Genomic DNA, 53,411 nt, shown 5'->3' on the forward strand with positions numbered 1-53,411 from the left:
AACTTGCGAAACGTACGAATGTAAATTTATTTGTGTATACCTGCTGCTGCCGGTGCCGGTGCCGGTGCCGCCGCCACCGCCGCACAGCCTCTCTGATATGCCATTTAAATACAATCGACCGTATGTAAAGAGTGTGGCTGTGCGCGTGCTCCTTTCGCCCGCCGAGATCCCGCAGGACAGACTGGTTGCCGTACGTTGCTCACTCAGCTCCACGCAGCCTCTCGCGAGTGCAGAACGATAATTCACCCTCGCACTTGTCTCGCACGCCAACAGTGGTGACCACCTCCACGCACAATCACCACCATTCAGATGAGACAATCCTCTATTTTGCAATACTCCAAGAGAAAAAGATTCTAAAAATTGTCCTTCAGTGTGGATTTCGGCAAAGTAATGAAAGAAATTTCTTTGCTAATTAATCATAAATATATTTTTCATCTAATCGTCCATTTACATATGAATACACTCGATTAAACACAATGTACATAGTCACACGTGAAATAATATTCAACAGAGATGCATATTTTCTGTCATTTCGTTGGGAAATTTTGACACTAGGATCCGGCACGAAAGTGCGCGTTTCTGCACGATTTCAGCCAAAGGCGTAATAAAAAATGATTGAATGAAACACACACGATCGGCTTTCAATTTGGAACAAACAATGTCGGGCTATTAAATCGAATTTTATCCATTCACATTTTCTCGAAAGCAAAAGACTAGAGTTTCTTTCCTTTTTGCATCAATACATGGCTATAAAATAAAAGCATCGTGTAAATCTCGCCGGGGCAAACGAGGAGAAAATATGAGCGAGGCCTGTCTGACGGAAAAATATGGAAGTAGCAGAAATGAAGGAGCCGATCGAAATGAGCAGAGAGCAAAAGAAATTGAAGCAGTTAAGTGCGCAATTTATGTGGCGATCGGTCCGAAAACAAGAAGGCTCGCTTGCAAGAATTTTCCTATTGCCGGTGTGCGATAAATAAAAGTGCTCTTCATACAAAGGCCCTTTCAGACGAGAAAAAGTCGGCCCGCGGGTTCAAAGAACTGCACTCGGCGGCCGCGGCGCGGTGTGGGTAAATAGGTAAACAAGACGAAAAAAAATAGTGAAAAAGAGCGAGGCCGCGAGAAGGAGGCGTTTACTTACAACGACAAATCCGCCCTCTTGAAATTAGTGCCAGCGGTTCAATTGATTTTGGAACTATCACAATTGGCTGTGACGTACTCACTTGTAATAATCCGCCCAGAGTGACATTTACATTACAACAATAGTTAAGAGTCACGCACTGCATGCGCGCGTAAGTGGTCCGTTTAACGTCAATATCACAATCACATGTTGAAGTCTTTCGCGTCCAAGCGTCCAGGGGGGAGGGGAACAATAATTTAAGACGGAACAGTCACGCGGCGGATCACGCGGTCGACTTGTACATTGACTCGCACCTGACGATCTGCTCGTGCACCCTGGCGATGCGTTGATTCAGAATTTTGACATTCTTCTCGGGCAACGTCGGCAGAATGTCGACGAACTCTGGGTCGGACTGCTTGAACGCCGAACGCAGCAGCTCGCCGACGTTCTTCTGCTTGTACAGCCGCTTGATGGCGTCGGCCGTCGACCGCCTGAACACGCACACGGCGTTGAGGATGGACTTGTGGTAGTGCTCGTACTTGTCCAGCAGCCGGTAGCCGTGCAGCAGGCCGCTCTCGTTGTCCAGGAAGAGCAGCAGACCCGAGCCCTGGTCCTTGGCCAGGTTGTGCGCCGGCGCGTCCATCATGGTCGGGTTCCACTGCAGGTTGTACATGTTGTTGATCATGCGGTCCATGTTGGCGGTGAGGTAGTCGAACACCACCAGGTCGGACCACTGGGCCAGCTCGGACACGTCCAGGTCCGAGCCGGAGTCCTGCACGTCGGGCGGGTGCAGCCGCCGGTCGCTGGGGCGCAGGAAGGACGGGATGAAGGCCGGCAGCAGGTTCTTGACGAACTTGGTCATCACCACGGCCTTGTCCTCGGTGACCCACTGGGCCAGACTGACCTGGGCCTTGACCGAGGACCACTGCCGCGACTGGGGCTTGGCCCGCGACAGCGTGGTCGGCGTCAGGTTGGGCAGGCCCAGGATGTACCTGCCCAGGTAGAAGCCGAAGATCTCGCCCTGGATCTGGTCCACGTTCTGCCGGTACCTGCAGCACGAGGTGGACCCGTTGTCGAAGGTCACGAGTCGGTTTTGCATGCGACCGCAGCCCTCTTCCATCTTGACGACGCGCCCCTGGCGCACGTACCTTCGCCATTCGGCCGCCGAACCGGAGTCGTAGCCGCGCGGCAGGGCGCGTTCGACCTGGTCGCTCCAGTAGACGCCGTCCGAGATGAGACTCGAGTTGACGGGCGTGGACGACGACGGCATCGGCAGCAACGGCTGCTGCTGCTGCTGCTGCTGCGGTTGCTGGACGAACGAGACGGTGTCAAAGGACGCCGGCCTGTCCAGCGTCGGAGGAACTGTGCTTGAACTGAGGTTGAGCGGCCGCTCGGACAGCAGGGGCGAGGCGGCCACGGCCGTCGGCGGCAGCAGGTACAAGGGGATCATGAGGCCGATGAAGATGCCCATGATGAAGGCCGCGGCGGTCGCGCCGATGCACACGATACGGTAGGCACGCGGTTGCGACGAGGGGACCAGTTTGTGTTGAAGATCGGCGTACCACGATGGCAGCACGCCGGACGCGCGCATCCTATGCAGATTCGCCCTGATCAGGTGGTGGCTGCCGTTCTTGTGTCGTTTGCCTCCATCGTACATGGCCACAGCACTACATGATCCGCGACGGGCACTCGCGCTCGGACGCACTACTGCTCTGCTCGAGCGGTCCGTGTCAACTGGCTGGCCGTCTCTGCGCCTTCCCACCTGGAATTTTTTCGGCTCGCACCCCACCACCGCTCTCGCTGCGTCTCGACAGGCAGGAAAGCAGGCAAGCAGCGGCTGCTGCTGCTGCTTGCTCTTTTGTGCGCGCTAGTTAGGTCGGCGGCCGAGCGTACCTGAGTGGCGCGCCGAAGGTGCTTTAATATATCGCTTTTTTATCCAAAAGTGAGCGAGCGTCGTGCAAGTACAGCACACAAGAAGCAAGGGTACCACGATTGGTTGCCAACTTTTGTGGTTTTGCTCCCACCAATATTGTATGAAGATAATTTCTTGTCTCTCTCTCTCTCTCTGCTGCTTGGTCGCTCCGGCGGCCCCGGCGTCTGGTATTTCGGCTGTGCCTCCACTCTCTTATATATGCCTTGTTGTTTTTATGCCGATGTAAAAAAACTCGATGTCATCTTAACGTCAGACGTATCTTGTAAATCTGAAACAAAAAATTGGACGGTTTTTCATCAGAACCCCGTTGTTTGATTTGGTTAGATGATATTCGTTCTCGTGTGCACGACGCGCAGACGAGAAAGAGTAGGTGTGGTCCCACTAATAATAATTCCCTCCGTGCCCAGCACCATATTTTTCATGCAAATTTCTCGCAACATGCTCGTTTGAATTTTAGCACAAATTGAATCATTCAAACGGCAGACAGTACTAAAATCGAGGACAAATGGGCCTGTATGAAGATATCTTTGGTCGTTTGAAAAATAATCCAGTCAGAGTGCTGCTGCCGGGCTGCATCTCATTGTCCGCGCGCGGCACACACACGGAGCATCAGGAGCAATGTTTTATTGTCTTTGATTTAATCTCAATCTGCTGCTTCTGTGAAACCTGCGGCCTCTGGAATAACTAAATGCACTGCAAGAGAGACAAAATTCTCCGCGCAGAGAGCTGCCGACAAAATAAATATTTTCACTGTGTCAGTCTGCGGGGACAGCGCGGTGTGTGTGTGCGTGTGTGGCTTCCAAATCCTCCTCCGAGTGAAAAATATCTCAATTGTGTGCTCTTTGTCCAATTGAATAAGATGATTATGCATAAAATTATTTGTTTTCAGGCTCGGCTGGAATTAGTGTCAGAAATCCGTGGATTTATCCCCGAAAGCACAATTTATTTGGCCGGCCGTCGGATTTTCCTACTCCGCCCACCCGAAACTTAAATATACAGCATACACAGACGCAAAGCGGAGGTGTTTTAATCTCATTGTCGGCGAACAAGATTTAAACGTACGTACTCTTCGCACAGGAAGTGATGCAGCCGCCGCTTACCTACCGCACGCACACAAAGAATAATCCCCTGCGAGTATTTTCAGATATATAAATGCGACTGATACATCCATCCAGCATCCCTAAAAAGGTAAAAATGTAAAAAATGCTGTCGGGCAACAAAGCGACCCTGCCACTAGCAGTCACCTGGCCAAAAGGCAGCCGCGCTTCTCTATTCAGCGGCCAAATCCGCTTCAAACGCGCAGAGGCGGACAGATAAATAATGAATTACTGGTCCGTGACATATTTTTGTAGAACTCGCTCTCGCTCATAGAAACGAATGATCATCCTCTGCTTCGTCAGGTCACTGCAGAGGGGAATCGTCCTAATAGACGTGGATTCTGGGGACACACTCTCTGCGGCGCGGAATCCGAATAATTCTGTTCTAATGAAAGCCTAATTGCTTCTACAAGCTATAAACCCTTGTATGTTATTTAATATTTGAACAAGCCGCGCGGCCGGCCGGCTCTTTATGGCCGCCGTTTTTTGCACGCAGCTGCTCCTTTTTCTGCCGAATTCCGCGCTTGCTTGCTTGCTTTTATTAGCCGAAGCCCGCCATTCATGCGAAAAAGCTAGCGGCCCCTCTTTTCCCGGCCGGCGTTAATTAGTCGGCGCAATTATCGCGATGGCGGACGCGCGGGAAGCCTTAGGTATGCACCCGGGCTGCGCGCAAGCAGACATCTCCCGCAGGGTGGTCTATTTTCGCTGAAAAACGACGCGCGCGGCTGCTGTTTACTTCCCATAAACTCAAAGGACAAACACCGCGCGCGCGGCTCGCAAAAAACTGACCATTCTGCCTGGCGAAAAACAATATTGAAATGTGTGTGCGTCCCGAGAAGAGTAAAGTATGCGGTCAACAATGCGCGCTGGTGGCCTCTCACGTCCGTCTGGCGAAGAATGTTCGTTCCTTCGGCAGCGGGGGCTATGGGAGAGTTTGCAGTTCACGGAATGAAAGAGTTTCTTTGTATCCCTCAACAAATGCTCCCTGGAGGCATTAAAGGCACTGCATGGGGTGCCCTATGAGTTCCTTAACTCCTTTCCCCTTTTCTTCATGCACCATATTCGAGCCATAATACTGGAGGTCCACCTTTTGTATTTCAACTGCCTTGAGAAACCCTGAGCTATTTAAAAGCTGCTGATTTTTTTTGTTAAGATTAAAATGAGACCGTCACAACCCATGTCAATCGTTCTATTTTGATTTTACATGCATTAAAAAGGGGAAATGGGGGAACATTAGGTATTTTCAAAGGGCTATTATTTCATTTTATTTGTGAGGTCCTAAACAATCATGTTCTTCACTTTTGACTATTGAGAATTCATGATTGTTTAGAACTAATTCATGTTTGTCATGAGTAGAAATTTAAATTAATTTATTACATAAATTTCGAACTAAAAAAATATCTTAATATAAATTTAAACTAAACATAAAAAATAATAAATTTAAATTATTAAATATTAAAATAACGTTATAACTTATTTACTAATTATTTAAAAATAACAACTTTGTTTTAAAATATTTTATATAAAAAGCAGCAAGAAAACAACATTTTATGAGACTTTAAAAGAACATAAACCTCTGTTTCTTAATCTCGTAAACAGCCCTCTTTTGTGGTTGCATGAAAAAAGACCACGATTTACAGCCCATCATAAACCTCAAAGCTCCGAACGGCTTGTGCCATGCACTAATACAGGGTGAATCACTTTATTGCAACACGTGAGTTCACAAGTATGTAATCACTATGATCTTCCCTGATCACCCCGGACCTTTTTTTCCCGTGGAGTGAGTCTGCCCTGCCGGAGCGGCGGTGCGGACGCACCTTTGTGTATGGCCAAATGTAAAAAAGAGGCATGCAAGGAATGTTGTGCACAGTAGGAGCCTACTCTCGACTTTGTTAGGAAAAAAAACTAAGCATCAGGCCCTCACGGTCAGTGTTTTTATTAAGCGGGGCGGTGGAGTTGCGGTCAGACAAGCTCATAAATACAATATCTCAAGCAGTCATTTTTTTGTTGATTTCCTCTGAGAAACTGTGGCCACAAAATAATGTCCCATAAACCGGATGCAGCGACCATTTTTGAACTAATCACCAAACAAATGGCTCGGATTTTCTCGGGATGGACGAAAATATAAATTAAAATGCTTGTTAGTTCTCACCTTATTTAAACGACGGGAGAGTATTTTTTTTAATTTGGCGAGTTTTATTGATTTTCATTTAGCTTTCTAAAAATAATCTTAACCGAATAAAAATCGATATGAACCAAGAGCAGCCTGTAAAAAACGGAGGAATGGTTGGCAAGCTATAGATCTCGCGTTATTTAAATACCAAGGTATTTTATTGTCTGTCTATTAATTCAAAGGCCGACTTTAAATATTCCTCTAATGATGCTGCACAAAAACGGCCGGACAGGAAGTGCTGGAGCAACAGCTGGGAATAGTTTCGGAATTAATGGTGATTTTTTTTCTCATTCTCAGCTCTTTTAGTAGCAGACGTTTTCATGAATGACTCAGAGGAATCTTCATCCGGGGGTTGGCAACGTTGCGAGCATAAAGGCATTCCTCGCATTTTCAGCGGAGGGGGATGAAGAATATCAGTTGGAACAGCCCTTGTTTTCTCACCTGGGAGAACGTGCCTGCAGGCTTTACCCTGGTTGGATGCTATTTGTATGAATGAATGCGTTCTGTTAAAGGTCTCGCCGCACAGAGAAAATATATATATTCGGCGCTGTTTTGTGTCGGTGTCGTTTAAAGCTGTTACACAAGCTTTGCACACTTCTCACAATGAAAAATTTTCGTTCCTAAATATCCACCTTCGCCTGCAGAAGGAAAAGTTATCTTTTCGTTCCTGAATAAAAGACTGCTTCTGTTATAAATGGCTTCCTCCCGTCCCTCGCGACTGATGCACCGCCGCAGACTTTTAAAAATGCACAAAGGCGTGTTTTTCTTTAATTTCGTTCGACGGAATGGCTGCTACTTGTGGGAAATTATTTCACTTACGCCGGAAAAATTCGCCGCGACAATGACGAACGCAAATTACGACGATTCCTTGAATAGCATTTTGAAACGCTTAATTGTTGCACAGTCGACGGACGAGTTCCGTTAACTTTCTGTCGTGTATAATTACAATGCTTATTAAATTCAATGAGATTCTAAAGGCCGGGTTAGAAATGCGTAAGAAATTTGCAAAATACATCACCTTTATTGCCGCGTCACAGATTTTCGCCAATTATTTCAACTCTCTACATGGGCATTGGCGGATCGGTATCCGCCTTAATGAGCCGTAAATTGCTCCGTAAGTGGAAAACTTGTGACCTGCTTATGAAGGGTGGTGATTCTACCGTTCCAAACCGGATGCCAATTATTAAAGTTCCTCGTGTCGCGCCAATTTCGCGTTATTTATCGTGGAAACGGCGTAAAAAGGCTCCCATAGGAAAGAGAATAGCACGTTTATTCAGGCGAGTCGCTTATATATATACATAAGCAATAGATCAAGATTATGGCGCAAGCAACGCTGACATCGGCTGCGTGGTTCGCCTTTTTTGAGGCTCCTCTCCTCCGGCTGTCAGAAATAAGAGAAATATCTGGTGGAAAAATTAAAAATATATATATTTTATATTAAATGAAAAAGCAGCGAGGCTCGTTGATCGTGTCTTTCCTGCTTTGTAAGAACTTATTTAACAGCCTAAGCAGATTAAGTTCAGCGCGCCGCTGCTTAGATTATTTACTCGTGATAAATTTTGGTGGAACACACCAAGGGTGCTGGCTGCTCTTTTTTTCCTGACAAGTGTTTGTGGGCCAAACTTGCTCACACAAAGGGAAGTGGCATTGAGAAAATGTTTACAGCGGGAATGGCAGCCAGTTTTCCATCGTCTTGGGGCAAACAGGGATTTGAGGTGTCGAATGAGAGGCTTAGCGCTTCCACGTTTTGACAGCTTGCGGTCCAAATTTGTCGCTCACAGTTTTTCTCTCTGGCACTTCTCTATCTTCATCTCTTGCACAATCAACAATTTGACAAACAATTCTTTTGTGATGTTGCTGTTTTCAAAACGGAAAAATATTCTTTATTTTAGATTTATTGGGGGAGCAAAATCAATTCAAGATGGATGGATTGTTTTAATTTGTGTCAATTTTAATTAAATAATTTTATTTCAGAGCGAAAATAATTAATTGCGCTGCACAATAAATTCTAGGATTGACTTGTATTTTAAAACAAAATTATAAAGATACTGCAAAATCCTGGAAAATGCTTGTTGCCAATGCATGAACTGATTTTTTAGGATTCAGATGAGGCTAAAATTGACCGCTACAAATTTTTGAGAAAATTACAATGCTTTTCAAATGATGAGGACTATATCCTTACTTGAAATCCTATTTTATTTCACAACAAAGAGTTTCCTTAAAAAATTTCATACGCTGCTGCACAGATCTCGACGAGAGGAATCGAAATCTGCCAAGGAAATGTGGCCAAGAGTTGGAAATTTTGGAGAAAATTTGAATTTTTCCGTGGCAAGGTCCTTTTTTATTTTTGCAAATTTTAGAACAAACGGTTTATTTCAATTTTATATTTTTAAAATTATCATCCATGTACGACTCGACATTTTCAGCAACTTGATCGCTTGTGCAGAGTTAACAATATTTTTAACTATAATCAATATGATTGAGTGAAAATAAATTATAGGCTAACAAAGTATTTAAAAAAAATGTCAAGATAGAAAAATAACTAGCTCCACAGGGTATACAACTGATTGCTACTTTGTTGAAAATGAGTCAACCAAAAAATGTAACAAATGATTTCTTGATGAACTGTTCCCAAACACGATTTATTTATTTTTTACTTTCAACAAATCCCATGGCATGGCATGCGGTCTATGTGCATGTTGCTCATGCCCAAATGAACAACAATGATACAAAATTCGAAAAGCACCAGGGACACGGAAGGGTTTTGTGTTCAGCTGCTCAAACAATGGAGGTCACTGGAGTTAAAGCGCACACAATCAACAATTTAATATCTGTTGTTGGAGCCATAATCAATCATTTGTTTACGAATGTAGGTGCTCGGCCGTGTTCGGTGTGTGTGAGACTGGCATCCAGCGCAGCGCATGGTCGCCGCGCCGCCGCTGCTTTATTTATTTTCCGACCATGAGTCTCGTCCGCCTCTGCAGCTGATGGCTTTCATCTCATCGCAGACAAAGCAGAAGACACGGACGCTTAATTTTTTATATCAATAATAAAGATAATTAATTTTGTTACAGTATCGTGTTTGGTGACCCCCAGGTATGTGACCTTTGGAGCCCTCGCATTATAGATACCGCGCTGCCGCATGCAATGTGCGAGGGAATCGGGACCCTCTTTCGGCTGGGCTGGTCCTAACTTCAACTTGCAATCAGCAGACTGACTTAAAGCCCAAGGATTACTCGCGCTGGACATTTTGGCCGGAAAAATATCCATTTTACCCAATTCGACCCTCAAGAATCGATTGGAATGCTCAGAAAATTCGTCAAAGACGTTCTTTAATAAAAAAAACTGATGTTTTATAGATTTTACGCTGACGATTGCCAAGACATAAGACGAGACTGCTGTAATTTATTCGTTTCTGTCCAAGTTTTTAAAATTTCTTTACTTCTAATGACCAGAATTCCATATTCAAAACGCCCTTGAAACATTAAATTTGATAAATAGAGTTCGAGTGCCTATTTTTAGACGGCTCCGTTGGCGTATATTATTTTCGTTTCGCCTTTTTTATTTATACATATATGATATCGTAGGCTACATGGGCTGAGCTGGCTCGCTCGCGTTTGCTGATGATGAATGTCACTCAAGCGCAGCACCTTTCCAGGTACGTAAATCACGCGGCCATTATTGTGAATTAAATAAACCCCTTCGCTCACTCGAGTCGCGGCGCGCTGGTGATCTCCAAAGATGGATGATACTTATCATAATGTCCATTATGGTGGCACTCGCGCACGCAGCGTGAGCCAGCCTCAATAGTTGGCAATTAAATGCGGCTAATAAATTGATAATACTCTCAATTAGGTAGTTCTTTCGGCCCGACTTGTGATGTCATCTCGCCGCGGATCGAAAATCAGCCAGCCATTGTTTGATCGCGTGCATTTTCGAGCCGTGGAAAATCGCGGCAACGCATTCATCATTGATTGTTTACCAAAAATTCCAGCTCGCCGAGCAGCTAATTACGCATGCAAAGCAAATGGGCGGAATTCATCAATCGGCTGCCTTTGTCTTTGCTTCCGAGGAAATTAATTGTCTCTCTCTTCGGGAATGCAGTGTGTATTCCTGCTTCGGCTGGACGCAAAAGGAAAAGAAAGCAAAGGTCTCTCTCTCGCGCGCGCGAGTCTCTCGTCGGCGGCTGCTTATCAGGATGCCGAGTTGAAAAACTCGTTTCGCCTCTCTTCCTAGAAATTTCGGCCCCCGGGAGAATTTTATTTTTGCTGAAATTTCACTTCTTGTGCGTTTAAAAAACACTATATCTGCATATAATGGAAAGTTAACCGTTTGTGAAAACATCGCCGCATGCATAATCAAATAAATACGCGGTGAAATACTATTGTGATGTGTGTGTGTGTGCTAAAGGCCGCGTCTATAGACTTAGACAACGCGCGGAATGATTAATATTCAAAGCGAAGCAGCACGTCCGAATGCGTTTCGCGCGTGCTTTATGCTAAGTATCCCACGTGAGCCGACTGCCGCTCATTCAAGTCTCTCAGTGTCCGATAAAAGCAGAAATGACTGAAAATTTGAATGGCTTGACACAGCCGTGACTGGAATATCTTTCGCAACAAGAGACGTTTTAGAATTTCAAAATTTTCAAAGTGCTTCAATAAATTTATGAACGGCACGAATGAATTTTGTAAGATTGTACGGTTCTTAAACAAGAATTTCTTATCAGTTAAAGCATTTTTTGAGCTGAGAGCGGGCTACGTGACCTTCGCGAATTCATTTCGTGGAGGGACCGCGCGCATTTGAACCTCCTAAAAGATAATGACGCATTCCCGAGTATGGTAACAGCGCGCGTTTTCCTCCTTCCAGCATGCTCCTTTGCAATGTCGGCAGCCGATTTTGCATGCCGTGTAAAGCAAATAATAAGCGCTAATTGTTTCCCTGAATAGGCGCCTCTGTTTTGTTTCGTTTTCTCGCCGCTCAAATTCGCAGACCCTGGCGAGAATCAACAGACTTGTGCTGAATGAATTGCTGAAAACCTCACAACCATGCAGACACCGAGAAAATGACGCTCTTTGTTCTTCGCACTTTTCACTATACATACTTGCGCTAAAATATTCCCATCGTATGTGGCCAAAAAGGAGAGAATGCATGGGTTTCTCGTCGCTTTTTAGATTTTTTCGTGGATTTTTAACGATTTTTAAAGAAGCGAGAGGTCAATTAGCAAAGTAATATTATTCCATTTCTGTTTTGTTAAAAATTATTGAGCCTCAAACAAACAAAAAAGAATCTTTTTAGCATTTCTCTGCGCTGTAATAATTTAGTGTTTAAAAAGGATTGATAGTTCAAAATCCTGGAAAATCTTGTCTCCAGTGCATGGACTCATGCCTTAGGATTTAGTTGAAGCCAAAGTTGAGCTTAAAAGCAGTGTAAATTTTTTTAGAAAAGTTACTGTCTCTTTAGTTTCAAAATTTAAGTTTATTATGGGCTGACAGGGCAACTATAGGACTGTCTCCTTATTGGAAATCCTATTTTATTTACAACAAAGAGTTTCCCCAAACACTGTTGAACAGATCACGACGAGAGGAATCGAAATCTGCTAAGAAAATGTGGTCAACCGTTGTAAATTTTGGAGAAAATTAGAAAAAATTTAATTTTTACCATTTTTGATTATTGCAAATTGTAGAACAAATAATTATATCTCCAATTGAAATTTCCGCCAGACGCATTTGAATAGGACGGCTGCCAACTGGATTATTTCAAGCCTGTCCAATTAATATATTTGTAGTATCTGATTCAAAGAAACAGTCTAATAATATTACGTATGATTAATAACGACTCTTGCAACCGCATATATACGTCCTTAAGCAATTTGTAAAGACGGGAAACAGAAGCCGCGCGCGAGGCACCGAGTACAAGACAGCGAGTAAATTAGATTATCTACAACAATCGGAGGCGGTTGTCACAGCAGCCGGAGCAACATTAGAAAATTAGCGCCATTTATCAATTCGCCAGCGCAGCATTTGCATAATATTCAAATGAACTTGTCGCGCGGCAGCTGGCCAGCAATTTCGCATCGGTTGCAGCGAGCAAATTCGCATGCGATGCAAAAAGCCGAGAGAGCAGCCTGCCCCTCTTTCGCATGACCAATTGCGATTGCCACATTCTGCTCCGTTCTCCAAAATGGAGAAGCGGCCGGGCGAGTATTACACGAAATAATAGCACCGAACGACGAACGTGTACGTACTCCATCATCAAAAGCCGCGGTGAGCGCCGAGAGAGCGAGCGAGAGAGCGAGAGAGAAAAAGCATATAATCAGCCGGAGAAGAGACAGGCGCAATGCACCGGCCATTCTTTTCGCACTACAGTTATAATTTTGCGGCATCAGCAAGTGCTGTCCTCGTTATTATGATGATTATTACTCGAAAACACACCTCTGGCCGGCGAGATGACGACGGTCATGGTGCCGGCGTCGCCGTTTCCCCGCTCGCTGCGTTTTACGCTATGATTTATGCCCGTAGAAAACCAGCTTTTCGGGGGCCTCTGTCGCTGGCTGCCGCCGCGCCGTTCGCTCGCTCGCTCGCTCGCATAATAGTGAATTTATAAATGTGTTTTAAATATTAAGAAAGAGACACGGGGGCCTCCTTCTATTACGGACTTGCACTGTGCGCGGTGCGGGACCCCATGCCAGCAGGCATTCCCCAACACTCTTTTTTTAAATATAGCCACTCTTAAATCACACACACTCGGCCATGTGGATTATTATTATTGTTACTGTGTGTGTGTGTGTGTGTGCTCTCCTCTCCTCTCTGCCCTTTTAAATTATTTGTAGGCAATGAAACCGTCGTGTGTGCTTGCGAAACCCCTTCTTTCCATGAGCATCACGTCTCTGAGCACGTAATTAAACTTGCCAATTCGAGTGTGGGCAAGATTTACAGCGCCACAGACCTCATTAATTAATGAAAATACATACAATGTAAGCACTTCAACAAACTTAAACGCGAATGCAAGCATTCCTCGTGACATAAATTTAGCTTCTACGAAATAATCTTTTATTGAATTCTAAGTTTTGGCATTTTTTCGAGAATTTGTCCTTGTGGCGGATTCAATAAAAATCTTATTATATTCTAACTTCCCTGTCATGAACGAGATCGCGATGAGAGGGTATCCAATTGAGCGATAAAAACATTTTCAAGCATAGAAATTATATTTAAAATTTTACCGCAAATCTAGATGCCTCTTTTGAACAGATTGCTCTGGTTAAAGAGTTTTTTGCTCTCCAAAATAATTTCAATCCTCTTCTTTGCAAAGGCAAGGACACGTTTTCTTGTTCTTGTAGAAAATAAATAAATAAATGCAAATCAATCGCAGGGGTCGCATAAACACACGTCTTACTGTTTTGTCACTTCCTTTACCTCAAGCCATACATATTTTCCCAGCAAGCAATTTTTGTAATACTTTCATGCACTTCACAATTAAATCATACACGTATGTATGACTACGTGAGCAAAATTATGTATGCGCGGAGAGTGAATAAAAAGCATTCATAAAGGCGAGAGAGAGAGCGAGCGGTGCGCGCGGAGAGAGAAGAGGAGGAGGCAACCGAGCATGAACAAGCAAAATGTAAAAGACATCAGGCAGCATATTTATTTATTGGAATGCGCGCTGTGTAAATAAATAAGAGGCAATTTATATAGACGTAGTCGTTTCGAATTATGGATGTTTTGTGGAATAAGAATAACTTATTGCACATTCGAGTCGCTGCTTTTTGTGATGCAGAGATTTGTCGCACGCATAAATTAAATTAATTTGGCGCGTGCAGGTTCTCCGCGAGGTGTATTTTAAACGGGGAATAACCTCCATAATTCGAGGCAGATGAGCCATCTTTTCGGCTCAAGCAGCGTGGGAATGTATTTTTTTATTTCCCTATTGAACGACGCTGATTAAGCTATAAATTTCATCGTTTTACATCATTCAAAAAATATTCCAAATCAATGGCCAATTAAAATCTACTGCATCCGGAGCTCAATGGGCTTGTTCTCGATTTGGCCCGAGAAACGTGGAATTCTTGCACCGGGTCATGGAATTTCATCTTTTATATACGGGGCTCTCTCTTGAGAGAGAGAGAGGCTAGTTAGCCGAGCAAGACTCGCCGTTTTGATTTCAGAATGCCATTAATTTTGTTTTTGTGTCGCGCTGGCATAAAATATATATCTGATATAGCGCCTGAAAAATATCAAGTATCACAATGTAGAGATAATTTATATTTCGTTAATTGCTAGGGCAGCGAGAACATTTCCTACCTCTAAAATAGTTTGCGGAGTCCATGACCGGTTATTAATCAACTAAATCATCACAAATATTAAATTAAATAATCCAAAATGCATACTCTCTTTTGAACATAAAACAAAATCCTCCAGCATTGAAAATGTGAATTTATCATGCATATGTAATAACATTCTATCAAGTTTTAAATAAAAAATTTGTCTCTTAGTTATTGCTGAATTTAACGTTTTTGTTCAAATGAATTGAGTAAATAAAAGTTTAATACAATATATTATTAAAAAATTGAATTTATAAAAATAATAAATATTATATTTTAAATTAAAATCAATTTTAAATTAAATTTTGGTAAAAATTAAAGGTAGCTTTATAATTTTAGTGTCTGTTTACAAAACAACTTAATCACTAGTTTGAACTACTGGTTGCTTACTTAATTCATTTATTCACTGTCTCGTCTGGGAGCTGAAGATAACTAATAAATAATGGCAAGGAAAAATAACCGAAAAATTAAGATCTACCTTCTTTAGTGAATATCAACAAAAATCGTTTTAAAGTAACTAAAACTAATTTTTCATATTGAACTGTAAAAAATAGAAAGAAAAATCCTATAGGGGGAAATGAGTTAAGAGTTGCGTGTTTTTTTTAAAAAAAAAATAAAAACTGGTTGTGCCGCGACACCCACAGAAAATTGCAGCGTATGCACAATAAGCGAGGCGGTGATGAGGCATCGGATTCAAATATTCTCTCTCACACACACAGCACACAGCTCCTTTTTCGCTCATCATGGAGAGTCATAAGAGCGACCACGGCTTCCGCCAAACAATTTTGCAGGAGCATCAAGCTCTAGTTATTTTGGCGCGCCATCTTCGACGGCGCGGCTCTCGCTCGCTCGCGTCGCTCTCTTCATTATTGTGTTGTTTTTTTATGGAGCAAAGAACAGTTTGATAGCCTTCGGGTTGAATGCACTCACCTGCTATCTGTGTATAATCTGGTTAGTTTTATATCATCTCTCTCGGCCGGCGTGTATGTTGTCCGACGGAGTACACGCGCGCGCGCACGTAAATTTAATTTCAATTGGATTGAGTGCTTCATTAAAAAAAATGCGAACTATAGCAATTCTCGTAATAATTATTGCTGAAACTGTTGGTTAAGTATCTCGAACTGCAGAAGAGGCGTCGAGACTGTTTAAATTATTTATCATGCGTTGGAGCAAGCATAAAAGCTATAATAAGAGATAAAATGCAGTTTTACAGCTGTTAAATAGACGGTTTTAGACTGGTTTTTTTAAGAAATAAATATTTTTAGCCCAATTGAAAATTTTCCTATCATTAAAAAATGAATAAAAAATCAAAGAGTAGAAGATTGCAAAAATTAATGATTTTAAAATGCAATATTGAACGTTTTTCAGTTTAAGTTTGGAATATTATTGAAGGGGTGGTTAGGGGGAGGGTTGAAGGGATGTCTGAATTGGGACCCAGTCAACCCAATGAAAACGGTGACAAAGAAAGAATCATTTTTATTCTCTTTGCATGAAAAATTTCCTTAAAAATTAAAACTGGCCAAAATTTCTACTAGCGAAGCAAAGTCATGTACTTGTTTACACACTTTGAGTCAATTGGATGATTTTACACGACTTTAAGTCTGGTCCAAATGGCTAGGAAGCTCAGAAAAAAATATTCGATCGTCTAAATTTCCCAGCTTTAACAAATGCACAAGAATTTATTTCAAATATCGATTAATTTGGTGAGTCTCATTATTAATAAAGTGAAAATCTATATCTGGAGCGCACGGAGGAGCGGAACAAGCCACAGCAGGAGCTATTACACATATTAATTGATTATCAAAGCGAGCAGGAGGAGCAGTGCGCCGAGTTGTGAATGGTCGCGCGTAAGACGAAAGGTCGGGGGCTGACGTCAGAAAAGGGCTTCTGTTTGCCTTCGTTGATTGCTTTTACGGTCTGGACGCGCGAGCATAGCGAGCTGGCTCTTATTTGGTGCACACACGACGCGCTAGCCGCAACTCTCGCGGCTACCCAGCAATTATTCGGGGATTATTATTATTTGGTACCGCCTTCTAATTGCAGGTTAGCTCTCGCCAGCCCGCTTTGTGGTCAGGGAGCCGTTCTTCCTGTGTCATGTAATTGGCTGAAATTTCGCCTGAGATGCGCTCGCCGCGATACGGATGCACATACTCACACGGCATAATTCTGCGCTGCGCCGCTGAGCTCTCCATTAGTCGCCGCCGCAGCCGCACGGCCTGCCCCTTCGCGTCCTCGGCAAACTCTCCCACATACACTTCCTCCGTGTCATTATAATACTCAGGTCTCTAATGAGATTTCCTCTGTCTCATTGTCAAAGTTAGAAATGTCTTTAAGATATATTTTTTACTTAAAAAATGGCTCTAAAATTTGAGGAAAAAATGACAAAGCAAGGATTTGGAATAAAACTCTCTCGGGGAAAACCATGAAAGCTTAGCTGGAAAATCCCTATCAACAGGCAAAGCCAGAGGATATTTTGTGCTAAATTTTAAAGACCGCGTCTTTGACGAAGTTTCTGAGCACACAGATCGATTCTTGAGGGTCGAATTAGGTATAATTGATATTTTTCCGGCCAAAAAGTCCAGCGCCACGTGCGTAGCACAAGTAGAACGTTTTTCCCACCAAAACAATACTCACTTTACCTAATTCGACCCTCAGGAATCGATTGGTGTGCTCAGAAACTTCGTCAAAAACGGTCTTTTAATAAAAAAGGGCCAAAATTATTTGCCTCAATGAAATCATTGGCTTTTACAGCAGTTAAAATTTATTATCCAGTTGATTAACCATAAATTTTTCTTGGTCCCAAATAGTTTGGTCCGTATAGTTTCAATACTACACTATTAAAATCGGAATTTAACGGTTCGTGAATGTAAATATGTCTTTTCCAGCGTTTAGGAAAAAGCCAAGAGTGCTTTTCAGGCAATTTATGTTTTCAAGGCATGCCATTTGTAAACAGGTGATTGTAGTTTTAAAAACCAACGCCTCCTTCATTTCATAATTTTATATTTTTATCCTCTAAAGAAGATTACGTCACGCTATTAAAAAATAGCCATTTTTACTGACCAACGAACACAAAAGCTTATTTCCATTCAGGCCAAAATTTGCATGTTTTTTTTCACAATCCGGGTAAAATAAAATGCTGACGTCAATCGCAAAATTTAGTTCCTGCATTATATTTTCACGGTGGAGTGCCTGATTTCTGATTTCGTTTTCTATGTGAGCGCGCGTCTGTACAACTTCCTCTCTCTCGGCAGATTGACACGCGATTGCGAGTAGTAAATTGGCCTGGGCGATAATTGCTCGTGGGCCCATCGATTATCACCTAATGTCATTTTTAAAAGGCGATCTGCACGCGATCCTTTTTTCAGACAGGCGGACAGCCGGCCGGCTTGAGCGCTGATGGACGCTCACTCATTACCACGCGCGTTGCTTATTGCACCTCGGAGGCACGCGGCCCTGTGTCATTTGAATACGCGAGTAATTTATTGGCCGCCGGTTTACAATTTTTTTCCTCCGCTTGTGATTGTGCAGCGTTTACAAGGCATTGAAATGCAGATAATAGACCACCCACACTCATATTTTTTTTTTAAATTCTATTCCTGAGTTAAAGCGTTAAAACAATTCTTTTTTTTTCGTAGCCCTCGGCAACGTGGTGAATTTGAGCAGTTTCAATAAAATTTAATCTGGCCGTTGCCCTGCTCCAGCAGTGCTTGCCCTCCGTGAAGAGCATTCATCCGTTTTTTTTTCTTGGCGGTGCGGCGAAAAGCGTGTGAAAAAGTGAATAGCCGCGTTTGCAAAATGCAGCCAGCGATCGAGCGAGAGGCCGCGCCGGCCGAGACCTGAATGCATGCAAGAAGCGGTTTGTTGCACGGTGACCCTTGCCGAGAAAAAGTAGCAGTCGTCTTTTTAGCAGTGCATTGTGTGCCCGGCCATGCATGAAGCATTGATTAATTGCACAATGGCGAAAACGGAGAGCATGCACAATGGGTTTTGTCTCAAAATTTCAGCTGAAACCGCGAGTAAAGAGCTGCGCGGAGAGATTTGTCGGAATCCGCGAGAATTATCGCAAAAACGCCGCGATATTCAAATATAAAATGGCACGACGCGTTAGGGCAGCGAGGCGGGACGTAAAAAATTAGATTACAAAGACGGATAGGAAAAAATTGGCGAGCTATAACCAATTTTCGTCCGCTTGCCGCCGCGCAGAGCCGGAGGTGTATGATGCGATAACGGGGCGTGCTTTTTATATAGTAATATCGGGTAATAAAACTCGGTCTTCCTTGGCTATTCATTTTTTCCTTTCTGTGCCGCGTATATAATATTTTATGCTCTCATTGTATGTGCCTTTTTTCTCTCTCGCGCCGTATATTGTGGCAATTTTCAATTCATTTTCTGTTATGCCTATCCATCAAAAGCGCTCTTCGCCACGCAGCCAGCCAGCCACATGCAACAGCCGCCAGTCGCGCCGCGCCGTCTCTCTCGCGCTTATGGGCCCACTTTTCAGCACGACAAATCATTGAATTTTCTGCCGAGCTCATTGGTGCGTGAATCTAATTTAATTCGAAAATCGAATTTCCTGTCCTGCATTCCGCACCGATTTTTTTTATAGCGTTTCCTCTCGTCATTTTTGCGAATCGAAATGTCGCTATCGTTGCTCACAAAACTGCGTCATTTTATTTTAATTTATATGTTAACTTGAACTGCATTGATTTCACCATTTATACACTTAAAAATCAATTATTGCGTTACGTGATTGGTCTTATATTTATGGTAGTTTAAATTATTTTTTAAATTTAAATCAATTTTAAAAATAATTATAGAACTTTTACTGCGTTTCGTATAGTTAAAAAAATTAATCAAGTTTTTTAAAGCCGAACTGAATGTTATTTGGCGAATAATACAAGAAGTGATGATTGAAATGTATTCATTGAGAGGTGGAGATAGTGCGAAGTAAAGGGTGTACCCTGAGCGGTCGGTCGGCTTCGACGGCGGCGGATAGATTTCATAGGTGAGGCCATCAAGTCTAATGAAGTGACCGAGTGCACCTTTTTATGGTGCCGCAACCACTCTGAAACGATCGTGGTGTTGATGAGAAAAGGCGATAAATAAATCGGGAGAGAGAAAATGCGCCCGGCGTCTCTGAACATGTGTATATGTGTCAAATTAGACGGAAACCGATTTTTAATCAATGGCGCCAACTGCACGAGATTTCTGTAATAAATTTCGAGTCCGCGATCGGCAGCACGGCGTGATTTAATTAAGCAGTGGAAGCATGTGTTTATCAATTAGGAAAGGCGCGGTTTAGCGTCTATGCGATCTAATGCCGCGGCCGTGCGTAATTGCCCCCAATTGGGAGCTGGTTTTATTTCTCAATTTCACTTTTCATCGCATAAATTACAAAAAGTGGCCACGGCTGCGCGGTCTAATAATAAACCAACGCACCAGCTAAACTATTAATTTGTCCTTTATTCTAGTTAATTAATCTTCTTGTTACTCGTTAAACAAGCGCGTCTCTGATTGTGAGTGGGAATCAAGATTGAAAAGCGATTGACGCGAGCAATGCCCAAACAAGCACATTCGCATGCAAATCGTCGCGACGAGGCACTTGTTGTCACTTGTAATAAGAATGGTCACCGCGCGCGCACCGCACCGGTCGTGCAGACGGCATAAATCGAAAAACAACAAGGGCCGCGGCGCTGATGGCCATAAAAACTGTGTAAATCTTATAATGAGAGGTTTAAAAAGAGGTGTTGATTTGCTTGTAAACATGCACGGATGCTTTTCTGTCGGCGTGCGCGCGTTTGCTGGCTCGCTCGCGCCGAGAAAAAGAGAAAAGATCGCGCTGCTCTGGCAGTAGTTGTCGGCTGCCTGGGTTTTATAGTGGCGCGCCGCCGCCGCCGCGGCCGCTCTCGTCGGTTATTAACTTCTTAATGATTAAAAAATAAAATGGGAAGGAGGCAGTTTCGCTCTCCGACTCGTCTCACCTGCTACTGCAATTTACAGCATGGCCAAACAACACTCTCTCGGCGCGCTCCGTCGACGCGGCGGCTCCTGTAACAAATGGCAAGCACGCTTAATTAGAAAAATAGGGCCACATCGTATCGTACACACACACACTCACACGCGCCAACACACAACACACCTGAACCCTGAACGTGCTCATCTGCATGCACACTCCGAGGTTTCTCGCGTGTTTACAAATTGTGTCAATCAAACTCTGATTTGGAGTTTTAGCACTTCATCGTTAGTTTCGCAATTTGGTCTCTCATTGCAATTGTTAAATCATCAACACCTGGTATTTTATTTTTTAAATTTAATTTTTAACGATTGTTTGGCAAATTATCACTTTTCTTGCATTTTTTAATTTTAAAAAAATTTGTTTAACATTCAAAGCAACCTATTTTGTCTGCAAAAATTGATGATTAACATTATAAATAATCAGTTTCACACCTGTTGGAAATTGTTATAAAAAATATAAATATTATTTGAAAATTTTCATAATTTTAGAGAAACGGTTTGTCATCGCCTTCCTTTTTAGAATAATTCTTTCATCCCTTTCCTAAAAAATAAATAGAATGTGGAAGATAAAATATAAAAAAATTGTTGCTTAATTTGAAGAAGAATTTTATGATGCAACCGGATTTAACTAAAAATGTTATTCCATGGTTTCTCAAGTTAGCAACAAAATTAGCATTTTACCGGAGAAATCCACTGCGTTGCAATAAAATGTTTCTTTTTTGCGGGGTTTTCTTCAATTTTGGGCACTTTTCCATTTTTTTAAGTTTAGAAATTCTCATGATGGATGGAAAAATAAGAATTTTTGCCATATCGGTATAAAAAAAGACCTAAAATTTTAAAAATCAATTTATTTTTCCTAATTTTTTACTTTTTGGCGGAAAATGTGACCTTGTTGGGGTTAAATTCGGAAAAACCCACAACTGGTCGTTTTTCCAACTGGTTTTTTGCTAAAAAATATCGCTTTCAAATAAATATCTTTAAAGATTTGTTCTAAAATTTTAAAAATAAATCACCACAAATTTGCAATTCATAAATTTAGCACTTAAAAATGAGCAAATTTAATATATGATGAACGAGTCACGTGTCAGACAGACCAAAATTTTGGCCTGTCTCATTTAAATGCCTATCACTAATAATTCCGCAGTGCTTTCGGCACCTTGCCGATATTTTCTCTCTCTCTCTCTCCGCGTACTTATTTGTATTTTGGTCTCTCTCAAAAGATAATTACGTGTGCGCGTAGCTCGGCCAGGGCGTGTCCTCTTTATGTGTTCTTTCATGAAATATCCGAAAGCCAAACGCCAGACGGCAAAATGGCTCTCGATCTAATCAATCAAAAATTATCCTGCGGTCGCATTATACTCATAAATTTGCGAATTCCCCGCGCGGCCGGAGCACTATAAGAATGCAGATAAAAAATCCGCTCAAAGCGTGTGTGTGTGTGTGTGTGTGTGTGTGTGTGTGTGTGTGTATTTACGCACATGGTGTGCACATCCATAATAACTCATCCGCGCGCACCGGCAATAACATTATAATGGCGGAAATTTGGCCGCAGCAGCGAGTGTGGCGGGTTGATTCGCGTTATAAATGTCTCGTGTGCCGAGAGAGTGAGAGAGAGAAAGAGAAGGAATATATTTTAGGAGGCATATTAAGGGGGGCCATCACGCAGCCAGCGCGACTCACTTTATAGATTTATTGGCCCACGTGTGACAGATTTATAGCCCTGTATGACGAACCTTTACATAATCATAATAATTATCTGTACATTATTTATACCAAGCGGCAACGGCGAGGAAACACAGCTCTCGTCTTTGAGACTTTTTCAGACGCGCCTCTCTTTAACAGTTTAATTCACTATTTTCTCGAAATTTTTATTGGCCACTCGGCGATAAGGATCGCCCCCTTCGAGTACCGCTTATTATCGTTTTCGCCAAAACACACGTGGCTCGCAACCAGAAGAATTATTAGTTCCATGCACATACGACCAGCTGAATCATTTCTCTAGTTTTATCCTTAAGAGCTGGAAAATTTAGACAGTTGGTTATTTTTTCTGAGCTTCCAAATCATCTAACACCATCTTAATTGGCTTAAAATCTGTAGATAAATGCATGATTTTGTTTCGCTAGTAAAATTTTCGCCAGTTTTAATTTTGAAGGAAATTTTTCATTCAAAGAGAATAGAAATGACACTTTCGTTGTCACCGTTTTCAGTGGGTTTGCTGGGTCCCAATCCAGACGTCCTTTAAACCCTCCCCCTAACACTAAAATCCCAAATATAACTGAAAAATGTTAAATATTAAATTTTAAATTATTTCTTATACTTTTTTGCAATCTTCGTTTTGGGGCATTTTTCTTTGGCATTTTTCACTTTTTATTGATAGTAACCGTTGATGGGTTGATTGAGGGAAAAATTGGAATAAATTTTTACTCGAGTTCCTCTCAGTAAAGGATAAATGATCCAGCACAAACAATGTCTATTTCAAATCGTGAGTTTTTTTCTATTTGTTCTTTTCGTGCTTTTGGAGCATCCTTGCTCGTCAAGAAAATGACAATTATGGGCAAAAACATCGGGAAATGCAAACTTGTGTCAAAAATTGTTAAATTGGGCTAATTATGTCTCAAAATACCCGTCTAAAACCATTTAAATCGCCTTAGAAACTGTCTACTATCGTCTATGTTTGCACCTAACAACAGTCTTAAAATATTTAATCGACTATTTCCCGAAAAAAACCCGTAAATATCTTGGATTTATTAAAATTCATCATTTGATTAGGCTCATACAAGCGATTGGAATCACCATTAATTGTTTTGTGTAGGTTTTTTTAATGTAAGAAAGGTCGTGTGCGGATTCCTTCAAAACAAATACAAAACCCCGGAGAAAAATTGGCAGAGATTAAGAAAATGAATAATATTATTTAAAAAAAATTGGCCATCCTGCTGCTGTCGGTCAAAATAAAAGAAAAATTCCCTCAACGCAACGCGCGTGCTGTTTAGCATCAGAATATTTTTCTATATATTATGTTTTTGTTCAGATCGCATAATCATTCAGGGTCAGAGAAAATGCTGGAACCGAACAGGAGCTATACAGTAGGGATTAATTTCAATTTTATTGCGTTAGACCCGGCTGAATGGGCATAAACATTATGTTTTAATAATTCATTAGGTTGCCGGAATCAGGCGGTTTTCGGGCCAGACATGCGAACAAAACGTGCAACGCAATACGCAGTTTTTAGAAATTCGGCACATTCAATGTGTTGCGTGTGTGACTTCTGCTTTTGAATTTTGGAATAAATCACAAATTACTTCACCTTCCTGGAATCGATGTTTATTGTCACGTGATTATCACCTGAAAATGATCCAGTTTTATGGACCGAGGATGTTGTGTAACAAAATTCTTTTTGTATATTTTAATAGGTTTGCGATCTGTGTTGGTTCCCGCGTGTCAGAAATGAATATGGCGTCGAAATAACGGAGGCCAATCAGGAGACAGTCCAGAAGCTTCGAAAAAGAGGCGTGCCGACCTAATAATTTCCTTCCCGCGTATTTTGTTAAATTTCCATTGGCCTGATGTGCCATCTAATGGTCCATTCGAAGATTACTGGGCTAATCAGCTTTTAGTAGAGAAATAACAACAAAAATATTCATTGTGCTGAAGGCACTTTCATGATCAATTTTCCGAGCCAATTTCATTTTCCCGCCGTGCTCTTCCAGACGCCATATCTGCGCGTCGCCTTAATCCGGACCCCGGTGTATTTTAATAGGTTTTAATCAGACGGAAAGATCAAGCCGTTATTTAATCGTATTGGCAAATTCACCCTGCAGCCCTTCCCCTCGATAATTTTGTCGTAATTGGCCGCATCAGCCTATTGTGTTGTGCGAAATCACCTGCTGCTACACAGGAGGAAAATGCAGGCAGGCATTCGGGCACATGTGTGCAGAGGGCACCAGATCCGATGGCCGCGCGCATAATTTTATGCCTGTCTCGAGCATTAAAAATCGCTGCCTCTTACAATTAATCGCCGTGAGCCAATTTCTTTGCAAGCCACACGAGCGTAAGTTGCTTGTTTTTCCTGTAGAGCACAACCAACACACAAAACATCGGGAAAAAAGCCGCGAGAGAGACGCGCATACATATATTTTTAAAATAATATGCTTGGTACACAAGAAATAGTTCTCTCTACTCTGCTCTCAGTGTGTGTGTGTGTGTGTATGAAATATCAAGCTGGCATCTTCCAAAAAAGCCTTTTAAACGTCGCGTACGTATAAAAAAATATGATTATACACAAGAAAGAGAGAAAGAGAGCCCAAGAAGCAGCCATAACAGCCGAACTAGCTAGGAGAGCGAGATGCTGCTTTGATGAAAAAATTTTTATAACCGGTTCTCTTTCTCTCTCTCTCTCACTCCGCAGCATCAGGCAAAGGGTTCTGTATGTGTGTGCGATGATCAAAAGATAAAATAACTTGGCTTATGATGATCATGTACGTACCTGCAATTTACAAAAAATATTACACACTCGCGCAACAATTTCGCAACGCCACCGCCGCGCATTTTGCATTTCGCATAAAATTTTTTGGCAGGCGCGCAAAATTTCCGTTCCGATGCCGATTCTGGTGTGGGTGCCGGGCGATCATTTTATTGCTCCTGCGCTGCGAGCTCTTATTCATGGGCGGAATTTAATTTGGCTATTATTGCACGCTCATGTTGCAGCGCACCGCAGAATTATACACACGTATATATAAAAAGGCGATTCGGTTTGATGACCGAAACGAGCAGCGTTTTGCATCTTTTTTACTAGCAACCAGCTTTTCTCGAATTCAATAACGCGCTCTTTTGTCCGACCAGACCCTTTTCCCTCTCCGCAAATAAGCTCCAAAATCCGCGAACGGAAGCTGCGTGTCGGTAATGAAACAAAAAGTTGACAGCCTAGACACGAGCGTTGTGATCTATGAGGCAGCACAGCTTTTATTCAAAGCCACGGCGCTGGAAAATGCGTCTCGCCATCAGGTTTTTCGTTCTGCTAGCCTCATTATCTGAATTCGCAACTTGGCTGTCAATACGCCTTCCTTCCTGCATAGTACGCATTAAAGACCGTCTTTGACGAAGTTTCTGAGCACAAAAACCGATTCTGGAGGGTCAAATTAGGCAAAGGGGATATTTTTCAGGCCAAAAAGTGCTGCGCGACGTGAGAACTTTTGTTTCCCGCCAAAACTAATTGAATGCGAGAAGTGCGCATGCGTCAGAGCTGGTTTGAGCACTTGCAGAGAGACCGCCTGTAGGAATGACTTCTACGTCTTATTCAGCCGGCTCTGACGCATGCGCAGTTCTCGCATTCATATTGTTTTGGTGGGCAAAGAGTTCGCTGGACTTTTTGGTCGGAAAAAATATCCACTTTCCTTAATTCGACCCTCAAGAATAGATTGGTGGGCTCAGAAACTTCGTTAAAGACGGTCTTTTACGCTAAATATTATAGACCTCTATATACTATTTAAAACATTACTCCTTTTTTAAGTGCTGTACTTTAATTTAAAAAAATGAGCATGACTAAAAGTGATTATGTCGGCACGTTTGTGTCCTGTTGATTGGTTAATTTCCAGCAAGGAATACTTTCATGTTATGGTATAATGGGATTAATGGACATTGTAATAATTTTGTAACGAAAAATGGAGGAAATCATGCCATAAAATGTCATTTAGAAGAGCAATTCCTGTTTTGTACCATACGATAATATTTATAAATAATTAAATTGTAAAAAAATTCATAAAAAAATATTTAAAATAATACGGTTTGAGTTTAAATTAAAAATAATTAAATATTTGAATTAAACTAAAAAAACTATTAAAATAATTGTAGTATTTAAAATAAATGTAGTAAAATTAAAACTGGGTAATAACACTGTACAAACTGTTATTTAAACTTTAAATTGGTATTTCTTGCAATTATTAATTGGAATAACGTTTATCAAGCTATAAAATCTCCCTATTTCATTTACCGACATAATTTCCCCTTTGATTTCATTTTAATAGTTTGTTGAGTTTAAGTTTCCCTTCTGAACGGCTCTCAGCACAAACATATCTAACAATGTACTGTCATAGAGGCCCTACTAATTTTCTAAATACAAAAAAAATCAGTCCACTTTGACGCGGTGCGGTGAAATGAGCAGCGGCGGCAGTCGACAGGAGGAATTGTATCGACTGCTCTCCACCCAAGAATCAAGGCCTCCTCGCAGCGCTTTTTGTGTTGCGGAGAGGCGGGCGGGCGGGCTGGCGAGCAGGCAGCGAAAGAGTTAACACGGCACGGCTGGATGTGTGCGAGTGAGTGCCATTATTATTTAGGATTTGAAGGAGCGCAGCTAGAGTGTGCTGCGCTGGCTCGAATTCCTCTCCTCCGCGCCTCCGAGGGGCAACGAGCGAGAGCGCGAGTGCATCGCGCTGCCGATTTTTGCACCAACAATGGCAGTGAAAATTTCGAATTTCGCACGGCTGCGAGTCGAAAGGCGCGCGAGACGTAATGGGATTTTGTGGTGGAAGAGAAGAAGTCGGATAGACAGCAGGGTGCCGCGCCGCGCCGCGCGCCACTATGGTCGGCGCGGCGCGAACACTTTTCTCTCACTCAGTTCCAGATAGCTGGCTGCCTGAAATGCAGGTGATCCTCACACTCCACTCGTCTGTCTTTCTGTCTGTGCTGCCTTTTGATGGATGCGTCCTTCTTTTTGTGCGCCGACAGAACAGGGTCACTCTTTTTCCCGCCCTGATCCACGCTAATCACCGCGAATTTGCCGCATCGGACGCATTTTATGTGCGGTTTCCGAACACGAGACCTTCGAGCCAGTTGACAGCTGCAAATGCAAACATCAAATAATTGAACAATCTGCCACTAATGGAAATGGAATTTTTTTTTGAGAGGCTGAAAATATAAGGGAAGCGTCCTTTGAACGGTTGGAACAGGAGCCTATAATTAGGGTTAGCCCCCTAATTGTCTCCCTGCATTTTTTTCTTTTGTCCAAGATTAAAAATCAGGCAGCAAAATTGCAAATATTATATTCCCTGCAAATTGACGACGTCCGCGATAGTTGATATGGACGTTATCTTTGAATTTGATTGCTGAACCCAACTGTCGGCCAGAGGTTTTGAGAAGTGGGTGAAATAAACACAGGCATAAAGGTAAATTCATGAAAAAACACAATAAACTGGTCACTTGGGGTCTAAATGTCCTTCACTAAATGTGTTTTAACTGACAGAAGATTGATACTGCAATATCCTAATAACTTTATCAATGCAAACACACACTGATGACGGTGTTCAGGCTAATTAAATGAATTAAATTTAGTATATACCAAATAGATTGGCTCTGCAAAATTCTGCAAACTGCTCGTTGTCAATGCATAAATTTATCTCGTAGGATTTTAAATTAGTTGAATCCAAAATTGACCTAAGTAGCAGAGTGTGACCAAATTTTGTTAGAAAAGTGGCTGCAAAATTAGCATGCTTTTCAAATGGTGCGGACTGTCTCCTTACTTGAAATCCTATTTTATTTCACAACAAAAAGTTTCCCTTAAAACGTTTGAGGACAGATCTCGACTAGAGGAATCGAAATCTGGCAAAAAAGTGTGGTTAAGCGCTGGAAATTTTGGAGAAAATGTGAAAAAATTGAATTTGCAAATTGTAGACCGAATTGTTTATTGCATTCAATTCTCAATTGTCGCCGTGTATCCATCCACTTTTATTCTTAACAAATTAAAAAATGTTCATTATCCGCATGTATTGAAATGTTTGATCAACATTAATGGAAATGAAGACGTCCAAACTATCATCGATGGAGGTCCTCTTTGGTGAACCATTTATTAGAATAATACCCAACCTACTGTGCCACTGACTCGATTGCGTCCTCATCTAGCCTTTATTTAATATGGAATAAAATAAAAAAATCAACCCTGTCGAGGCGGTGGCGGAGCAGTGAGCGCTGTTCAGGAATTTCCTTTCGATCGCGCGCATTGTGTGCGTTTCAACGGCGGCGGCGGCGGCGGCGTCGCTGTATTTATTTTTTAATATTATATGCAGCTGAGGGCCATCAAATTACGCATCACTTTCTTTCAAAGTGTAACTAATAATATCGCGGCAGCCAAAGAGTGTGGTCCCAGCAGCCTTTAAGCTATTTATCAGGCGCCCCGCAGGGGGTCCGGCCCCATCGCAGACTCACTTCTTCTCTTTTCGACCTCAATCGCGCATCGCGGGGCAGGTGTGAAGATTATTGAAGTGCCGGCTCTGCTCTACTCGGTTGGACAGCGCTCGCTCGGTAGTTTCGCTCCGGTAGCCACACACTAGTCTCTTTTCCTCAAAACAAAAGCAGCGCAGGCGAAAACGAAATAAATAAATAAAAACACCGGGTGTGAGACATGAACACACGAATCCTCCATTGCAACGATTTTTTTCTTCGCGTTTTTTACGGTGTGGTACTGTTTGTACAGCGGAGATCAATTTAAACTTCTCTGATAATATATCATTGCTCTCGTTAAATTGATTTACAAATTATTTAATTGTTGGATGCAATAAGCAATAATTGATCGATAGACAATTTGATGGTAGAATTCAAATTCTTTAAATTTTCTCCACAATTTGCAGCGCTTGGCCACATTTTCATGGCAGATTCGATTCCTCTCGTCGAGATCTGTCCTGAAATCTTTTTAGGGATACTCTTTGTTGTGAAATAAAATAGGATTTCAAGTAAAGAGACATTCCTTACCAAACTTTTCTCAAAAATAAATTAATAAATAAATCACTGGGGTCTGGGTTGCGATCTGTGTTGGTTCCCGCGTGTCAGAAGTGAATATGGCGTCGAATTAATGGAGGCCAATCAGGAGACAGTCCAGCAGCCAATCAGAAGCGTCGAAAAAGAGGCGTGCCGACCAAATAATATGATTCCCGCGTATTTTGTTACATTTCCATTAGCCCTGATGTGCCATCTAACGGTCGATCCGCCAATTACCGGGCTAATCAGGTCTTAGTAAAGAAATAACAACAAAAACATTCATTGTGCTGAAGGTATTTTCATGATAAATTTTATTTTACGTTTGTAACTTTCCCGCCGCACTCTACCAGACGCCATACCTGCGCGTCGCGTGAATTTGGCCCCCGGTGGAAAAATCTTGAAACAAAATTGCCAGAAAATATCCACCTTTGAATTAAATTTTTAGAAAGGCAGAGATTTATAGTGAGCTCCTCGGATTTCATTGGTTGAATGTGGTTGCTCGCCATCGTGCTTTGCCCGGAGTTTTTTTTGCGAGTGCTATTAACGGCACCAGGTGGTAATTGCGCGGAGCACACTGACAATCCCGCGCGGCGCCATATTATACGCAAACACCGGCACTTGCATTGACCAAAATTACCCCAAATTCCGGCTAACAGTAAAGAGGAGCGCAGATGTGTGCTTTTCTCAGCGGCGGCTATTATATTCTCTCGGCGCGGCGTCATGCAAAATTTCAGGCCGAGCGCCAATTTATCAATATAATTGCTCGGGGGCCCTATGAGCTTGTACAAGGCTGGGCTTACATTTCTTATCTGCGCGCGGGCCGGTGACGTAGGCATTAAGAGCTCTCTGCTGCTGCCTTTGCAGATAAGATCGATTGTTAGAAGGGCTTAAAGCTCGCCCAACACCGTGCAGCAACAAGACGAGGAAAACCAGCCTCTTCTCCGCTGCTCCTCTCGCTGCCAGCGAGTGTATGTGTGTGTGTGTGTGTTGCTGCAGCCCGAAAAGATTATCACACACAGCCAAATGCTTTTTAACTACCTTTAATCCTCCTTTTTATGCTGTGTTTCGCTCGCTTTTTTTCTCTCTTTCTCGTGCCCGCGTTTAAACGAGATTCGACGAACGAACGAGAGCGAGCCGGAGAACATTTCGAATTTCGCTCAGAGGGTTCTGTGAAAATCGCACACATTGTATTGAATTACCTCTCTTTCTCTCTCAGCTCGCTGACGACCTCGTCTTGAGCTGAAAATCCCTTTGTGACGGACTGAGTGAAACAATGTTTACCGTGGTCACGGTAATAAGATTCGAGGAATACAAAAAAATCAACTCAAAAAGGGAGACTGTCCTTGAAAGCAAAAAATTTAGTGCTTTTAAATTCTCGAAATAAAAGTGACGTCATTTTTACAAGCATTGTTTGTTTATGGTATTTTATAGCTTAATAATTAAAGAATAATGCGTTATTTTATACTTGATAGAAACAAACAATACAAGCATTATAGTGACATCACTGACAAAGCATTGCTAATGAGGTTTAATGGTTGTCATTGAGCTTTTATTGCATTAGTTAACGAGAGATGAAATATATTTCTGTCCAACGCACGACTTTTCAAACATTATGGAGGTTTTAAAGGGGATTGATACAGCAAAATCCTGGAAAACGCCTGTTGCCAATGCATGAGAATTCAGTTGAAGCCAAAATTGACTTGCTGCAATGATTAGACACGTGAATTCTGCTCCTTTCAATCCTATCCAATCCAGCTCGCACATCTCTTTGTCTTGAATGGCAATCGAATTCGACGCGACAGGAAAATTGAAAACATTTTATCAGATGGAATTCGCGATTAAATTAGAAATATAAATTATGTTTCACTTTAAATTTAATTGAAGTACATCTGTGAGGATACATGATATAGGACACGAAGTTATACAAGTATGCTGAACTAAGGATTTGAGCAAATATTTAAAGACAAATTAAAATATTATGTGACAATATCTTCTTAAATAAAATGGGTACATTTAAATCGTAATTACAACAAAAATATCCGTTAAAAATAATTGAATTGTTTAAAAAAATTAAATTGGTGTATTATGTTTTTTAAACTAAAATTAAATTTAAAACATTAATAAATTATTAAAAATGTGCTCAAGCTACATTTATAATGCTGAATGAATGCATTGTTGGAGATTTAAAATAAATACATTTCCCCACAAAAACCCTTTAACATGGTGAAGAATATTGTGCTATTTTGCACCCTCTTAAAGCGCATTGATGCTAGAAAATCCTCCGAAATACTTGTTGCCAATGCATGAACTGTTCCCTTGGAATTCAGTTGAAGCCAAAATTGATTAATTAACGCATTGATCAATATTTCAGCACAGAATATGTTATACTGAATACAGTATGAGAATGCTCGACTATTAATTGGAAATTAAATGCAAAGTAGCTGATGATATCCTTCTCATTTCGCTCTTAAACGAAAACTCAAATAATACAATTAACTAACGACAAGGTAAATTCCAACAAGTGGTGCGTACCGATTGATCTTAAATGCAGTTGAGCTGCATGCAAAATTTATGAAGCTCCGATTTATTATGAAATATTGTAAAAAAAATTATTTTACAAGTAAAAATCAATTTTAATAAATGTTAAATATAAAAATATATTTTAATATAACATATAAAAGCCTTATGAAATAATCATTTTTACTGTAAATTTTTTTAAATAGAATTTAAATTGCAAAATCATACAAAATGTCCGTTGCCAATGCATTAATTTACTGTGTAGAATTAAGTCAAAGACAACATTAAATTAAATAGCAGCGTAAGTTTTTGAGAGAGTGGCTACATAGTTTTCATGCTTTTCAAATGGTTAGGACTTTCTCTTTACTTGAAATCCTATTTCATTTCCCAACAATGAGTTTCCCTAAACACGCTGTTGGACTAATCTCGTCGAGAGGAATCGAAATCTGCCAAGAAAATGTGCTCTAGTGCTGGAAATTTTTGGAGAAAATTTCAATTTTTCCACTTAAATATCAATTTTTGTAATTCCTAATGTGAGAACCCAAGTCCCCTTCAAATTTGAATTAAATAATCCAGCGCTTTTTATATGCAAGTCATTTAAAAATGGAGCGACAGGCGGTGCTCGTCTGACAAATCAACCCTATGTTTGGCATATTAGTTTTTCGAGACGCACCATGCTTCGGTTGTAATTATCGCTTCTCGGCAGCCGCCTGTGTTTGCTTTGCGCAGGCATAAATTATGTGAAATGCAGCCACGGAGACAGGAAGAATCATTTATTACGCGCAGCAACAGGTGTTGGTCGGTCGCCGCCTCGTTTCAATTCCCGCACTTGCTAGCAGCTTGTTCTCCCCGCCACGATCAACACGACAACAGAGGGCCGCCGGGGGTGGTTTGGCGGAGGGTATGCAACCTGCTTGCTGGAATAACTGGACGGGTTGCATACATTTTGATTGTTGGATGCAATGAACTATTTTTTTCTGTAATTTAAGAGTTAAAAAATCGAATTTTTCAAATTTTCTCCGAAATTTCCTGCACTTGACCACATTTTCTTGGCAGATTTCGATTCCTTACGTCGAGATCTGCCCAACTGCGTGTTTAGGGAAACTCTTTGTTGGGAAATAAAATAGGATTTCAAGAAAGGAGACAGTCTTCACCAAAATTTACAGTCAATTTTGGCTTCAATTGAATCCTCAGGGATGAGTTCATGCAATGGTAACAAGCATTTTCCACGATTTAGCAGTATCAATCCTCTTTAAATTTGGTTGACTGTTCATTTAATTAATTAGTGATTGATATTTATCTACCGTTTCTCCACAGCTAACGGTTAGATAAAGAAAAAAAAGAATTTTCAATTGTGATTCGTCAGTCTCGTAAATTTACACCGCATTTTTGACAATGATTTCCGAGATAATGAGACAGCCAAAATTGTACCGCCAATTTAAAGAGTGGCGAAAATAGCATCGATATGCGGATTAGTTAAACCTTCACGTGAAAATGCCCTTCGTGGCGAAAACAAGTCTGGTTTGTCTGGCGCGGAGCAGGAAAAGGCTCTTGTCCGCGCTTGATTTCGCCTGATCGACACCTTTCCATAAAATCATGCAAATGCTAACGCGGCCCGAGGGCGAAATGCAATAAACGCCCGGCTCGGCGCTGGTTGCTTACATGCGAAATTCGCCAGGCCCTTTTAACCGCACATAATCACATGCCCGCGAGTGTTTATAATACATAAAAGCGGCAGCAAAGTGCATAACACGCTTCTCTTTACACGATGCACTCGCTGCCTGGCTGGCTGGTTGGCTGGCCGGGCTCACGGGGAGGTTAAAAGTACAGATTGATCTCTGCTCGGCTGCAATTGGAATTTATTGTGTGCACTATCTCGCCACATCTCCGGGGCCGGTCGGCCGGCCGGCCGGTTGGCCGCGGCAGGGCGAATGCTTTATTGTGCTTTGCATGCGAGCGAGCAAGTTTGAATCAATACATAAATTTACACAAGTGCATGTATTGTGGCGTGCCTCACTCACTCACTCACTCTCGCAGCTTGCTTTTATTTTATGCATTTGCAGTGCACACCATACTTTTCCGTGTGCAATACACGCCGCGCGCCGTGAAAGAGCTCTCTCTCTCGCGCGCGCAGCAAAGAGAGATGTAAAAACGGCCCTTATCTGCGTGTCAGATTGGTCAGTGCGAATTCCGAGAATGCTTCGTGCTAGCTCGCCGCGGAATGGTGAGCTTTGCCCAGACTCCCACCCGCAACCCCCCAGGCCTCTCTGCACTGCGATTTAAAAGGTTCTTTCCTCCTTTCGACCTTTTTAAGCCGCGTTTTGATTTAAAATTGGGGGAAAAGCTCTTTGAAGCGATGAAGGAATTTTATTTTAAGCAAATAAAATTGGAAATTTTTGTCAGGGCTGTCTCTTTACTACGATTGTCTCCTTAACTTGAAATCCTATTTTATTTCCCAACAAAGAGTCTTCCTAAAAGGTTTGATACGCTGTTGGACAGATCTCTGCCAAAAAAATGTGGTCGAGCGCTGCAAATTTTGGAGAAAATTGGCATAAATTGAATTTTTACTGTAGCAGGGTCGCTTTTTTGATTAGAGTAAATTTTTTATCGATTCAAACAATTTTCAACTGTCGCCCTGTATTAATCCACCGCTTTAATAAGTTTTTACACGATCAAAATCTTTGTCAACGAGCTTTCCAAGCTTGGTGCGGTCAGTATCGCAACTTAGAAATAAAAAAAAGCTGACGCAGGCTGAAATCTTGATTGCCTTAAACTGTCGTGAATACGCATGCAACGACATTAGCGCGTCACATCGGATTAAGTGCGGCTGCAGGTTACAAAACGCACGCTCTAATACCAAAATGGACAGCTTCTCGCTTTTACTCGCGCCGGATAAATCATTCATTTGAATTTCAATGGCGTATGTTGCTTGTGTTGAGAGCGAGAAATTAATTTCGCTCACGTTTTATTGCCGTTTAATTGTTGATGTATGGAAACTGAGTTAGCGTCGAGGCTAATTCAATGAGACGCGTGAAGCCATATTCGGAGCAAGAGATCTCTCCGCGAGTAACAAATAAAGCTGGCACACAATTTGTCTAAACAAACACAGACACGCACTCCGTGTCTAAAGCGGAATGCAATGCGCGCTTTTCGAAAAGCGACTTTTTACGTAGAAAACGCGCACACAGAGAGATTTATTCTGCGTCTCAGCCAGGCACGATCGAACAAATCGAGCCGCATTTGGCTTTTTGTCGAGGGAGTTGCGGATGCATTGAGCAACTGGAACGAGTTTTACAACAACTTGCTCATTATTTCACTCATTGTTCGTAACGCACACTCGGCAAATTGCAGATCAATAGTTCAAGCAATTATCAATCGATGTACGAATTATTGAGAGCTACATTCAATTTATTTTACTACTATAGGAATACGGAAATTTATGCCCAAGGTTTACAATTTTACGCGAGATCTGTTTTCTAAAATTAGAGGCTGCTGTAAAATTTAAATTAGAATTCAAGATTGAACTGAACAAGCTTGCGGGAAATTAGACTTTGGTGTAGTCCTAGATTTTTCATTTTTCTAGAGGGCTAGAACAATGTCTTTATTTTTTCCCTTGGCAATTTTGCTATCTCAGATCAGGATTTATTAATATATTATCTGCAACATCGATTACTCCACATTTTCTTGTTGATTAATTTAAGAGTTAAACGTCTCACTTAAATTTATATAAATTATTTTTGCATAGCTAAAATAAGCAGTTATAACTTTATTTGAAAAATAAATTTAAAACTTAATATATTAAAACGAGTTTTTATTACATATACTATATTATACAAGAAAAAAAGAAATTTAGTATTTTTTAGTTTAGAAGTTTTTTAATATTTAATTGCAGGTTCTATTTACAAAACTAATTAAAGCTAGTCTATAAAATTTGACTTATTAAAATGAAACATATTTTTGCCTCATATTGGATTAAAAATAATTTAATTTCCAGAGTTCAGACAATCCTTTTAAGCGTCAGAAGGGAAACAACACGATTGCAAAGAGCCATTTGTCATGCAGCTATTCCATTTTGAGCGAAACGTGAACACACCCTTGCAGCTGCAAATTAGGAGGAGCACGGCCGCGCTCATTACAATGAGCATTAAAAAAAAGGAGTGCGCAAATTATGCGAATAATTAAACGGCTGCCAATGGGCGATTGTCGCTGAAGATGACTAATGACAAAGCGGTAGCGGCGGATTAATTCGCTGCTTTACCGAAACGCCGCCACACTCCTTCTGACTCAGCAACGAGAAATTCTCGAGAAACGCTCCTTTTTGCCCTTTTTGCAGCACGCTGGACGCTGCGCGACGGACTCTTGATTGAATTTTGCACCGCGACAAATGTGGCCGATTGGAAAAATTCTTGCTTGGCTCTTTTAAAAATGATTAATTATAAATTGAATTAATTTCATATCAAAATCTCTGCCTTTAAAGCAGTGACTCACTTGGAATTCGTTTCATTCACCAACAAAATCAGATCTCCGTCGTTGCCGATGAAATTGCAAAATATCTCTTAGTGGAAATCGCTGGCTAAATTATTCGGTAATGTTTTGATGAAGATTTTTAAATGCTGGAGACGCGCGGTTAACAAATTTCAATTTTCCGTCCGCGGCGTCCAACCGGCTGGAAGATTTTATTGAGAGATTATTGAGGCTGGGCGCGTTTTGAGCGGCGAAGCGAGCGTTATGGGCCGAAAGTTAGCTGGGAATTCGATGCCCGCAGACATGGCGCGGCCTCTCTCAGTCTCATTCCCGTCGTTTTTATTACGCCGATGATGATGAAGAGAAAAAAAACGTCGACGCACCAGCCGAGCTGCTATAGCTAGCTCTCCGGCTCTTTTCGTGTGTAATATCAAAAGACGAGTAGAGGGGGTCGTGGGTGTTTAATGCAGAGCAATAATGGTCGGAGGAGCAGCCGAGCGAGTGAGCCAGCCTTGATTACATTATGCGCCGATGATGATACGGCAACAAACATTTTATCAGGGCACCGCCGCTGCCGCCGCCGCAGCCGCAACTCTCTCGCCTAGCTATTATTATTATTATTTTAGAAGATATTTTGCCGTCCGCGTCGCTGACAAGCGAATCAAACAAAATCCGCGCCGTGTGGGAAATTCGGCCGGTCGTAAAAATATATTGGCATTTCGTGATTCGCCCGTCAGTTTATTATTTTTTAATTTGCTGCTTCATTTCCACGAGAAATGACTCCGCGCGGCGTCTTCCGATAGCGATCGCGGCGTTTGTGCTCCGAATAATTAATTAGACGCCGAATCGGCTGCTCGTAAAGAATCCTAAGTGACGGCCAAATCGGCCCCTGCGCTGCACGTACTCCTCGCGCAATAATTTTCAGGCGATTTGAACGGCTGCAAGAAAAATTCGTCAGGGTTTGAAAGAAAAAAGAATGAAACTCTTTAGTCGATATGAAAAAAAAATTTATTTCTCGATTCCTCAGAGCCAGATTGACAATTTTTAAATTATTTTCATATATCGTATTAAATTTTTATTGCAACATTTCTTATGTTTGGCAACGGTTTAGGCTTATTTTTCAATGAAAATAAAATTAAATGGTAAACTTTCAAAAATAAAAATTATTTATAACGTGTTTATTTATTTATTATTATTTTTTGAAATTAAACGGGTGCATTACGATGACTACGGTCTGTTTGATCGGTTTTACATTAGCTTTGTTGCCTTGTGCTTCGAAAAATGCAAGTAAATGCCTGTAAAAATTAATTTCCTGCTTGTTTTTCGATCCAAATTATCTTTAATTGCGTCGTTTCACTGAATGTTCTTACCTTGAGGAGTGGTAAAAGAATCCATGTGAAAAACGGACTGACACAATCACAGTAATCAAGATAAGCGCCGTTTTAGCTTTTGCCGGCCAAATTACACTGCTCATTCAGATTGCAATGATTTTCACAACTGTCGATTCGATTGCCGAGCTGCAGCAGCCAGCAGAAATCAGGCCAGTCCGGCAAAAAAGCGCTTCCAGTTGTAACTGATTTTCATTTGAGCAAGGTTAGCCCCTCACTTTTCCTGCATGCATGCATAATCGAGTGTGCGTATATAACGAAAAGTGGGTTGGCGTTGCTGTGCGTTTCATTTTTTGCCGCATGAAAACAAAACAACTCGGCAAAACCGAGGCATGAATACACAAATATGAAAATTAGGAGGTTCTCCCGAGCTGGTCAGGCAATAAAAGCAGAGTAAAAACGAATCTGTTTTGTAGATCGCATGCAATTCTCCGAAATGCAGACACATTTCCCACAAGGGAAGATCGTTCGCGGCCCTTTTATGGTGCACGCGGGCATAATGTGGGTCAATAATTATCAATTTTCCCAGAGCGGCCGGTCGGGAGAGAGAAAAAACTGATTATCATGCACAAGTAGAGAAGATGTTGATTTTGGGTTCCGTATGCATTCCAGAGTGCATCTCATCGCCTGGCAGGCAGGAAAGTCGGATACTTTTACACACAGCAAGCAGACTCTCGTCTATGTAGAGCATCAAGCGAGTGAGTGTGTGTTGGAGGCAACACTTTTATTATAAAAAGTAGGCCCTTGAATTAAAAAGCAGGGGGCGGTCGGTGGGACCGACTGCCCGCAGCAAAAGCCGCGTTCGCCGCCGCGTCTGCAACTAGATCTCACGGTGGGTGAACGGCTGCTTCCAGGGAAAATGCTTTACAGCTGTTTCCGAACTCTACCGGCGTCCAATAAAATCCCAATTAAATATCAAACACCGATAGGGTCAACGGTATTTCGTCCTGCACGTGGCGGAAAAAAGTCTCTTCGGGCCCGAGAGTGTTACTTTGTATACGAAGGAATGGCGTCTAATTTGCAGAATTTTTGACGCGTCGTCCTCCAAATACACGCGCGCGGCCAAAATAAACCACTCATTTAAGGTGAATTAAGCGAGAGACTCTCTGTGCTGTGCAGCTAACTGCTGAAAAAAAAATATAACTGCTGCGCGCCGCGCTCTGCTGGGCATACTTTCGGTGATGGCTGCGCTGATGTATTGCGAATTCCTCGAGCAATGAGTTAAGTGCTGTGCGTTGTTTTTAAATGCATTACCAGCCCGAAGTATTCGGTTGTGCGCGCATAGCCTTGCTCATAATATATTATTTCAAGCGGTGGCGGCTTCTAAAATCCAGCCGCCGCGCGCGATTGTGTGTACCGTGCGGTTCCGCGCAAGACCCCAACTCGCAATTAACTCGAAACAATTTCAATAATATCAGAAAGAGCTTTTCCGATTCATCAAATGGTTTTCGAATTATTTGAAAGCAAGAAATGTTTCTCAAGCCTTTTAGCAAACAATGCAAAATTTAGAGCGAGGGAAATTGTTCTTGGAGAATGGATTGCAATTGCGAATAAAAATTATTTTTTGGCTAAATCAAACATCGAAATTATTAAATTAGATTTGTTACACTTAATATGGAAATTAAGACGGAAAAATTACATGATTTACATTTATACAATTAAGCAAATAGAACAAATTAAAATATTGAATGCTGTTCCAATAGGGAAATCAAATGTTTCATAAAAGATTTTCTACAGGAAATTATCCAGTATATTTAATCTAGTTTCTTACAAAAAACTCAATTGAAAGGGGAATTGGACGGAGAAGAAAAGTATCCACTTGAGATGAAATTAAAAAAAGAAGCAAATTCTTCATTTTAAGTTTCAAAGTTAGCTGTTCTGCAAAGTTGGAAATGTCCGGAAGTCTCTCTCAAATTTTCAAATGGACTTGTATTCCGTTTTAATGATTTTTTAGACGGACCATCTTAGATTTACAAATTTAAAATATTTGTCCTTTTGGTCTTATTTGTCGAGCGGAGTTCAGAAATTGCACACTGTCTAGCAAGTAGCACTTCCAGCACAATTATTAAAGTATTTCATTAATTTAGCAAATTACCAATTGCGCAAACCCTTAGTGTTTGAACCCACAAATAGATGGTGCCAGTGGATTCTTTTTAGATTTTAATGAACTTTTGCGCTGTGATTTAAAACTCTGTCCTGGTGCATTCTTCTTCTAGAATTATTTCTTTAGACGTGCTGAAAACAAAAACCAGTCCTGCCATTCGCGGTAGAAACGTCGGAAAATATTTTTTATTTAAAAATTGTGATTTTCACGATACTAAGGCGATTGGCTTAACCGATTTTGGTTTTCAGCACGTCAAAAGAAAACAAATTAAGTGAAAAATGCACAGTGATGGGATTGAGTCTTAAATCGCAGCGCAAAAACATTAAAATCGAAAATGTACGCTGGTACAATCTGTGAGCGGCTTCGAACACAAGGAATTGAAAAATATTTCCCACAATTTTTTTAACATTAAGCAATAACCCATTTCTAGGCTAGCAAATTTAATTTTGCTCCAGTTGGATTGACGCGTCTCGGAGCCGCTATAATCTGCGATCTGCGCGTCCGTGAAAAGCATAATAATTCCAATAATTTTTCCGAAACGCTGCACTTAAGATGCAAAAAAGCTGCTTCTTGCCGTGTTATTTTCCTGTGAGCGGTGTATGCATTAATGCATATTATGTCAGCCAATCGCAGCGCCGATCTGCACACACATCAAAACTGCTTTACATTCTGCCACTTTGGCATTCATGATTTTTTCCTGCGTTTCCACAGCACAGCGTCCGTCGCGTCCGTCCGTCCGACGACCACTTTGGAGCCTTCATTATTCATATCGGCAGCCATCATATTTCATGTACTTGTAATACAGATTTTTATTTTTTACATGCATTATTATTACGAAGGCTGTAAAGTATGCGCGTGTTGCCCTTGCTGCCGATCGAGCCGAGAGCCCAGGAACATTTTCTTGTCGCCCGCGTGATGCATATTTCATGCGTTATTTCTGCCAGTGTGTTGGCCTTTGTAATTAGGTACTACATGCAATTAATTATGGTAATTCGATATTAATGAGTCGTAAGTGACTTGCCAATCGCGGACCACACAGGAAACTTTTGCGCAATGACATTCGTAATTTTATATGGTAAATATTTCGATTTCTTCGGCTGTGAATTTTAGACGGTAGAAAATTTTTTCTGCGCTTTCAATCGTTGCGGGAATATTAAATGAGCACGAATCATACAATTTTATGCCATTTAAACCGAATAAAAGTGAAAACCCAACTTAAAATAATTTAAATTGGTTAAAAATCAAGAAGCAAAAGGCCATAATATTCCTTTTCGTGCCCGGATAATTTTCTCAAGGTTCCGTTTTTGGCTGAATTTTTTATTTACAATAATTTTTCAGTCTAAACGATATTTTCACACATGCTAACGCGTTCCAAAATATTTAGAAAGTTTATATTTCCATTTTCCAAACTCTTTGCAACGAGAAAAAATTTACATCTCGTTTGTAAGGAGTTTAAAAAGCTCAATTAATGTTCAGGTATGATTAAACTATGGTTAAAATAAAAAATTGAATGAAAATCAGTTTTCGATTTCTTTGTAAATGCTTCTAATTGTAAACAGGGAAATATGGACTGGAAATTTGTTGTTTAAAAATATTATTCTCTATTAGTTCGTTCATTTGGTAAATTTCTCCTTAAAAAAAATGATGATTATGTATTGACAATCGTACAAAAATGAGAGATTTCTCACAAAAAATGCTAAATTTTGAATCTACATTGTTCCTAAAACGGTCTACAATAAATTTTAAAATATACAAGACAAAATTTTTCATTTCTTCTCTGTAGAGGAAAATAAATCCACTGTATATCCAGCAGTATATTCATATTGACATGCTAATTTGCGTCCAATTTGTCAAAACACGAGTTCTTCAATTAACCGAGTGCGCACAAATTCAAATCGACAGCAGAAAATTGCAATTTCCCACACCCACCGTTTGGCTTTGAGAGCGAGGCGGGCGTAATTTATTGCCGTCGCAAGTCATCGGGCAAGTGCACAGAAGCAGGGGACATATATAATTTTTGAAGTCTCGGCTCGAAAAGATAATCCCTTATCAAGTTGAGGAGCAGAAAGAGACACGAATTAAACATATATTATTTTCTTAATGAATAAAATTTCCGCGAGTCACATTTTTTGCGTGTGGACGATAATTTTATGTATGTGTACGCGGCGCAGACAAATATCTGATACATAAATATTTAATGGGTGTGTTTTAAAATTAAGCGGCGGCGGCGGCTGCGGCAGCGGCGGCAGCGGCAGCAGATTTTTAACATCGCGCGCTCGCTCGCTCGCTCTCGAAATAATGTGTGTGTGTGTGTGTGCCCGCGCGGCCGAGCCCGGTTAAAAGTATTCGTCGTCGCTGAATATACATAACTCATTTGACTCTTAATCTTTTTCAGTCTCGTTTGCCTTTTCTTCCTCTGCCATCATTCCATTATTCCGCGCCTGACAAAAGCACGGGCCACTACAATCATTAAAAAAGCGACTAGCGCAATATATCATGTCGGCGTAAAATTCGGCCAATAAAATAATACTTACGCGAGTGGATTTTTGCGAAGGCGAGTGACACTCGCTTAGGCAATGGAATTCGGTTTATACACCATTTGTGTCTTGGTGGCCAGATGTCAGAAGGGCTCTCTAGCGCTGCTCGCCGACCGGATTCGCCTGATTCGCGCATTTTGACGCAATCATCCTGATTAATTGCACCGAGCGCAGAAATTGGACGCAAAGATCGTGATTTAAGAGAAAAACGCCTGCTAGAGATTCAATCTAGCAAATTTATTTTGATTCGGGATTTTTAATTCGTAGCAAACAAAATGAATGGAAAAGTGATTTTGGGCGCGCGGATTCAAATTTATTGCTGGTAGTCTAAAAGCGGCCGTTTTATGTAACAACATTCGAGAGATAGCCCTCGATGGTAATTACTAATTCTTTAAATGCCGCTCTGTGTGTGCGCTCTTTAAATAAAATACACAGACACTCACTGCTCATTTGAGTGCTTGATAATTTACAGCATTATAATAAGGTACGCTGGCTCGTCTTTTTCACTGGGTCCACTCTCGCGCGGCTCTCGCATGCTTGCTTGCTTGCTTGTATTTACAGTTAAATCTGCTTATATGCTCCTCGTCTTCTTCTTCTTCTTCTCTCTCTTGTGCAACTCTTCCTTGGAACGCGTTTCACTCGCTCATGCTCGATAGAAAAGAGCCTGCTCGATTTATAATTTTATTCGCTATGCTTTTGGCTACTGAACCCTTCATCGTAGTTTGTGCAATGTGGTTTTCGATTATTAATAATAAAATTTGTAATTTTGAGGTGTGCTTTTGATTAAGAAAATTTTATTCAATTTTTTTATTAAAGAGGCAAAAAATTAAAATTATTTGAATTGTTGGACGTAATGAACAATTTGTTCTACAATTTTCAACAGTTAAAAAAGGACCTGGCTACAGTAAAAATTCCAATTTTTGCAATTTTCTCAAAAAACAGCGTGTGAAACTTTTTAGAGAAACTATTTGTTGTGAAATAAAATACATACAATTACAAGTAAGGAGACAGACCTTACTAATTTAAATTCATGCTAACTTTCAGCAACATTTCTTAAAAAGAATTAGGTCGATTTGGGCTTTAACTGAATCGTAAGAGATAGGTTCATGCATTGACAACAAGCATTTTTTTGGATTTTCAAGTATAAATCTTCTTTAAATACGTAAACCTAAATTGTAAATAATTATTATATTTATTGTAAAATTATTGACTTAATATTATTTTATTCAAATAATGTAAATAATTTTGCTTTTATTAATTTTATTACAAAATATTTGTATATTTACTCTATATTTAAATTTATTTTAAATTTTAAAATATTTTTTGCATGATATTCCATAGTTATTAATGTTTTATAAATTTTGCCTCCTGCTTATTATTGATAACATGACATGGCGGTTCGCACTGCATTGGGAACAGGGCTAGCAAGTTGTTAAATTTAATAGTTTTAATTTCAGAGCAATATATGAGAAATGTATCAGCAGGTTAACATTTAATTTCCAATTAATAGTCGAGCGAGCTTTCTCATTATTTGTATAACATATATTCTGGGCTGAAATATTGCTCAATGCATTAATTACCAATCGATCTTGATAAATGACACCGCCGTCACTGCGTACCAGCAGTCGTCAATAAATTCAAATGCGACGTTAAACATAATTTATCGCTTTATTATTGGAATACAGGCACTTAGCTCTCACTCGCTCTCGCACATTCATAATCCCGTGAAATATAATATATTTTGTATTTGTAGAACGTTTGTTTTGCGCCGCGCGATCGGTGTGCCAACAAATAGCGTAATGACCGCGCCAGCTAATTAAAAGCGCAATAACTTATGATTTAATGTCGCGTCGCACGTTTCTGCTCGTGTTACACTCGTTCGAGCCGCAGATAAATTTTAATTAATGCGACTCCCAGCCGCTGCTAGCGAATCACTAGACCAGAAAAATACCGCAAAAAAATAATCCTCCGCGCAATTAACTTTTCAGAGATTGCTGTCACCGCCGCGCACAATTATTTAAAACCCTTAGATATATTCAAGGTGCGTTTCTCATTAGCACACAACGGTATACAATAATTTATTTATTTATAAGTATAAAACGCCTCCTCTGCATTGTTCGAGGCGCGATGGCAACAATGGAATGCACTTTTCAGCCAGGAGCTCTTTGCCACGCCATAAACACCAGAACACGCTGTAAAAAGCGCTCTTTTGTCGTAAAATTTTAGTACGCGTGCATTGAATCACAATTAAATCGGTATTTACAACCCGAGATGCTGCATGGAAACATAGACAAATTTATCGTTCAAATGAATTGCGTGCTGGCTGCAACACAATGAGTAATGGAAAAGGAGTGTCTTTGTGATTATTCAAGGTGAGATGCGTTGGAAATTGCTCAATCGCGCGCGATACTAAGTCAGCGCCATATGCAACTTTGTAAGGATGAAAAATGCACTCGGCCAACAAGATATTTGAATTCCGCATATCTTATGACACATCCAAGCCGCGCGGCGTAAGAAGCAGCAGCGGATCATAATGAGAAAAGCAAGCAGCCGCGATCTGGTCCCTGGCGCGCGAGATGCATTTCTGTGACGCTGATTAATTGACTTTTAACGGAGTGTGAGAGGAGCAGCGAAATATTTATAAATGTGTTATACACACAGACACACACACACACTCGAAAAGCAGCTGGGAATAAATAATAACCTTTTGATGATCTCGCTGGATTCGTTTGAAATTTTCGATTCTGGCCGGACAAAAAGCTGGCAGATCGATCCGACAATGGCGAGAGCGTGTGTGGTTTTAATTTAATTATCGAGCGCGCGCGGCGCAGTAGCCACTCTGTTACACTCTCTCGGGTAATTACCTCAACACGTATTATATTTGATAATAACACGTTTGCACCGCGCTCTAAACTCAATACCGAGATAAATGAGTTATGATGATGATGATGGACCCCGCGCTCTCCTGATGGTTTTTTACGAGCTGTTACTCCGAAATGAAGAGCGCCAAGTGCGCCCTGCCTGCTCCGCCAATTACTAAAATTGGCTCCGATCCAGTCAGGTCTCTAAGTAAGCAAAGACCAGAAAAACGATTGAAAAAGAAGAACAACTAATTTTTCTAGAAATCGACTCACGCAGAAAAAAAAGGTTTCGTCCGTAACATATGCGCTCGGAGGACTAAACAAAACATTCCTGAATCGCTGATTTCCAAGAGATAAGCTGCCAAACACAACGGCATTTACAATCTGCACGGGGCAGCAGACAAATCTGCTCGATGCTGAGAGCCAAATTCGTTTCACGCGCCCTCCAGCAATGCGGATAGGGCTGCATGCGGCGAATTTAAGAGACGACAGCAGGTGCTGGCGAATAAAAATTGCAAATGAATTTCGGTTTTGACCCTTTGGGCACACGCTCGCTCTCTCGCATTTTTGCGCTGGATCGTGCGTCCGAGTGAGCTAGTGAGATTATCCGACACAACTTTTCTTTCCGGCTGTGCACGAAGTGGTTTCAAACCCGAGAAGTGTGCATCCAATTAGACGAGCCGCCTTGACAAATGGTCACGAAAACTTGTCGATGTTTTTTAAAGATTCTAATTAAATTCAATTATTTGATTCGAATGGTACTCACCAAAAGGTGTCCTTCGAGCACTCGGCACAAGTGAAAACAGTTTGCAGAAGTGCAGATTCCCTGCTCGGCGGCGTAAACAAAGTGGCACGAAACGAACACTAGGTGCAAACCACGCAGCAATTCGTGAAAATTGTTGCAAATGCGCTGGAGATGAGCAGCGGTGCGCACAATCAGTCAGAGAAACATGTGAGAGGTGCGAGTGGCAATCTGACTGTAAGCGAGAGCACCGCGAACACTCCCTGGGCCGACCTTAACGCCGGTGCTGCCACCTGCGCCCCCACCCTTTCCCACACCTCGCGGCTCGACCCTTCTGCCGCTTCTCCTCTCTCTCTCTTCTCATTATAATAGCACCGCACAGGCAGCATTGTCTATTAATTTTATTACATTGCCCTCCTCTGCCGGCCTTGCCGTGCGATAATTTATTATTTTTCGCTAATCGAAAGTAATTACTTAAGACAACAATTAATTAAAAGTACATCAATCTTGTTCAACTTCCGCGCTTGGTCCACCGGCCGGGGGACTGGATATTGGGTTACAGCCCGATGATTTCGGCCGGTTATTGATTTCTGAGTGAGGTGTAAGGCGAGACCGCGCGCTACTCCGAGCATGGCTTCGACCTGACTGCTGAGGATTTTGGTTCAGAAATTTATCTGCGCAGAGAACGTTGCCCACGGAGGCAAATTAGACGACGGGAATTATCAAAAATCGAGCGTCTGCTGCTAACTCATCTTGAAATGTAGATCGCGTAATGAAAATTGAGCCGCGATGAAATCTGGAAATAAATTAGCGCACCGAGGGCAGTCATATTTATGAAGGCACGTAGGTACTGGCCTTATGTACATACGTGTATTTTTGTTCTTGGCGAGCGGGGATAATGTATGTAGCTGGCAAGAAAGAAAACATCTTGTAAGTGGTTTGAAGAGCGACAATTTAAATTGTGAACCCATAGGTTTACCCACAAGCTGGTTCTCCTTGGTAGCATTTTGGCTGTGGTAGTTCAGATAAGCATCAAAGAATTTATGATATAAAAATTTATTCTCCATTGCTCGGAAACGTTCGCTGGCTGGCTGGCTGGCTCGTCGCTGCCGCTCGGCCCCGGCAAATACTGTACATATATTTATACTTTCGTATTATAGGTATCAAGAGGAGAGTGGCGCGGTGAAAAATATTTGTGCGGCTTATTATTTTGCAGCCAGAGCCGGCGGGATTCCAAAATTTAATCCCACACGCTTCTCACCTTCTGCGCTGGACCTGCTTTTTGACAAATTGTGCTACGTGGAGAAGAAGAAGAGTTCGCGAAACTGCTCTAAAATTATTTTCTAGATTTATACGTGTCCTTTATTTTGTCTGATCGATTAGTTTTGTTTTGATATGGACTGGTGACGTAAATTGGTTTGTAAGCTGCTTCCTTTTAAACCTTAAATGTCAATGTTTTTGTCTAAATTGACTAAAAATCTGTAGATTTTGATTCGCTAGTAGACATTTTGGCCACAGTTTTAATTTTGAAGGAAATTTTTCATGCAAAAAGGGAATAAAAATGATGCTTTCGCTGTCACCGTTTTCGGTAGGTTGGCTGGGTATCAATTCAGACGTCCCTTCAACCCTCCCCCTAACCACCCCTTCAACACTATTCCAAACTGAAAAAACGTTAAATATTCCATTTTAAAATATTCCTGGTTTTTTTTGCAATCTTCTGCACTTCAATTTTTTCACTTTTTATGATTATTATTATTTATTCTCACACTTTGTCATAATACATTAATGTTATCACAAGTCAAATGCATATATATAAATCATGTGAGAAAGGGCGACACTTCAGGAAAACACGTTACTAAGACCCTGCCCTTGCGGACAAAGCCGAAGTGAGCCCAGAAAATTTGTCAGTCCATTCCTGAGACTGATTTTTGAAGTTTTAATCAGACAGCAGGCCAGATAGGATTGGTTGAAGGGTTGATTGAGGGAACAATTGGAATAACTTTTGACTTGGGTCCCTCCCAGAAAAGGATAAATGATCCACAGTATAATTTATCTCAACAAGGTCTATTTCAAATCGTGATTTATTTTATTCTTTCGTGCTTTTGGAGCACCCCTGCTCGTCAAGAAAATGACATTTAGCCATAAAAACATCGGGAAAATGCAAAATTTTAGCCGAAAAACGTTAATCGGGCTAAAATGATGTCTAAAAACCGTCAATTTCGCACCAAACAACAGTCTAAAAATAGCTGACTATTTAAAAAAACACCGTCTTACTTTCACAGCCCTATATAGATCAAGTAGGTATTTTGCTTTTGCAACTGAACACGACAGTTTGTGCCTTCGGGTTGAGGTAACATTAGACATGAAAGCTGCCTGCTCAAAACTGGATGCCCCCTTTACAATAATGAACGCACGCGGGCAGTATCCCATGGACGGGCTTGCTTGCTTTTTATTTTCTGATAAGGTTGACATCTTTTACACGTCGTTAACTCCTAAAACAGATATTCGTTCATCTCATGAAAATCTATCTGCGCGCCCGCCGTCCCCTTGAGCACGGCAGAAAGAAGATCGAGCGACCAACTGGCTGGCTGGCTGGCTGCACGGGCCTGCTCATCTACCTGCGCCTAATTTACTGTTTTTTAATAACTTTATCGGACGGCATTTCGTGTCCCCTGATATAAGGTGACATAACATTCTGTTCTCGTCACAAAAAGAGGCCGAAACACCGGCTTTTGATGTTGCTTTACACCCTTCATTAATCAAACGCACGCGCGCGCGCGATTCCTCCACAACGTTTCATTCAGTGGAAACACTAAAACTATATAGGTTTCGAAACTATATCAGTAGGGTCAGGAATTAAAAAGATGATAGACTACATGATCGAGTTAAATAATTTAGAGGAAAACATGCATTTTCTTCCAAAATTTGTAACTTTTTAGATTGTGTATGAGATTTTAAAAAAATTATACCGAGTTAAAAAAATACACAACATGGTAAAATTGCCTCAATACCATTTCGGAGTTCTTGCTAGGTTTAAAGGCTTAATTTTTTTATTGAAACCCTTAATAAAGTAGAAAAATAATAACAAACACAAAAATTTCCAATTTGGGTGGGAAAACATTTCAAATTAGTCCTTAAAGAGGATTATTACTGCAAAATCCTGAAAAATGCATGTTACCAATGCTGAACTCTTCTTTTAGGATTATTTAATTGAAGCCAAAATTAGCACTGCAAATTTCATAGAAAAGTGGCTGCAAATGGTGAGGACTGTCTCCTTACTTGAAATCCTATTTTATTTCACAGCAAAGAGTTTCCATAAAAACGCTGTTGGACAGATCTCGACGAGAGGAATAGAAATCTGCAAAGAAAATATGGTTAATCGCTGGAAATTGTGCAGAAAATTTAAAAAATTGGAATTTTTACTGTTAAATTGTTGAACAAATTGTTTATTAAAATAATTTTCAACTGTAACCATGTATCAATCCACTTTAAGAGGCTAAGAAGTAACTACTGCTGTGTCCCAGATCATGCAATTTTATTAAACTGTCAATGTGTGTACAGACGGTGTAATTTATTTGACTTTGCCTTGGAAATCAGCGTGATACATCGATCAACGTACATTATTATGCATGACATGCCCAGAGTAACGCCGCTTTTCATCATATCTCAACTTTCTTTCCGATCAAACGATGAAAATTGCTCAAACACGTATATGATTTAGAGTTTCTTCTTTTTTACACGAAACATTTATGACTTGATCTCACATTTTCAATGGAGTTCCCGAAGGAAGAAAAAATAATTACAGACGTCGTTCGTTTGTGCTTTGTGCGCGAATAAAAAATTATTATAATATTTCTTCTCACACAGTAATCATTAAGTACAAGCGCGTAATTGCAAATTCTGCAGCCCGTTCGCAATTTCTGAAACTGATTTCAGACGCTGATAGACGACCATTATTATATACTTTTACGCACAAACATGAGAGACCCTGCCTCTCGGCCTCTGCAAGTCTGCACTCGCGCTTGGTAACTTTTATTAATACTTGCTCAATGTATGCAAATTATTGTGGAAATAAATGCTTCAACGTGAATATAACTAAAAAACAATCGTCTAACCAATACAGATTTTCATGAATGTGAATATTTCTATCAATAATAGAATTCAGGCCTGTAAGAACATTAAAGACCGTCTTTGACGAAGTTTCTGAGCAAACCAATCGATTCTTGAGGGTCATATTAGGTAAAAATGGAAATTTTTCCGACAAAAAGGTGCAGCGCGACGTGCGAACTTTTTCCCCGCCAAAACAATATGAATGCGAGAATTGCGCATGCGTCAGAGCTAGTTTGAGCACTTGCAGAGAGACCGCAGCTGTACGAATGACTTCTTTGTCAGATCCAGCCAGCTCTGACGCATGCGCACTTCTCGCATTCATATTGTTTTGGCGGAAAAAAGGTTCGCACGTCGCGCTGTACATTTTGGTCGGAAAAAAGTGTACACTTCACCTAATTCGACCCTCAAGAATCGATTGGTGTGCTCAGAAACCTCGTCAAAGACGGTCTTTAATTAAAATTCATGGTTAAACGGGGTCATTCAAACAGATATGGAAATAAATAATTTTAATGATCAAGGCTATTTCTGATTTATCTGTCCATGAGTTATAAAACTCACAACAATCTTGCAATAAAACCGAGAGACGCCGGCTATCGGGATAAAAGTTGATATTTATTAACAAGCAGTCGCAGTTGACGTGATGCTCAGCTGCGAAACCCGCAAAAATACACATTGTTTGCACAATCGTCGCACGCCCACTTTTATATATTATTTGCAGGACGCGCGCGGCTGTGGCCAATAAACGACGGAAAATGAAGCATGCCGAGGCAAGATCGTCCGTCTGATTTTATTCATCTCTGGTCGGCGCGCAGCTCATTAATTTTTTAGCGCAAGCGAGCGAGCGAGAGCATCTTCGCCGCGCGGCTTAACGGGCATTAGCCGCGCAGCCGGTCGGCATCGAGATTTATTGGCAGACTGTGTAAATTGACCGTCACACTTGAAAAGATCAGGGTTCAAATCCCATGCATCTCCGCAGCAAAAGTGCACGCCGCGTGGGCGGCAAACTAGTTTTTTAACACAGAAGGCTGGAAATAAAAATCGCAGGTGAATTTCACGCGCGCGACGGCCTCCATTCACGCCGCCGAGAATGGGAAAAACAATAAAACGCGGAGAAAAAGGCTCAGTGTGTGTGTGTGTGGTGTTGCACTTATTTCTCGTCTTTTATCACCGGGCTGCATGTGTGCGAGTTTTATTATGACACGCAAACAATTCAATGTCACTCGCGCGCTGACCACATGCTCTCTCTCTCTCTCTCTCTCTCTCTCTCTCTCTCTCTCTCTCTCTCTCTCTCTCTCTCTCTCTCTCTCTCTCTCTCTCTCTCTCTCTCTCTCTCTCTCTCTCTCTCTCTCTCTGCAGGGCTGCTGCAGCATTTTTTTAAACCTATGACTTTCTGCCTCCCAGGTTGGCAATCTTTCAAGCAGATAAAGCTCCGTGTTCGTCGCTGCACCACACGGTGCGCGCAGACGACAAACCCGATCCACACCCCTCTCTGGGGACACCGATTCCACTTTCACTGCGCTGACTCAACTCGAGTGCACTTTGAAACGCAAATCTGGCGAGCAAACTGCTGTCCGGCTCTCACAATTTTTGGTGTTGGTGTGGTTTTTGTCGAATAAGAGTCGAAGGCGTTGGAAAAATCGCGAAAAGTGGCTCCTGGACCGATCTCAGGGTGGAGTACCCTGGAAAAGGTCGTAAGGGTAGGTCAGGTTGTAGGGCTCGGCAAGTCAATTCGTTTGAGTTCTCGTTACTTGAAATTCATCAACATGTCGAATTTTAACAAAAATAAAACCATTTTCGCCTTTGCACTTTCCGAGTCTGCAGGCGGACACCGCAAAAAACGAAATTTAATTTTTGTATGAGCGCCAATAACCTCAAAATCGGTCTCCAGACCAGTGTCAGGCCTACGTGTGGATATCACAGTAAAGATCGAAATATTGGTCGTCGTGCGGGAAAAATGGCGAATATTCAATTCCCAATATTATTACGGAGGATATGTCCAAAAAAACACAATTTTTGAGCTCCAAACCCCTATTTTTCCCTCAATTTTCGAGATAAATGGACGAATTTAGTGTCAAAAGACACGCAATTAAATTCTTCAGAGGGTCCATTCTGTATCATTTTATTTTTTGTCCTGGATTGGAGATATTGCTGGCGGAAGCCGAAATGGGTGATAAAACACCTAAAAATCACTATTTCGGCCTTTAAACTTAGATTGTCTTTAAAAATCCCAAAAATCATTCATTTGAAACCTATCTGCAATCGCCAGGTGGCATCACCGGGAAATATAAATTTTTGGAAAAATTGAATTTTTCCAAATTTTGACTTTCAAAAAATCGCAGTAAATCGAAAAACAGCCCGATTTTAGAAAACCGCACACGGGAGGACGTGCCCAACTAAGGGGTTTTGTAATGTCACACAACACATTTTTGGCCTTTAAAAATGAATAAATCGGCTCCTATGCGTTTTACAGTGTTCGTTTTTGACTCGCCGTAAAATTCTACGTTGAATGGACCCATCTGCAGTGAAAAATTAAGTGAAACAAAATTTTCAGCAAAAATATTGAAAACTAACAATTGGATTACATAGTTTATGTGTTTGGTTAAAAATTCAATATTTTCCTCGAATTAATTTAATCATTCTAAACTGTACTATTAATCTAAAACATTTTAATCTGAAGAAAAATGTACCATTTAAGTCAACTCGAAAGCTTTTTCGCACTTTGAACAGCATTCCTCGCAAAGTGACGCTTCACAAGACTCTCGAATTAAGCAGTGTCATGCTCTCAAATGAGAAGGAAATTAATTATTTCCCGAAGAAGAGAACATTATTTGTTTTAAGCGTTCGATTCTGGGAATTGATCCATCAGCTTTGCGCCGCGTGGCTAATGCTCGGCGGACAAAAGGCCTGCAGCAGGCGCAGCAGCTGCGATTATTGTTTCTTCTTCTTTTCTAGTGTGTCTCAAACACACGCGGCGATACCATGCAAGTCGCTAAAAATGCTGCACAAAGGATCGTGATCATTAATTTCAATTACGACACACTTTAATTGCCAATGTGTGATCTCAGGGTTGAAGACAAGAGATTATATGTTTTTAAATCGATTCAATTGCTATTTTTGCTTTTCGATCTTGGCAAATTATTGAATTTAATTTTATATTTAATAATTTTAAATATTACATTATTTTAAAGATCGTCTTTGACGAAGTTTCTGAGCACACCAATCGATTTTTGAGGGTCGAATTAGGTAAAGTAGATATTCTTTCCGACCAAAAAGTGCAGCGTGACGTGCGTA

The 53,411-nt window shown here is 41.2% G+C and overlaps 1 protein-coding gene across 1 annotated transcript; it reads right to left on the reverse strand.

Annotated features, from left to right (window-relative positions):
- Positions 1-400: 400 nt before the first annotated feature.
- fj (four-jointed) lies at positions 401-46,251 on the reverse strand. The gene is made up of 3 exons (XM_065489007.1): positions 46,035-46,251; positions 20,622-20,688; positions 401-3,318 (listed from the first exon to the last, which is right to left on the reverse strand). Exon 3 carries the CDS (start codon positions 2,772-2,774, stop codon positions 1,401-1,403), a length of 1,374 nt encoding a protein of 457 aa, XP_065345079.1. The 5' UTR covers positions 2,775-3,318; positions 20,622-20,688; positions 46,035-46,251; the 3' UTR covers positions 401-1,400.
- Between the last annotated feature and the right edge of the window lie 7,160 nt (positions 46,252-53,411).

The sequence above is a fragment of the Cloeon dipterum genome, chromosome 4 (assembly GCF_949628265.1).
Source record: "Cloeon dipterum chromosome 4, ieCloDipt1.1, whole genome shotgun sequence".
Taxonomy (NCBI): Eukaryota; Metazoa; Arthropoda; class Insecta; order Ephemeroptera; family Baetidae; genus Cloeon; species Cloeon dipterum.

What these genes read in the sequence shown, in the direction of transcription:
- fj (XM_065489007.1), bottom strand. Translation starts at nt 2,774, where the DNA reads ATGTACGATGGAGGCAAACGACACAAGAACGGCAGCCACCACCTGATC.